The 62,765-nt window shown below is 43.3% G+C and overlaps 5 protein-coding genes across 6 annotated transcripts; 4 read left to right on the top strand and 1 right to left on the bottom strand.

The window, feature by feature from the left end:
• Positions 1-8,712: 8,712 nt before the first annotated feature.
• LOC133895159 (uncharacterized) lies at positions 8,713-11,225 on the top strand. The gene is made up of 2 exons (XM_062335336.1): positions 8,713-9,352; positions 10,615-11,225. Exons 1-2 carry the CDS (start codon positions 8,713-8,715, stop codon positions 11,223-11,225), a joined length of 1,251 nt encoding a protein of 416 aa, XP_062191320.1.
• An 11,011-nt stretch (positions 11,226-22,236) lies between these two features.
• LOC133896489 (uncharacterized protein At4g15545-like) lies at positions 22,237-24,737 on the bottom strand. The gene is made up of 6 exons (XM_062337116.1): positions 24,473-24,737; positions 24,327-24,388; positions 23,118-23,168; positions 22,926-22,995; positions 22,734-22,806; positions 22,237-22,644 (listed from the first exon to the last, which is right to left on the bottom strand). Exons 1-6 carry the CDS (start codon positions 24,735-24,737, stop codon positions 22,284-22,286), a joined length of 882 nt encoding a protein of 293 aa, XP_062193100.1. The 3' UTR covers positions 22,237-22,283.
• A 291-nt stretch (positions 24,738-25,028) lies between these two features.
• Positions 25,029-28,566, top strand: LOC133895158 (protein FAR1-RELATED SEQUENCE 5-like). The gene is made up of 5 exons (XM_062335335.1): positions 25,029-25,328; positions 25,539-25,671; positions 26,629-26,775; positions 26,863-28,307; positions 28,396-28,566. The coding sequence occupies exons 1-5, from the start codon at positions 25,029-25,031 to the stop codon at positions 28,564-28,566; spliced, it is 2,196 nt and encodes a 731-aa protein (XP_062191319.1).
• Positions 28,567-30,204: 1,638 nt separating this feature from the next.
• Positions 30,205-35,029, top strand: LOC133894795 (probable glucan 1,3-beta-glucosidase A). Of its 2 annotated transcripts, none has more exons than XM_062334965.1 (11): positions 30,205-30,438; positions 30,527-30,662; positions 30,771-30,877; positions 30,964-31,083; positions 31,734-31,913; positions 32,057-32,215; positions 32,324-32,493; positions 32,594-32,746; positions 33,454-33,806; positions 34,063-34,239; positions 34,626-35,029. In XM_062334965.1, exons 1-11 carry the CDS (start codon positions 30,376-30,378, stop codon positions 34,703-34,705), a joined length of 1,698 nt encoding a protein of 565 aa, XP_062190949.1. In that variant the 5' UTR covers positions 30,205-30,375; the 3' UTR covers positions 34,706-35,029. The 2 variants fall into 2 exon arrangements, with proteins under 2 accessions (XP_062190949.1, XP_062190948.1); XM_062334964.1 differs by lacking the exon at positions 34,626-35,029 and adding an exon at positions 34,316-34,618.
• A 3,046-nt stretch (positions 35,030-38,075) lies between these two features.
• On the top strand, positions 38,076-39,698 carry LOC133894734 (E3 ubiquitin-protein ligase ATL6-like). Its single transcript, XM_062334896.1, has one exon. It carries the CDS (start codon positions 38,286-38,288, stop codon positions 39,480-39,482), a length of 1,197 nt encoding a protein of 398 aa, XP_062190880.1. The 5' UTR covers positions 38,076-38,285; the 3' UTR covers positions 39,483-39,698.
• Positions 39,699-62,765: the final 23,067 nt, after the last annotated feature.

Here is a 62,765-nt window from a genome sequence, read left to right as displayed (position 1 = left end):
TGATCATTGAAGCATTTAGAGGAAGCATTTAAGTCAAGTAATTATACTTAAAACTCCAAAAATTCTAGTAAGCATAATAGGCAAATATACGAGTTTACATAAGCAAATCCCACAAATTATATCAATTCTAGTAATATGACTATATTAGCACAAAATGAATTGAGTGAGAACAATGACTAAATCTGATGTCATTTGAAGTTGGTTTGTAGTCATTTTTTGGTCCATTGAAATGTGTCATTAGATAAGTAGTTTTATCCCAAGAACTCAAGTTTGATCCAGTGGGAAAAAATCTCATTCGTGAAATCTTTAAAGCAGTTCAGACTCACAAAAAGCAAATCTGGGAGGTATATTTTATTTATTTGGTTTTGCTGTCGAACATATGCATATGCAATAAAAAGCAGAACTGCATGTGGAATATGTATGTTCTCCCTGAGTTTGTAGCGAATTCAATTTTGCTTACCAATATGTAGATATTGGTTTCTAAATCCGTATGCATTTGTTCTCTTTAAGTTTTACAAATTTGCTCTTTGATTTTTTTTTTTTTACATTTTTGCTTCAAAAATGTAAAAAGTTTGCTCTCCAAGATTGTACAAATTTTCTTGTAAGCGGAAACAAATTTACTATTTGGATTTGTATATATTTGCTTGTACATTGAAACAATATAGTGCTATGAGTATATACAAATTTGCTTGTAAATGAAGCAAATTTGCTCTCCGGATTTGTATATATTGGAAATAAAACAAATATTCTCTGATTGTGTTCTTGTAATTATAATCAAATTTGTTCTCTGAGTTCATAAGAATTTGCATGAAATTGAAAAACTACATACAAATTATTTTAATATTCTTATAATCATTTCCCTCTATAGATTGTTTAGTTTTTGTGATGCCCCAAGCAAAAATATATGCATCATCTGCTATTTTTGAAAGAATCACTACTAACTAATATCTTTGTTCTTCATTTACATGGACAATGCTTAAGATACAAGCTATATGGCCAATATGCATGAACAAGGAAGGCTGAATAAAACAACAAAGCACTTCTTCTCGAAGTCTGGGGAATCAAATATGAGCAGCAACAGTTCTTTTGTCATGGCAATTTAATAGAGAAGCACTAAATCCCTTGCTATGTATCTGGAAAAAAAAACTTGCTACGCAAACCTAAACGAGCACTTTGATACTAAGAGAAGACTTACCTTATCTCCTGATCTTTTTCGTTGGATACAGTACTTTTAAGAGATTGCTCTTTATTCTTTCGGAAAAATATATTTTGGCTGCTTAACTTGCTTGGTTTTCACTAATCTTCATATTTTTTTGTCTCTTGCACGTGATCATATTATGTTTTTTTATATATGTGCCATTAAAGACCCTGTTGAGATTAGTCCTGTTAGGAACAACCAGAAACAAAAACTTAGAATGCGGATGCTCGAGATTCCCTAATCATGTACTAGTTTACCAAAAAAAGCAGGCTTCTAATCAAGTAGCATTTCTAATTAAGATGTACGAGCGACTGACTAGCGCATGCATGTGCATGTCTTAGCCACGTCCTTGAATTTAATACCCAAATCGTGAGGATCAGCAACTATATGCAGAATAATGGCAGGAGGCGACGTACCCTTTGCATGCATACTTACTGGGACCCTCTCACTTTGATAAAGCATCTGACTTCATCTGACTTCATCTGATCCGTCCCCGTTCCTTGCCCTATTTAACGTCTACTCCAGTACGTGATGTCCCGATGAAAAGTCATGGACGCCCTTGCATGCATGTTCCATTTACACTGGACAGCTCCACAAGACCACAATCCTACGCCGATACAGGTCGGGGAAGTACTATAATACAAAAGGTGATTGACAAAAGGCTACGAGAGGTCCTGAGTCCTGACCTGGCCGCGTCGATTTGTCATTATCAAGCCCCCTAGGGGCACGGGAAATCGGCCGGTTATATGCATCCGATCGAGACGCAGACGTAGCTTGCTCCCATGCATGCATGGTCTACTTGTGTAGCCTGTGCTGCTGTGTGCACCTCTTCTCTGCTTGCATTTCTGCGAGGGAAAGGCTCTTTCAGTTCATGTCGTCCGGCCACCTCTCGATCGGTCACGCCGTGGATCTGGATGAAGCTAGGCGAGTGAGGTCAGGGCCGGGGTTGCAGATTAATCCAGCGCAAATTGCTGCTTGCATGCGATGGGATCAAAATCCTCTGCCTTCACCCTTTAAAGTCACTGTGACTTCATTACAAACCAGAAACTAATTGAAAATATTGAGCTAGTTATAAAACTAAAAAATATTATATAACTAATTGAAAAATGTTAAACGTCAATAAAAATAAAATTCAATCTTGAACGTCTATCACAGATTGTACAGCTTCGAACGAAGTCACGCTCGGAAGCTCTGAAGATCTCTCCATCAGCCGCCTACTGTTTCGCCCGGGAGGGCGCGCGGCTGTAGGCACCGGCGCAGAACAGCGTGCAGAAATTTTTGTTCGCTTGCACCACCAACCTGGCCGGAAAGCACATGGATGCATCAGATCATGAGCAGGGAGCCGGGCGCGCAAATATTCTCGCTAGGCCAGGCTCGTCTTGACCTTCACAGGCCTCAGCCTGTGCGCAACCTGTGCTAGCCCTTTCTGCTGTCTTTTTGCATACGTGCATCTGTGCATTCAGCTGTGACATTTTCTTTCGTTTTTTTGTTGCGAGCATGCGTGTGATTGCATATGCATTGCCAATCCGCGAAATGTGCGCTTGCATTTCATACGATCCAGCGTCTAACGCCCGTTGGGATGTAGACGTGGTGCAGAAGAGCAGAACAGAGTGGCAGGGTCTTGTAATGTCTAAATGATTGTGCTAGCTCATATGCTTTTTCGATTTTCTGAAGAAATAGAACGGTACAAAAAATGCAGTTTTGTACTGCTGTAGTTAAGGATAACCCGACAAAAAAGTTAAAGGATAACCATTATCTAAAATAAAAAGTTAAGGATAACCATTATCTAAAACAAAAAGTTAAGGATAACCACCAGGATGTGTAGTGACTGCTGACTTCGTGATGCTTGGGACCTACAAGAAAGAAACAGAGCTGGCCAACACAGAAAGAAACACATAAAATTGTCGCCTCTCGATCGGGAGTCAGGATTGACGTATAAAATCGCACTCCTACGTTACTAGAGGAAAGAAACAGCGCTGGCCAACACAGCAAGCTAGCGAGATACATCCATCACCCACATAGACCAATATATTTCTGTTCGATCCACTCGTGACTAATCTACTGTTACCAGCTCCTGTAGTCCATAGATCGCGGAATCTGAACCCTACAGATAGCACGTTACTCCTGTGCGAACACATATACGAGCCATCGATTATGAGCAATAATTAGCGGTACTCAGACTAATAATCTCCGGGCAAAGCTAGGCACTGCTAGTTGGTTAAAACGGATTCGAATACGGACTTACGGTCTTATTAATTTTAAACAACACAATGCTCCAAACGGATTTGAATATGGACTTACGATTTGAGAGAAAAAATATGCTTAAAGCTCAATTATTTTTTCCCACCATCCCACCCTGAGCCAATAGAATTTTGACATGTGCCATCCCACACTTGCTCCCGCATCGCCTCCCATTCTAACTGTTGGATCCACAGCTGCACACATCTTAAAACGTGCTACCCCGAAGCTCATGATTCCTAGTAAGGATGGTAGTGGGTCAGGTCAGATCGGGTCTGCGCGGGTTTCAGATCCGATGGGAGCAGATCCATGTGTAGAATTTGCACCACGGGCCATCAGGTTGGGCCCCAACACGAGTTGGGTTCATATCCTATTTTGCACCTGCGGGTGCCATATAAAATCAGAAATCCTGAGGCTAGCCCATGGCCACTCGCCGGCCACCACACCCGCCCATCCCACATGCCTAGAGCTCTAGAGTCTAGACCGCACACACACCCACCCACCCCACAGGCCTCTCGCTGACCACCATCGCTGTTGGAAGCTGGTAGGATTCCTAAGGAACTCTAAGTTTACTCCTCCTTCTCGAGGAACTCTTGCACACAACCCCATTAGGTTTTTCAAATTATAGTTTACAGGTCCTCATTGTGTATATCTAGGGAACACAACTGCCGACCCCATGTTTACCTATCCATTCCTCTATCGACCACCATCCTCCGATGAAGCTGAATGTGCTTTGCCGCTGTCGCTCCCACTCCTTCTTTGTTGCCTTCCTCTACTGGCCGCCCCACGGGCCCCTCACTAACCATCGTCACTGCGACCCACATCTGGTCACCGTCGTTCCTGGTAGCCACCATGATGGCTCAGCGCGTCGTCCTCCAGCAGCGTGGATCAGCACCCTTCCCACCTACGACGATGATGACCATCGCGGCCGAATCAAAACCCCTACTCCCCGCATTACCAAGCTACCGATCTATTCCACTGCTCTCGTAGGGTTTTGCTCCTCCAATCCGGACGCCAGATTGGAGGATCTGGGGTTTCTTTAGAGGCAGCGGCGGGGGCGACCAGAGGAGAAGGAGATGTCGCTCTCTGGGATTCGGGGGCTATCGGTTGTTCATCAGCGACATACACAACTACCACAACACAGAACAAGAGCATCTTCGTGTTGACAAGGAGCTCGACAACATCCACACACGCTTAAAAAACAAGAAGGTGACTCGCTTGCTTCCCTCTAGCGACACGGATCTGCGAGACGTATTTCCTTCGTGCATTCCTCCATGACTGCTCGACATGGCTCCATTGGCTGCACGATAGATCTAGGCAAAGCTGTGGTGCGTTTTGGGTCCCCCGACGGGTCTCGGGTCCTCACTGGGGCCAGGGTTGATGGTTGTTTTGCACCTGATAAGACCTTCAGGGTCGGGTCGGGTTTGATGTTTCGGGTTTTGGGTCGGATGCATTCTTGCTCCATCTGGCCTTGACCTGACCCATTGCCAACTCTAGTTCCTAGTGAGCATGTGACCGTTAGCACGATGGGCATGCGTGATTCGGCCATTTTTTAAGGCCCTAGTGAAAGGAGGGACAATTTGGGCCGAGGTCGCGCGCAGGCTATAGGAAGTGTACTGTGTGGGACCACCACCTGGAGGCTAGGTGTCTGGGGTTGCGCCAAGTGCCCTGCTAAGGCCCGTGCCATGCACGACTGGAAGGTCATGCCACAGCTATCAAACCGGGTCGACATGCACCCAACCCTTTGATTTTTTTATATATTTTATATTTAATATTTGCAAGACTACACACCCATTTCAAGAAATGACAGACTAGTCTACCGTCGCTCGTTCATCAGGCGAGAACAAGATGTTGCCCGATGAACGGGTGAGACCATGTCAGCTCCAGTGGTCAAGGCATTAAAAAACTAGAGAAAGCAACGTATCGCCCGTTTACCAAGTGAGACAAAGTTGGCGCCAGCCTGGTGTGCTATGTATTGCGTTTTTACAAACTGCTTATAGTAGTTAATCCTATTAAAACACTTGCCATGCCATAAATGTTCTCATCCAAAATACATATCACTCTAGGATTGCCTGTTGTTATCTATACTAATGGTAGACGACGTCTTGATATCTAGCATGCTTATGATTGAATACGTCTTCTTGGAGATGTCGCTTTTAAAACACCTCTCCTCGGAGATAAGAGTTACTGTTATCAATGATAACTTATATACCATGAATCCTTGATAGTTGTGAATTCCATGATGGTTGTGAAATCCTTGATATCGTGTGGGATGTGTAAAAATAGGTGAAAATTATTTTGGCGGAAGCAGGTGGAGTAGTACTTAGGATAAGGATGCTCCGAGGGGCTTGAGTCACCTCTGTGGTGTTCATTGCCAGAAGATACCTTTCCTGACCGCTTAAGGACCGAGTCATTGTGCCATCTAGCCTAACCACCCCGTGCAGCCATGCGTCCTGAATGGGTAGAACTTGACCTCTCCTTCACTGGACCGAGTTGGGCATCATACTAGGAGGCTGGGGCAACGAGCAGTCAAATGACCATATGTCCCTCTGTTTGGAGGTAGCTAGTACCGGCCTAGACATAAAAAGGGGCCTTGCAGGGGCTTGGCCTTAAGTACATGGACTCTGGCGCTTGGTGATAAATCTTGTAGAAAGGCCCAGTAGGAAAGGTGCTTGAAGGGTCTCGGTATGATTCGCTCCTCTGCTTGCAATAGTTGAATGTTGAGCATATCACGTGGGTAAAGCTGTACAATCTCTGCAGGGTGTAAATCTATTCGAATAGCCATGTCCACGGTCATGGACATGCGAAAGTAGCAATCGCGTTGACTAGACTCCGGATGTGTGTATCTTGATGAGTGAGTGTGTGGACTAGATGTACGTATAACGAGGTTCCTGGCTCAATCCACCAGAAGCTGTGTGATACTAGATGTACACCAGATGTGATGAAAAGGACTGCAGAGTGTGGTGTAGCCCCTCCCAAGACCAAAAATCCCTAGATATAGTTTGTTTACTAGTTTTGAACTGTTTACACTGTTTGTAAGTCAATCCTAGATGATACAATTGGATACCTGCATAGACTGCTTTATGCTTAAAACTAAATCGTAAAACCCTATCCTTGAAGTACCCTATTTATGCATCTATCAATACCTTGAGGTAAACTAGGGCTTGCTAAGTACCTTACGTACTCATTCTTGCTGTCATTCAGATGAGGAAGCCGATGCTGGCTTCACTGGAGGTGAAGGAAAGGATGAAGAATAGTCTTAGAAGTCGCGTCCGCACCCTAAGCTGCTTGTGGCTTGGGCTTTTGCTTTCTGCTATGTTTTGTTGGCCCCCCCCGGCCAGGATTGTAATATACAGTATGGGTTGTAACATTTTGTACTCTGAACTTTAGTAATTATATACGAAGTTTGACTCTGATACTACTACTGTTATACTGTGCGTATCAGCTACTTGATTTAGGGACTAATACAGGAAGTACAGGAGATCCCAGGTTCAGGGTCTTATAGGAGTGGTATCAGAGCTATGCTTGGCTATAGGACGTGACCTTAGGATAGACTTGCTAATGTCTATTTAGTTTCTAAAAAACTATGTTATTAAAACTGCTTCCATACTTACCTTCTGTCTTTTGCTTTGAAACATCTTTTATGTTGGTTCTAAGCTGTCCTCTTTTCCCCGACAGATGGAAGACAAGGACTGGAATACAATGCGATATCTACGAGTGAAGGGCTTTCCCAAGTTGTTGTGGGAAACTTTTTGTCGCATGGGATATACCCGACGCCCAGAGTACATCGGGCGTGAATACAACGAGAATGGATCCCAGAAGTGCCAGTTTTGTTGTAAATGTTCGACTGTCCGAGATACCCTAGTTGGCGACCGTGGCACGTCAGCACCAATGGAGTACGGTACCCTAACACGTATCAGTTGGTGTCCTACGAAGCACTTCAGCACCTATGCGGGAGACGTGTCAGAGAGGTGGCACACACTCCCATGAGGCACTTTCCAGCTGTCGCTGGCCAGAGAGCTGCTTAGTGTGCACACCTAACCGCCATGGAGGATGCAGGATAGGAGGAAGAGAAGGACAACACCATTATGGCTGTCATAGCACAATACCTCCACGCCTTGGAGCACATGCACAATGAGACCTATAAGCTATTCCAGGATAGTCGCCAGAGGGCAGAGGAGTCAGACACACGGGAGGGAGCCCTCCGTATGAAGCTGGATCAAATTAGAGTCCAGACTGTAGCTGCTGAAGACATCGTGGGAAGGAACCGCGAAGGATGGCAGAGGGCGGTAAGGGTGCATCATAGGAATCTTAACAGACAGAATGCCATGAATGGCTCTCGAGTCAAAACAATTGCCAGGAAGAGCACCTTCAGTTTACCTACGAGTTGGACCCAGCACATCATCCTTTCAGGTGTACCCCTCCTGCCAGCACATATAGCAGCAGCTATAGCGGACGGCAGGATTGGCCCCTCACAAGTTCCAGCAGCCAGTGAAGGATTAGTGCCTACCGAGCCGATTCATGATGGAGACATGGTGATACCCACTGATGACTTGGAGGAGGAGGACCCTAGTGAGCGTGAGCTCATTAGTGACCATCACAGCATCAACGGCGAAAACAGGATCTTCGACCCCACTTCCATCCCGACACCAGCAGGGACCCTCTCACCTGCTGAGTCAGCCGCTAGCAACACCGCTGAGAGGTCCGTAGATGATGCGTGAGGACGACGTGTTGTGGCTAGTTAGTGGTAGGAGTAGATCCTTTTGTAGTTTTTGTTGTAGATAACCCTGTAGTCAGATGCTCTTTGATAATACTTTTGTCGTTTGTAGAACAAAAACTTATGTACTAGTGACCTAGCAGAGATAGTCCTAGGTTTGTTTAATACATATTGTTGGTGCTTGCGTTTGGTGTTGATTCTTGTTAGCTCTTGATTGCGTGATTGGATTGTCCTTGCTTCTATCTTGCTTGCCCTTATCTTATAGCTGCATCTCAACTCTTGCTTCCTCTCTTATCTACAGAGAACATATGGAATGATCCAGACAGTCGCCTCGCCTTCAACAACAACGTGAGCGGACCCTCATTGTCATGGCCCCCGAAGGTGGATCTGAAATAGGGACTGCAATGGGATCCCGGGGAAGGGCCGCTACGGGCCAAGGTAGAGACAGAGGAAGAGATAGGGTCGTCAACTCTCAACCCAGCCAGGAAGTCCACCAAGCCGCCGCAGCATTTAAGAAACCCCACTGCCCCCACCACCAGAGAATGACCTGGTGACAGTGATGGCCAATCAAACCTGCCTACTAGAGACCATAGCACAAGCAGAGAACAACAACCGAGGGTATGGACCTCAGAACAAGATGGCAGAGTTCGTGAGAATCAAACCTCCAACTTTTGATAGTACCGAAGACCCCTTAGAGGCTAATGACTGGCTAAGGGACATCACCAGAAAGCTCAAAGTCATCAACTGTGAGGGTCAAGAAAGGGTGAATCTAGCAACCCATCAACTTACTGGATCAACAACAGAATGGTGGGAGAATTACTGTGAGGCATCAGTAGATGCCGATGCCATCACTTGGGAGGAATTCTGTGAAGAGTTTCGGAAGCACCATGTGCTAGAAGGGACCATGGAAATGAAGCCTGATGAATTTTGCAGCCTAAAACAAGGATCAATGATAGTAAACCAATATATCCGGAAGTTCATCCGTCTTTCCCGCTATGCCCTAGAGGACGTATCAACAAACAAGAAGAAGCAGGACTGTTTCAAGAAAGGATTGCAAAGCAGCTTGTATATCCAGCTCGTGTCTGTCGTCTACCCCGACTTCAACACTCTAATGAATAGGACCATCCTTCTAGAAGAGGCCTGTGCGCCCATAGAGGAAGAAAGGAAAAGGAAGTTCTCTGACCAGGGGCAACAGGGCAGTAGGACCCAGGGGACAAGTCTCAACCATAGGCAGAGATTCCAATATTGACAACAACAAACTATGCAGTATCGGACTCTGGGATCCACATCCCGCACAACAGCATCCGCTCTCCGCAATTCTAGTGCAGGGCAATCCGAGCAGAGCAGCACCCCAACACCAGTAGTTACACAGAGAACATGCTACATCTGCCATCAGCCAACTACATGAAAGATTGCCCTAGTGCCAACGAGAACAATGCCCCAGCTTGTTCAACCCCTAGAGCCCTAGTAGCAGGAGTAGGACGAGGAGGGAACCGGTCAGCTGGACATTCACGAAACTATGGACAAGGCCGTGTGAACCATATCGACGCGCAGGAAGCGCAGGAAGCACCAGAAGTCATACTCAATGATTTACCATCAACTCAACCTTTGCAACAGTCTTATTTGATTCTGGAGCTTCGCTTTCGTTATTTCTTCAAAATTTGTTGCTCTTCATAAGTTGCCAACAGTTGTTCTTAAGAATCCTAAGCTGGTTCGATCCCTGTAGGAAATATCTTGTGTCGTCTAGGATGCCCCCAGGTTAAACTCCATTTAAGTGGGGTAGAGTTTCTAGCAAATCTAGTTATCCTGAATTCAAATGGAATAGATGTCATCCTGGGAATGGATTTGTTAACCAAGCATGATGGCAATATAGCTTGTGCTAGTAGAAGAGTTGCTCTAGTCAATTACAAAGGAATCAAGGTAGAGTTTGAACCTAAAGGACCGAAGTTTGACCCAATGGCATGTAACATATCTACCCAGTCCATAGAGGATGTGCCATTGATACGTGAATACCCATATATATTCCCAGAGGAGTTACCTGGCATGCCACCAGACCATAACATAGAGTTCGTTATTGATCTCTTACCCAGAACATCTCCAATTGCCAAGAGAACTTATAGGATGGCAGTCAATAAACTGGAGTTGTTAAATGAACATATCAGAGAGCTGCTAGCAAGTGGTTTCATCAGATCCAGTTCTTCACCGTGGGGATCACCAGTGCTATTTGTAGAAAAGAAAGATGGAAGTCAAAGGATGTGTGTGGATTACCGCTCGTTGAATAAGATAACCATAAAAAATAAGTATCCACTACCAAGGATCGATGATCTGTTCGATCAACTATGAGGAGCTAAGTATTTCTTTAAGATAGATTTGAGATTAAGATACTATTAATTGAAGATCAGGAAAAGTGACATTCAGAAGACTACCTTTATAACAACATATGGATTATATGATTTCACAGTCATGTCATTTGGATTGACAAATGCCCTGGCATACTTTATGAATCTGATGACCAAGGTGTTCATGGAGGAACTGTACCGATTTGTGATAGTGTTTATTGATGATATTCTCATCTACTCAAGGAGTGCCAAAAAGCACGAACAACATCTAAGGGTGGTTATGGAAAGGCTAAGAGCACACCAGCTTTACGCCAAATTCAGCAAGTGTGAGTTTTGGTTTCAAGAAGTGATATTTATTGCACATGTCCTCATGGCAGAGGTAGTATCGGTGGACCCTTCGAAAGTTGAAGTAGTGGTTGAGTGGATTCAACCAGTCAATATCTCAGAAATCAGAATCTTCCTTGGACTAGAGGGTTATTACCGCAAGTTTATTGAAGGATTTTCAAAATTGGCTAAGACAATGACCAAGCTTCTCCAAAACGATGCCAAGTTTGAATGGGATGAAGCCCGCGAGAAGACTTTCCAAGAACTCAAGAAGAGACTGACTACCGCCCTGGTGTTAAAGTTGCCAAATATCCAGAAGGACTTCGTGGTCTATCGTGATGCCTCACGCCAAGGTTTAGGTTGTGTATTGATGCAACAAGGTAAGGTTGTAGCTTATGCATCTAGGTAACTGAAGCCGCATCAAGAGAATTATCCAACTCATGATCTAGAGTTAGAAGCGGATGTGCATGCACTTAAGATATGGAGACACTACCTTCTTGGAAATAAGTATGAGATATATACGGATCACAATAGTCTGAAGTATATTTTCACTCTGTCAGAATTGAATCTGAGGTAACGAAAGTGGTTAGAGTTGATAAAGGATTACAACCTGAGTATCCAATATCACCCAGGCAAGGCTAATGTTGTGGCTGACGCCCTGAGCAGGAAAGTTTACTGCAATAATCTACAAGTGCATGAGTTAAGGCCAGAACTTCTTGCAAAGATGTAACATCTGAATCTGCATGTAAGACAAGGATAAGTTAACACTCTAGTGGTACAGCCAACACTAGAGGATAGAATTCGTGAGGCCCAATCAGAAGAGGAAGCGATTCTAGAAGTCAAAAAGAATCTCAGATTAGATAAAGTAACTGGGTTCAGAATAGATCAGCAATGAACGGTGTGGTACAAGGATCAGTTATGTGTGCCAGATCGGAAAAATCTTAGGGAGTTAATTATGGATGAAGCCCACAGCTCCCCTTATTCTATTCATCATAGATGTACCAAAATGTTCACGGATCTAAGGACCAAATACTGGTGGACTGGAATGAAAGTTGATATAACAGGGTTTATTGCTCGGTGTGACACCTGTCAAAGGTTCAAGGCAGAACACCAAATATTAGCAGGATTGCTGCAATCATTGCAGATCCTAACTTGAAAATCGGATGAAATTGGTATGGATTTCATAGTTGGATTACCCAGAACTCAGAAGGGTAATGATTTTGTATGGGTTATCATGGATCATCTGACTAAAGTGGCTCACTTCGTACCTGTTAAGACAACCTATAGTGGAGACAAGTTGGCTGACTTGTATATTGACAATATCTTGAGACTGCACGGAATCCTAAGCAGGATCGTCTCTGATAGAGTGAGAGGAACCGTCCAAATAATGTTCTAGTTAATCACCAAGTCAATCATTTATATAATCACGACTTCAACGATTAACTAGAGTATCATCCCGGTACTCCCGGTAAGTGTTTTGTGCCTAAGATCGGAATGCATGCCTTTCTAACATAAGCAATCACAACCAAGCTTAATAAAGAGCGAGTAATTTAAAGTATATTACAAAATCTTAAGTATTAACAAGTTTAACAATTTATAGCAAAAGAGATTTAGGAGGAAACTAAAATTGGTCAACTCCTAGTCAAAGAGAACTACGCAGCGAAAACAAAAGCTATAGACCATAAAAGGTGAGTGAAAGCCATATGCCCTTAGACTTCACCCCAAAAGCGCGACCACCGAGCAGTTGCCTACTCATGCCCGCCACCCTCGACAAGTATGAAGTATCCAAATACTGCCTCTTCCTTACCTGCAAAACCTGTAGAGAGCTGAGTACAAAGGTACTCGCAAGACTTAATCCATATAGGGTACATATAAATAATCTGACTCCAAGAATCATGCATTGAGCCATTAGCAAGAAAAAGGCCACAAGGTTAAGTACATTAATATGCCTAAGCAACTTAGACATATATGTGTGAGCACCTATGCTTAACCAACATACCCTGTAACCAACAACTTTCACATAAATGTAAATGGAAACATAACAACACATCAAAAGCCAATATCAACATTTCCCAACAGACCATCCATACCATCGTCCCACACTCGTAACTCTACGACTGATGTGGATGGACAGAAACATGCTTATGACCGAGAGCGCGATAATTCGAATTATTTTTACACCCTGCAGGGGTACTCCTTCACCTACACAACTTGAGGACCATACAGCTCATGTGTCCACACCGACCAACGCAAGGGGTACTGGAGTCAACCTTTCCTAATAAGCCCCAACCATTTGCTCATGCTCCGATAGATGCGGGGGTCATCCAGAACTACTCCCAGAACAAACTGGATACTCCTACAAGCCCACCCGCTCACACCATCGACTCACACGCCAAAAGGCCACAGCTACAAAGGTATTCGGCTTGTCGTTCCCATAATGTGACATGTAGTAAGTACGGAAAGTGCTAAAGCTAACGGCACCGACGGACGGTTCTTAAATGATGCAAAGCGGATTATGGTGCCCGGGCTCCTCTCCCGAACTACCCCGAGGAACTCCTCCGGGGCAAAAGACATCCCTAACACCGCCCACATCTCGTCTCATACTCACAACTCACCCAATCAACATCATCAATATTATCATAGTGAACCGTAATTAAATCTATAGCTCACGAGCGATGGAACATTCCACCACTCGACTTCTACCGATGACCTATGCATCGCTAAGCATTTCGAATGACATTGTAAAATCACCAAGGCTACAAGGATGTGGATATTCAACAACTCAAGGTAGAGGTAATGCAATCAATATATGTTCTACCCACATAAACCCGACATTAACTCGCTACACATGCAAACATACATAGAGCATATCTTATCAATTTTAGACTCCACACTTCAATTCAAAGGGTGCAATATGCTTAGATGTTTGCATTGCTGCTATGGTGGTTGCCTGATACTCCCCGCACAATACTCACAGAACTCTGAGAGGTTGGCATCACCTTCAACCACAATCGCGCCACGCTCCGGGTTCTTCGTTCACTAAAGAAGAACGCATGCAATGATGAGCATGAATGAAGAGCAACAATACATACTACAATAGGTATGTGATCAAATACTATAAAATATACTTTATAATACATGAAAATATTTTTCGTAGCTAGAACAAGTCATAAGAAGACTAGCAAAATTGGTTTCACAATTTTTGGACTTGTAAAGAATTAACGGTGAATTAATAAAGCCTCAAACTAATTAATTTATCTTAGAAATTTAATTAATTATTTCATATCTAAGGATATTTTTAATATGTATATTAGGGTATTATTAAACCAACAAAATTGGTTTCATAAGTTTTGGAGTTATAGATAATTTATTATGAATTTTCCACGTTTTAGCAAATAGTGAACTGCGTTGAAACGGTATTGTCTGAGTTGACCGCGGTCAGACCGCCAATAGTGGCGGTCAGACCGTGGGAAAACATGGTCAGACCACCAGCGTGCAGAGAGATTTGGGGTCTAACAGTCAGACTGGCCCGGGGAGGGGGGGGGCGGTCCGACTCCTGGAACACGATCAGACCGCTATAAAACGCGGTCAGAACATTGTGCTCAGCCGAGGGAACTTGGTGAGCTCACCGGTGATGATTCCGGTGCCTTTTGGGTGGGGATTTTGGACTTAAAGCATCATCTTGACCTCCTCTACCGCGTAGAATAAGTTGCACACGTAAAAAACGACCGAAACTCGATTATTGCCTCTAATGGTGGTGGAGGCTATTGTTGAGCTCGATGAGCTCAAATCTGGTCGATCTAGCCATGGGGAAGGAACGGGAGGGGGTTCAGGGTGATCACCATGTCCTATAAAGCTCGTGGTTCGATCGTGGAGGTTGGGGAATGGTCGGAGCTCGAAATCACAGTCGGGGAGGTGGTGGACGGCTTGAGGAGGAAGAAGACGTTGCCGAGGAGCTCGGGCTCGATGGGGAAAACCACCTCCGGTGGGGAAGCTCGTCGGGGACCTCTTCCTTGGCCTCCCCTCCTTTCTCCCCCTCTCCTTGGCTTGGTTGGGGAAAGAAAGGAGCAGCAGCTCCTGCTGCTTGGCGTGGGAGAGGGAGAGAGTGGGAGTGGGTGAGAGTGAGAGGGGGATGGGGGTGCTGTTGCACTTGAGGGTGGGAGTGAGTGTGGTGAGGGTCGGCCAGCTCAAGTGGGGCCCGTTTGCTAGAGGACTAAGTACGTTTTAGCTACAAAAACATTTCCTTCTCTCCTGGTTTTCTTTCTCTCTTTTTTACAAACCCAAACCGAGGTACGCTAGTACTTCAAAATCCTAAGAATTACGTGTCGCGATTACAAAACGAGGTGAATCCAATTTAAATTAGATTAACCCAAATGCCTACGCAGAACTAAAATAAACTCTAATGTTGAGTATTTTCAAAAACACATAGCAAAAGCTAAGCCACCATATGAATTATCAAGCTCTATACAAATGCTCATGATTGAACATGATGTTTATGATGCATTTTTATGCCTAATTATATGATTGTGGAATTTAGGACGTGATATAGAGGCCCCTAGTTCACCTCTAGATTCTGGAAGAGTTTGTACACAGCCCTGGGAACTAGATTGGACTTTAGTTCTGCTTACCACCCACAGACTGATGGTCAAACTGAAAGAGTAAATCAGATCTTGGAAGATCTTTTGAGAGCTTGTGTAATAACCTACGAAAAAGAGTGGGAGAAAAGTCTATCATTTGCAGAGTTCTCGTACAATAATAGTTTTCAAGCTAGTCTGAAGATATCACTTTTTGAGGCCTTATATGGACAAAAATGTAAAACACCTTTACTATGGTCAGAAGTAGGAGAGCGTACTCTCTTCGGACCGACGTTAATAGAAGAGGCCAAAGAAAGAGTTGCTAAGATCAGAGAAAATCTTAGAGCAGCTCAAAGTAGACAGAAGGGTTATGCGAATAACTGAAGGAGAGAGTTGACCTTCAAAGTTGGAGACTACGTATACCTCAAGGTATCCCCAATAAGAGACACCCGAAGATTTCAGGTTCATGGAAAGTTGGCACCAAGGTATCTGGGACCATGCATGATTCATGATAAAATTGGAGCAGTGGCATACATGTTAGCACTTCCTAAAGAAATATCCGATATGCACAATATATTCCATGTATCACAATTAAAGAAATGCCTGAGAGTTCCAGAGGAACATGTTCCCCTCAAAATCATGGATCTACAGCAAGATCTTCAGTACGAGGAGAGACCTATCCAGATCTTAGATGTGACAACTCGTGAGACCAGAAGTACAAAAGTCAGGTTCTACCGAGTACAGTGGAGTAATCACACAAAAGTAGAAGCTACATGGGAACACAAAGATGATCTGAAGAAGGAATTTTCAAATCTCTTCGACGAAATTTCCGAATCTTGAGGTCGAGATTCTGTTTAAGTAGAGTAGGTTTGTAACATTATGAGTTTTAGCATGTAAATTAATTACGAATTTCACTCCAAATTAAAACTTATTATGTTTAATTAAGCTAACTAAACTCAAGGAAATATGTATTTGTATATGAATATATATATATATATACCAATATGTATACATTCATATATATATTATATGGACTAAGTATTCCAAAATTTCACTAAATTTATTTCCAAAATAGTCTCTGCGTTAGATTGATTCATGTGTTGGGTTTGAAGTTTTTATGGTTCTTTATGTGGAGATTTGAAATTAAATGTCTCTCAATTTCAAATCTACTCTTAGGTTCTATTCAGCTCAAATACAATTCAAATTCAAATCCCTTGATTAAAATCATCTTAGGATGCACAAGATTCAAGTTCATATCATAATTCAAATATGTTTAATTGAATTGATCTCAATCCAAAGTCAAATCCGAATTCAAATCACACATTTGAATTTAATCCCAAAACCAAATTTTCTTTCCACTTCTCCTATTCAACCTGGGCTCAATCTCTTTCTCCTGCTTTGTTTTGGCCCAAGCGTAGCCGGTCCAACTCCCCCACGCACTCTCCCGACCCAGCTCGCCCGCACCGCGCTGGCCTGCTCCCATGCATGCTCCCACGCTGCGCGTCACATGTTTGTCCACGTGTCGGCGATCCGTCGAGCGCCCGCGCCTTTCCTCCCTCTCCTCCAGCGTGACCCAGTGCCACGCCTCGCCGTCTCTCGCTACCGCGATGGCCGGTGAGCCACTTGCCTCTCTCACCCGTCCCATCGCGCGTTCCTGCTCCCTTCCCCCTCTCTCAGCTCTCTCTCTCCACAACCCAAAGCCCCTGGCACCAGCAACTTTTGCGATCGCGCATGTGCATGGACTGCGCAAGCCGCCCATACCGCTGGGAAAATGGTGGGTGCCATCTGCCACCTTGCCATGACGTTGCCCACTGATGTCCACCCGACGTCACATGCCCACTGTCTGGCTGCTCACTTCTCTCCCCTCTTCTGTCTATAAATAGCGCACCCGGCTCCTTCTCCACCCCCTTTTCCCCTTTCACCGCCGCGCCCATTCTCTTCGCTGCAACTTTGCGTCACCGAGTCACCGTCGACGTGCTGCCGAGGAGCTCTAGGAGTCCTACACTGTCCCTGTGCCATCACTCCTTCGTTGGAGACCCGACGGGAGCCACCCGCGCAAGAAGACCAAGCTGCTCCACCGCTTCGACATCATCGCTCACCGGCCACCTTCCAGTTCTCGCCATCTCAATGCCGGTGAGCCTTCCATTTCCCCCTTAAGGCCACGTAGATAGCATGTAGGCATCCCAGTAGTTCCTTCTCGCACGTAGCCATGCGTAGCCGTAGCATTTTGCCTTCGTCGCCAGCGTGCTTTTGCTTTGTGTTGTGGCCGTCCATCGTGTCGTGATGCCTAGAGGCACTAGGCCTCTTTTCTTTGCAGGTTGGCACCTCCCAGTGCAAGGGAGGTGCAGCCCAAATTTTTCCCAGACCACTGTCCCCTCTTCGGCAGCCATCTGGTTTTGATCTCGTCCCCGACCGCCGTCGATGAGCTCCCCGCCGCATTTGCGGTACCGCGTAGAATCCCGACGTCGACCTCCTGTCGTGAAACCCTGTCAGAATCACAACTCTGGCGAGCTTCCCAATGCGCGATGTCGTGGATTCCTTGTCTTTGGCCATTTTTTCCCTCCCTTCCACCGCTCGTGCCTGCGCTAGCATGCCCGAACGCCCACGCGCTTGTGTAGACTGGCCTTGGGCCGTGGCTTGGCCTAGTCGAGTGGGCCACGGCTCAGCCAAGCGCGCCGTTGGCCACGTAGGCCGACCCAGCCGCCATATGTCGTGCCCAAGTGGGTCGGCCCAGCACTATGCAACCCAAAACCCGGCCTAGTCTATCCAGGTCCAGACTCCACCCATCTAAGCCCAGTTTGGCCCAATCTAGCACTATTCGTATGGGCCCCACTGAGTTACTATTCATGTGGGTCCCACCCATGGGCCCCACCCATAAATATTCCTTTTTTTAATTTCTCGATTTAATTTTTGATTAAATCTTTCAGGAGCGATAATTTCTCCGTTCTAGCTCCGATTTCGGCGATTCCTTCGCCGAAATTCATCTAAATTCATGATCTACCCATCTATCACAGTGTAATATCCATTAGGGCTTATTTGGCTTTTCAAAATTCTGTGAGTACTGCGCAGAAAGCGTTAGAAGCGAGGAAGATCCTGACTACAACCAAGACTTTGAAGCAAACCTCAGAGAAGGCACGTCCTATTCTTGATCATATTGAACCTATGTTTTGAAATAATTTACATGATCAACTTAAAACTAGACTTATACCGTATGTGCTATGTATTGTGCTTTTACAAACTGCTTGTAGTAGTTAATCCTATTAAACAATTGCCATGCTATAAATGTTATCATCCAAAATTCATATTACCCTAGGATTACTTATTGTTATCTATATTAATGATAGACGACGTCTTGATATCTAGCATACTTAGGATTGAATACGTCTCCTCGGACACGTCGCTTTTAAAACACCTCTCCTTAGAGATAAGATTTACTGTTATCAATGATAATTCATATACCATGAATCCTTGATGGTTGTGAAATCCTTGATGTCGTGTGAGATGTGGAGGGTGATGTGTAAAAATGGGTTAAAACTGTTTTGGCGGGGGTAGGTGGAGTAGTACTCTAGATGAGGATGCTCCCGGGTTTTGAGTCACCTCTGTGGTGTTCACCTACCCTGGTCGCTTAAAGACCGAGTCATTGTGCCATCTAGCCTAGCCACCCCGTGCAATCATGCATCTTGAATGGTTAGGACTTGACCTCTCCTTCACTAGATTGAGTTAGGTATCATAATAGGAGGCTGGGAGCAACGAGCACTCAAGTGACCAAATGTCCCTATGTTTGGAGGTTGCTAGTACCGGCCTAGGCTTAGAAAGGGGACTAGCCTTCAGTACATGGACTTTGACGCTTGGGGGTAAATCTCGTAGAAAAGCCCGACAGGAAAAGTGTTTTGAGGGTCTCGATTTGATTCGCTCATCCGCTTGCAATGGTTAGAGGCTGAGCATATCGCGTGGGTAAAGCTGTACAACCTCTACAAGGTGTAAACTTATTCCAATAGCCGTGTTCACGGTCATAGACATGCGAAAGCAGTAATCATGTTGACTAGACTCCGGGTGCGTGTGTCTTGATGAGTGAGTGTGTGGACTAGATGTCTGTATGATGAGGTTCCTAGCTCAATCTGCCAGAAGCTGTGTGGTACTAGAGGTACACCAGATGTGATGAAAGGGACTGCAGAGTGTGGTGTGGCCCCTCTCAGGACTGAAAGACCCCAGATATAGCTTGCTACCTGGTTTTGAACTGTTTAAACTCTTTGTAAGTCAATCCTAGAAGATACAATTGGATACCTGCATAGACTGTTTTATGCTTAAAACTAAACTGTAAAGCCCTATCATTGAATTACCCCCTTTACGCATCTATCAACACCTTGAGGTAGACTAGGGCTTGCTGAGTACCATCCGTACTCATTCTTGCTGTCGTTCAGATGAGAAAGTCGATGCTGGCTTCACTGGAGGTGAAGGCAAGGATGAAGAATAGAAGTTGTGTCTGCACCCTAAGCTGCTTGTGGCTTGGGCTTTTGCTTTCCGCTGTGTTTATTGGCCTCACAGCCAGGATTGTAATATACAGTATGGGTTGTAACCTTTTGTACCCTGAACCTTAGTAATTATGTATGAAGTTTGACTATGATACTACTACTGTTATACTGTACATATCAGTTATTTGATCTAGGGACCGATACAGGAGGTACAGGAGATCCAGGGTTCGGGGTCTTACAATGTCGGTAAGGAAAGTACCGTCTATGCATAAGATATGATGACAATACTTGAAAGCTTCGATACATACTCCTAGGGAAAAGAAGCATCGCTTCAGGACATACGCCAGGTTTGGACAACAATGCGTACTTATCAATGTTGAATACGTTCCTGGGTTCCTTCGAGCAATGATCTATAGTAAATGTGACATATTGTCATATGACGCTTCGTATGTCCCGAACCTCATCTAAATTGCCTTCCTATTCGCCCTTCAGGCCTTGTTGTAGCTGATAGTGTAATTGTACTCCTCCTTAATTTGCCTGATTATGGACCCTAGTTGGTAGTTCAGGTTATTCACAATCTGGGCGTGCATCACATTAGTGATAAAGGCTGAGGTGATGTTCCTGTGTTAGGCTCAAGTTCGTCCATCGTGCAAGTGTGTTCGACCACAATTGACACCTCACAATACTCAATCCACTTCCCCTTGAAGCCGTGCATCCGTCACAGACAACCCTCATTCACGCACTTGACATCATATTCCTTCTTGCTTGACTTGACAATATAAAACTATTGTTGAAGCAATATCGCCTATTAAGTCACAACATCCTTCATGACCCGACTGGTATGATACCATCAGCGACCTGTATACTCCTATGACACCTGATTCCCCTCAATGACCACAAGGTTGTTAAAGTTGAGATTATTCCAATCTGTGGGAACATGAGCATCGTCCTTACCATCCAAGATGTCATACTCAGGAGATTCATCAGCCTCAAGATTATCCTGCTCCATCTATTCAATTAGAAAATGGATTTGTCTCCCTTTGCCTGCCTCACTGGTCAGTTTAGTCAGATAATTCAATAAATACGCACCATTCAGATCGATATCCTCATCACCCTCCTCCTCCGCGTACCCCAGCTTGCATCTCCTCAAATGTCTTCTTATTCTTCCATTGCACAAACAACATATGAGGACAATCTCTGTGCACAATATCCTCTAGCTACCTCGTCCACATTTCATCTTCACTGAGCTGGTACACCTCTCAGTATACTCTATCTCTCAGACGGTTGCCCATAATGCTAATGATCATCTCTTAAACTTTGGGATCTATTTTGAAACACCGCATCAACTAGGCATATAAGTGTCCGACATTTTTATGCAGATGTCTGGAGATATTCTTGTCTATTGACTGAAATACGTACATTACTACCAATTCCATACCATATAATATTTTGTTATTCCTAAACTGCCACTGGCCAACTTGGCCACCATCGACAAAAACCGTTACATTATTGCAATAGAACATAAAAATTATATAAAAAAAACATCTACAATAATGTAAAATTTATTGCATACATGGTCCAACAAATAATCATACTAGAACAAAATATTATCTGGTCGCTTCATCAAACACATCTAAATCCTACATCTACTACTCAGTTTTCCTAAACTATAACTAAATCCTACATCTAATTGCTAAAATATACGTACAAACATGATCTAGTTGCTAAACTATGTCTAACCCTAATTCTAAATCTGAATCTACATTCTAAGCTATGTTTAATGGTTATTCTATCAGGTTTGTAAAAAAATAGAAAAAAACAAACATACATCTTTCTCTTCCCCTCCCCTCTCCTCTCCTCCCTCTCCTCCTCTCCTCCATATCTCGGCTAAGTTCAAAGCAAGGGGGCATTGACGTCGGCAGGGCCACATCAGCAAAATTATATACCTAAAAGATCTCGTCCATTGTTTGGATGAAACCTTTTAGGTGGGTCCATAGACGTTGCAACAACAAAAAAATTCACCAGTTCGATAGATGAGATATTAGGGAAAACCATTTAATATACTCTGACTGTCAGACCCTACAAGGTTTCGCCTGTTCAGCGAACGCGATCTTGATCTTGCCTGATGAACAAACGATAGTAGCTTATTCCCGCAATTAATTGAAACAGACTGTAGTCTTGCATGCGTGTATGTATGTGTGTATATATATATAGATATATATATATACTAGTTTGTACTTAAAAATATAGAAAATGCTTTATATATATACACTACGTGAAAAAAATCATGGGTGATGGGGATTGAATATTTTCACGATATACCATGTGTCGCCACCGCTTAATTAGCCCCGCAACAATCAACAAGCAAGAACCGTAGTGAAACCTGAAGGTACCTGAAGGTTGCACCACGAGAAGAAAGTTTTAGCACTGAAATTCCCAATTCGGATGGATTTTCCATGTGACAATCTTTCTTCTCTCAAAAACAGTTGAGCAGATGAGACACCACATTTGCACAAAGTTTAGCCTGAAACCTGTGTATGAGCGGCGTTGAGGAGGAGATGCAGGTGCTGAATACTGATGGCTTGACGATCTTTGCCATGATGAAAATGTCGATTGACCCTCAGATCGAGTTCTTGAAGGAGAAGTTGGACCAGATAAGAACTTGGGAGAGGCGGGACCAGTTGAATAAGCTCGTGGGGAACCACTGAAGGACAAAATCGTAGGTGTTGAACCGGGAGTTAATTTTGGAGGCATGTATGGCGTGATTGAGAGCTGGTATCCGGTAAATGATTTCTATGTAAGTGGCTGCACTAGAAATAGAGTTAACACGCTGATATAGTTTAGCTACTCAGTAGCGAGAGTGAATTACCTCCACCATGGGCGGATTTAGTAATTGTAGATCTGCTGGAAGCATCTGAAGAAGTGTGACTGCTTGAAACTTCGTCTATCAAGTCATTTTTTTTAAATGAAAAAACGAAATCATTTATCAGACATGAAGTTATGGCTATTACAGTATACTTCAACAAAAGATGATATGAAAATCGCAAGGATGTTGAACAGCACCTTTCCAAGACGGGACTCGGACAGTCAAATTATCTTCTGCATCGTGATCCTGACCAGTATCGGACAATTGCTGTGAAAATATGCAAATAAAATCATTTGCCAACACAAAAGTTCCAGCAAAAGAGAAGACTTAAAACGTAACAAGAAATATCGACTAAGTGGGAAAGAAACATTTTGATCAATAAAACTCACCAACAAATTATCTTCACTCAATGATTTCATCAACTGTTTAAATGCCTCCAACTGCAAAGAAAGAACAAGCTCCAATAATTTGATAAATAGCGAAGCACATTTTTTCATGTTGAATAGAAAAGGAGTTTGACAAATTTCATGCTAACAAGAATACCCTGCCAGGATCTACAAATACGTCTTTCAAGAAAATAGCAAATAAATAGTTTAAGATTCATTAGAGACCAGAGTCAAGAAAGAGTAAATGGTGCACAACGGTTCTAGTGTCTACACCACAGTGTGCATGGAACTGGCAAGGTAGAGTAACTGATAGTAAAGCAATCACTGATCCTGTTCTTAGTAATATTGAATCAGTTTCCACAAATTTGGGTCGACAGTTTGACATCCCTAATATTTTTTGTTAAATTCGAAATTATGCAGTCCCCGCAGTCTCCTCTAGAAGTTCATCAAGTTAGTCTGCCCAATCAAAATGCTGCAGCAAACTTTATCTTTTTTTTCAACTAAACCAAATCCTTTGAAATATTAAATCTGATTGATATAAATGGACACAGTCAGAATTTTGCAGCCCAGCCTAAGTTGAACCATCTGGCCGGAGTCACAAACTTTCTACACCATCTAGAGAATCACCAAGAAGACCAATCATAGTCTTCCATCACAGTAACCATTAAAACTAACAACACTACAAAAATTACAGAAACTCTCCACTAAGATGAACACTATAGACAATAGAGTGAACAAAATTGGCTCCTTCCACACCAGAACCAATGCTAGAAACACACATCTCATCCAAATTCATAAAATTTCAATGAAACCTTAGCCCATCGTCACCAAGTGTCCACAATCATGGTCACTGGGAGGCACGTGTCTAGCATGAACAACACAGGCAAACAACACTAAAAAGTACAAAGCTTTAAAAACACACCTATCCTCAAAATTGACAGGCCTCCCAACGCAATCATGCTAAAACCCAACCTTGTAATCAGAATTGAAAGGATTTGCACTAAAAGGGGAGTTGGAAAGTTAGTCCTCGTCTGTGTTATCCGGACACCCGTATCCAAATTTTTTTGCCGAGTCGGATACTCGCGTATCCGTGTTGGATTCCAACACCTGTGTTGGATTCCAAGTGGTATTTGGCGTGTCCCAAATTTTTTTGCCAAATCAGACGCCCCGACACGAGTCGGACTCCGACACCCGCACCTATGTCCATGTAACACAGGTCCTCGTCAGCTTCTTAGCCATTGCGGCAAGCGAGTCCCTCTCCTTCACCAGCTTCGTTTGCGTATCAAAAATCAGAGGGCAAGAAGCTAAGTACAAATCTTAATCCTCAGGGTACAAGAATTCCGACGACAGCAAGTGTACGCTATCATCGAGAGCGGCATGGAGGCGTGCGTCGGTGTCAGCGAGGTAGGCGCGGAGGTCGGCCTTAGCGCGATTGCGGTTGGCGAGGTCGCTATGGCGGCATGTGACGTCGGCCTCGAGGCGGGAGACCCAGGAGGCGATGGGCATGGAGGTGATCTTGCGTGCCACATCCAGCTGCTCGTACGGGTCGGTGGGGATCACAGTCAGGATCTTGTCCGGTAGGTGGAAGTCCACGCCCGCTGCTGCCGCCTCGTGCCTCGCCATAGCCGCCGTAGGGGACGGGTAGGTAGGTTAGCTCCGGGGCGTGGTGGTCGATGCGTAGGAGCTCGCATCCAATGCTCGTCCGCGGCCTTGGATGAGTGGCGCGTACTTCTTCCTGTTGGAGTTACCGTTCGGCTCCGACAGCGGCAACACAGCCGCGGTGATCGCGTAGGTAGGAGGCGCAGTAGCTTCGACGGCGGCAACGAGTGGGATGGGGGTGGGTGCAGGGGTTGGAGCGGGAGGAGGAATGGAAGGAGTAAGGGAGATGGGGAGAGGGGCTTCGGTGGGGGGCGAATGAGGGGGCGACGAGCCACCGGCGGATCCGGGGAGAGGGAGGCCAGGGCGGCGCATCCATCGGTTGGGGCGCGTGAGGTGAGGGGAGATTTTAGAGGTGGCGGCAGCGGAGGAGGGCGGGTGGTGCCAGGTTGGAGGGTGAGGGCGGTTGGGACGACGTCGGGAGGGGGCGTGGAGGCACGGAGCGAGGTGGAGGAGGATGCGGTGGTGGGGCCGTGCTCGTCGTCGTGGCGAAGAGGATGGGGGCATGGGGGCTGTGTAGGTGGTGCTGGCGGTGGCGCGCTGGAGCGAGGGCAGAAGGTCAGACGGGCGAGCGGGCGAGCGAGCGGGACCTAGATGTAATCGGACGAGTGATGTTTCGTGCGGGCAAGAAGGTGCGATCCGAGGAGCGTCCGGTCGTCCGACTGAGACAGACGAATAAATTCATAGGTTACTTTTTAAGTAAAAAACTAGAGATTCCAACCGTTTCTTGTGGAAGCGGTTCCTCTGATGTTGGGCGATTCACGTCAGAGGGACGTCCAGCACACCAGCGCCGTCCGACGCCAATCGAATGGCTTCAAATCCTCCTACGCGCTCGCTGTGGCCCAGCAGTGCTCTGCGCCATGCGGCCCAGTCCGGCCTGTATTCGGGTGGAGGGAAAAAGGTGAGCGCGAGACGCTGAGATGGAGGGAAAAAAATTGGCCGCTTCCGTTGCAAGTGCTCCTGTGCTGCCGCGGCGTGCACGGACGGCAGCTCCCGCTACTCACATTCTCTGGATTGAGGAATTCTGGTGAATAAAATCTCCTCTACCTCTCTTCCCTTATTTCCCTAATCAGTGGCTCTTTGGAACTGATCAAACTCCCCCCGTCTCCCCTCATCAGGTTGCCTTGAAATTGATCAAGCTTCTCTCTTATCCCATGGAAGAAGCAATTGATTGAAGATGTAGGTCTGCCATCAACACGAATTCTGCACTCCTAAGATGGAAGGAAAACAACTGCATGCTTGTTCTTTTTGAATATGTGCCTTGTTCAGTGATCGATTTCTTTTGATGCAACTCTAGTTTGGTGCAAAGATCAATGTCTATGTTTAGTCACAATTGTTCTCTATGAATATGTATGGTAATATGTAATTGGTGATCGTAGCACGTGTATTCAATTTTTCGGTCAGCATGTGTATGCAATAATCTTATACTCGGTGGCATTTTTTTATAGAGAGAGCATGGTGCCTAGTTTGGTACCTCACGTTGGTATGGAATTCGTAAATTCAGATGAGGCTTGGATGTTTTGGCTTAGCTATGGAGGTCAAAAGGGTTTTGAGGTCAGAAAAAGATACACGAACAGAAGAAAGCCCGATGGCAAGATTACATCATGTAGATATGTTTGTGGAAATGAGGGTCATCGAGGAAAAGACCAAAGGGATCATCTAACAAAGTGTTCTCGAGCTGAAACAAGAACCGATTGTCAAGTCCGCATGGGTCTTGCAATGGACCGAAAAAAGGGAAATTATAAAGTGACTGAATTGGTTCTGGAACACAATCACGCTCTCCACTTGCCACAAACCTTGCACTTGATGGTGTCACAAAGGAAAATTTTAGATTTACAAGCTTTTGAGATTGAAACAGCCAATGATGCCGGAATTGGACCAAAGGCAGCACATGGGTTGGCAAGTCGCCAAGTTGGTGGATCACTTAATCTTACCTACACCCTTCGTGATCACAAGAACTATTTGCGGAGCAAGCGCCAACGAGAGATGACATATGGTCAAGCAGGTAGCATGCTTATGTTTTTTCAAGATAAAATTGCCGAGAACCCGTCTTTCCAATATGCATTGCAAATGGACTGTGAAGAATAAATAGCAAACATATTCTGGGCTGATGCTAAAATGATCACTGACTATGCACATTTTGGTGATGTTGTTAGTTTTGACACTACATTTGGAACAAACAAAGAGAGCAGGCCTTTTGGCGTGTTTGTTGGATTCAATAATTTTAGAGAAACAGTAGTTTTTGGTGCGGCTCTTATGTACGATGAAACATTTGAGTCATTCAAGTGGCTCTTTGAGACCTTTCTAAAAGCACATAATGGCCGGCAACCTAAAACAATGTATACAGATCAAGATTTTGCAATGGGAAAAGCAGTTGGAGAAGTATTTCCAGAAGCATGGCATGGACTGTGCACCTTTCACATTATGCAAAATGCTGCCAAACATCTAACTCAAGAGAAGAATGAAGAATCAAGTATTCTCTCATATTTTAGCGCATGCATGTATGAGTACGAGGATGAGGCAAAATTTGAAGAGGAATTTGACATCATGAGGAAAAAGGTGAGCAAGCAAACTTGGTTGCATAGTATATACAAGTTAAAAGAAAAATGGGCTGAATGTTATATGAAGGATGTTTTCACACTAGGAATGAGAAGTACACAATTGAGTGAGAGTTTGAACAATGACCTGAAAATTCATTTCAAATCTGATTTTGATATCATTCGGTTTCTTAAGCATTTTGAAAGGGTGGTGCAAGGGAAAAGAAATAATGAACTGAATTCGGAATTTGATTCAAGGAAAAAATTACCTAGAATCAAAATGAGGACACCTATGCTGTTGCAAGCTAGCAAGCTTTACACACCTGTTATATTCGAAGCTTTTCAAGGTGAATATGAAAGATCCATGGCAGCATGCACCAAGGCATTGGATGGAAATAATGAATATCTTGTAGCAATTGCGAGTCTTGAGGGAGATTTGACCTTTGAGGAGGAGTACAAAGTTATTGGTGATCCTTTGGAGCAAACAGTCGTATGCAGCTGCAGGCAATTCAACAGAATTGGGATATTGTGTGCCCATGCTCTGAAAGTTCTTGATTTGATCAACATCAAGTCACTGCCGACTCAATACATACTAAAGAGATGGACACGAGAAGCACGGAGTGGAACAATACAAGACAACCAAGGAAGAAACATAATTGAGAATCCAAGGTTGGATGTTATGCTTCGCTATAAATTTCTATCCCACAAATTTCTCAATTTGGCACATCGAGCCGCCAGCTATCCAGAATGCAGCTTGTTAGTAAACAATGCACTTGACATGCTTAGCAAGCAAGTTGAAGAACAAATCAATGCATGTACTAGTACTGCTGATCCATGTACAGTCTGCACAGATGTTATGCCTCCAAATGACTTGTTGAGTAATGCACGCCTAAAGAAAAAGGAGGTCCGCATAAGAGTTTCAAAGCGAAAAAGAACTTGGCTTGATAAGAAGCGCAAGACTAGGAAAAAAGGACAAAGTAAAAAAGGAAAAAGTTCAATGGTATTATTTCAAAAAAAAATCTGCATTTCAATGTTATTATTCAGTCATATATTTTTTTCTTCATCCTTTGATATTATTTTCTTGGAAGGAACAAGAGGCTGGGGAAGAAGCACTCCATGTTGGTGCAGCAACACAAGTGGCAAATGATAGTGCTTCTAAGGTCAAGGAGGATTCTGGAGAATACACGGTCCTTAATAGCTTTACTCAACTCTTGATGGGACCAGTCAATGATGATCTTCTTACTGGAGAATTATTTTAGCAATAGAGTTGTGTCCTGGACAACAACTCAACATTTGGTGCAAACAGTCCTGAAAAACTTTTGTTGGATATATGGTTCATTTTGTTTTGTTTAGATGCTGCAACAAACTTTTGTATAGCTTGCTCAGTCCTATGTATAGATGTGGACTGCTTTGATACTAGCAGCACTGAAGTTGCTTTTGGTTTGATACTAGCAGCACTGAATTCCCTTTTGGATAGATGTGGACTGAATGTTTTGTATAACCATGATGTATATATGGTTCATTTTATTCCTATTTTACAAACTGAATAGTTGTTTGCTCCTTAATTTGCCCATCAAATACTTGTGAGAATTTTATAGATAATGTTTCCAAAAGCAGTCACTTCATCATGGACAGTTTCTTGTTAGTATGCGTTCCTCACTGTCCCTTTTAACTATTTGTTTGCTATTATGATGTAGAGAGAATGCATGGAAAAATTTGGATTGATCAATGATGAAAATCAAGTCAGCTGCTTGCCTTGTATCTTAGATACTCATTGTATTGGAGATAAGGCATCTGGTGGAAAGCAAAATTGGTTGAAGGATGTAATTCTTCAAGAATTCTGCACAATTCAAAATAAGTATGACAGAAACAATCATGCACCTGTGCTATTGGAAAATAAGTTCTTGCAAAATGTCACAAAACAAAGTTCTCCTATTACACAATGCAATGTGAGTATATTGTTTTCTCTTCTCCTGTATGAACTTGGTGAAGTGGCAAATTAGTTGTAGCTTTTGCAGTGCATTATAAACTTGCAATATATGGTTTATTTTATTCTCTGTACATTGGAGATGCAACCATACATGGTGCAATCATCGCATGCTCAAATTGACACAAAACATTCAGTCATCGCATTCAAAATTGACACAAAACATTCAGTCATCGCATTCAAAATTGACACAAAATATTCAGCACCGCAGTCTCAATTCATAATCTCAATCCACATTCTCAATTTACAATCTCAATTCACAATCACATTCAGCTGCAATTCACATTCTCAATTTACAAAGTGTTGGAAAAGTGGAAATGATAAAGCCTTAGAATCTGCTCCCCATCGCCATTGCTGCTCTCTCCGCTCCTCTCTGTTCTTGCTGTCAGATTTTGCAACAACCTCTCAGACTCTCATCCATTTCTTCACAAAGAACTAGCATCTTAAGTAGCCTATGACAAACTTCAACTTCGGCGGCGTCGCGGTTGGAGGGAGTGTGTGCGTGATTGGAGAAGCAGGAGAGACGAAGACGAGGAGGAGCAACGGACGGCCGATTTGATGCGTGGCTCCGTGGAGGCCATCGCGGGTGCTCGGGACATCGCGTCGTCGGCCCGTCGAAACCCGTCTCGGCATTGGACATGAGAACCGGACATGACAGAGGCGGGCGTGGGGTTTGGAGGTGGAGGACTGGAGAAGGAAGGGAGGGAGAGGATAAGCCACCGTTTGTGGGCTTCGTGGGTCGAGCAGAGACGGAACACGAGCGCAGGAGCAAGGGAACGCTAGCGTATCTGTTGGATTTCCGTCGGACGTTCCTCCCGGGTTCGACGTCCCCTCTGACGTAAAAACGCCAACATCAGAGGAACCGGTTCCGTTTCTCGTGTAGTCGTGCGTCCACGCATCGTTTCTGGCTTTCGGCTCGCTCATTTTCCTCGCCTTCCACTTCCACTCTCCACGTTTTCCCTCCTCTCCCAAGACCCAGACACCGCTGGACTGAACTGGGTCTCCGGTGCGCGAATGGCGGTCTGCCACACCAGGGAGCGAGAAAAGCGGCCGAAGAGAAAGCGAGCAGCGGCTGCTGCCAATGCCGGCGTTGTGCTCGTTTGCGTCGCCATCCATGTTTGGGATGAACTTTGCGATGAGGAAGGTATCTAGCGCAGCATCGCAAAAGGCAAGATTCCCGGCCTTCCGATGGACTTGGAATCTTCTGTCCCTTTCCTTCTATACAAGTTCAGCTTGCATCCCCCGCGTCGTCAGTACCTGCGCACACCGGCTGTTCGACGAATTGCCCACGTGAGATGAGGCTTCCTCATGCCAGTCTCTTGATCGTTGGGGTTCTGTCCGCGTTCCAAATTTCCCATTCATCAACAGGTAAAAAATTACCTCACGGAAAGCTTAGTCTAGCCTTTTTTTTTTGGTGTGCGTGTTTTGAAACTGTTCGTGCGTCTCGGTGATGTATTTGTGGTTCTGTATCCGCAGATGATGATTTCTCCAAGGTCAGGGCGGTGAACTTGGGCGGCTGGCTGGTGGTGGAGGGGTGGATCAAGCCCTCTTTGTTTGATGGCATTCCGAATAGGGACATGCTTGTAGGTTTACTTGTTCTGGGGTTCATGTTCGTGGGCAATTCTGTCCGTTTTGCTTTCTTCTCATGCCAATGTCCGGTTTGCTTCAGGATGGCACTCAGGTGCAGCTCAAGTCAGTGGGGCTTCAGAAGTACGTGAGTGCGGGCAGCGGTGGCGGCGGGAGTGTGACAGTGAATCAGGATGTCGCTTCTTCATGGGAGACCTTCAAGGTTTGTAGTGTGCCCTATGCTGTTATTTCTAGAACTGTGAAGGGAAATTGAATTGCTATGCAAATATTTAATGCCTACATGGAGGTCGAGATTTGAGATAAAGCAGCATTTTCTTCAATTTTTGGGCCCTGTTTCTCCCGAAGGGCATTAGGTAAAAATCAAGTTTTCTGTTAAAAAGAATCAACATGTCCGTCAGGTCTTTTGATTAGTGATGCTTCTCAAAAGGCATCATTAGTTTATTCGGATCCATTACAACGACTGCAGGACAACTGTAGTCAGTGTAGTCCTTAAAGGGCCAACCGACCAAGGGGAAAACTGAACTTCTTAGTTTGACACTGGTTAAAAAGCATTGCTTCACAATGTGCAGATGATAGAATTATCCTATGTATATGGATGTGTATTTCCCAGTGGCAGAAGGTCTTTAGAAAATGACAGTAGTTTACCATAGATTTTTCGTCTTGATCCGTTGCCCCTTACTTTGATCAGGTTAGCTTATTATAATTGAGGGGAGAATATACCTGAAGAAAATATCACATAACAGAGTAAAATTGGTAATAAATAAAGCTCCTTTTGAAATACCGTAATAGAATAAAGTTAATCATATGTGACTGGGTTCGAGCCTAATTGCATTTTCTTGGTGCTCTTGTCAGCTATGGAGAATTTCTACTAGTATATTTCAATTCCGCTGCTTCAAAGGTCAGTTCTTAACTGCAAGTGATGGAGATGTGATCTCAGCAACAGCAGATTCACCAGGGGACTTAGAAACATTTTACATTGAAAGGAACAATACAATGCTTCATATCAAGCTTTTAAATGGGAGCTATTTGCAGGTGTCGCTCTTGTTTTCAATACCATCTTGAGGAATGGCAGCAGTTATTCCCTATCATTATATTCTTTCTGATGAAATAAAAACTAAACAGCTTAACCTACGAAAACAACATGCATGAAAGTTGACATATCCTACATTATTCAGGTCACAAACGATAGTCTGCTTACTTCAAATTACCCTTCCCAACCAGGATGGGATGATGTTATGGCAACATTTGAGCTGACAATTGTTGCCAATAATTTGCATGGAGATTACCAGCTTGCCAATGGGTATGGATCTGAGCAGGCAAAGGCGGTCTTGACAGTAAGTGTCAAAATTCAGTCTGTTCTATCTCCCTCCAGTTTGCAGTGTATGGATTTTCTTTCCTTCCTATATTCTGTTGCTCATTTGGGCTTTACATAATTTTTGCAGGAACACCGAAAGAGCTTTGTGACTGGAAGCGATTTCTATTTCCTCTCACAAAACGGTATAAATGCAGTAAGGATTCCAGTTGGATGGTGGATTGCATACGATCCTGATCCACCTGCTCCATTTATTGGTGGCTCCCTGGATGCCCTCGATAGAGCATTCTATTGGGCACAGTAGGTCTAGCCTCTAAACTGTTTTTCATTATTCCTTTCACAAAATTTCCTTTTTGAAGTTTTGAGACTGCATTGTATAGAGTTCTGATTTTGAGATCAGGATTTATGGCTTGAAGGGCATCATTGATCTTCATGCGGCTCCTGGATCTCAAAATGGAATTGAGCACAGTGCTAGCAGAGATGGTTCAGTAGATTGGCCTTCGGAAGACAACATAGAGAAAACATTGGATGTCATTAAATTTCTGGCTCAAAGGTAACATGCATCCTTTCATTGCATTTTTCAGTTTGTTATAGGACGGAAATTTTGCTTTATTGGCAAGAAAGGCTTCTTCATCATGCCATGAGTAAGATGAGCGCACCAGCAACGTGGAAAAAGGCTTTGAATATCTCAACTCCCATCCTTGGCAGACCTTACAAACACATGGCAGTAGACATTGTTCTGACATGCACTACATTAACTTGAAGAGATATGTTGGATCGTCAGAAGCTTCTTTTTTTTTAAACGGATATATTTTATTTCATGCTTCTAAATTCATCTCCTGCTTGAAGCCTTGAACTGTACAACAACAGCAGCAGCAGCCTTTATCCCAAGTAAGTTGGTGTAGACTAGAGATGAAACCCACAAGATCGAGCTAAAATGATGATGATGAGAAAACAATAATGATAATAAATGTACTAGTAATAGTAACAAAATAAAAATAATAATGGTATATGGAGACTGCTGTATAAGTTATGGTTCTAGCATGTACAAGGAGACTGATGCTTGAAGCCTTGAACTGTAATAGTATCGAATATGTTTACTAATCAGGAAATACACAGAAGTAAGGATCCATGTTTTGGATCCACTGAGAATCTATTAAAAATAACACAAGTCGCAGGAATCTTCTCATTACAATTTCTTTAGTTCTAACAAAGGTGTTTCCTTAGTCCTAACAAAGGCATGCTGTGTTTTAACTGCAGATATGCAAACAACCCCTGTCTCCTAGGTATCGAGCTTTTGAATGAACCATCTGCAGCTGCAGTCCCACTAGATACTCTAGTGTCATATTACAAAACAGGGTACAAGATTGTACGAAGTTATTCGGACACGGCTTATGTTATATTCTGCCAGAGGATTGGGAATGCAGACCCAATGGAGCTTTACCAGGCTGACCTGGGCCCAACCAACACGGTTGTAGACTTGCATTACTACAACCTCTTTGATCCTTATTTTGAAAAACTTAATGCAACAGAGAACATACAGTTCATTTATAAGAACAGAATGCCTCAAGTACAGACCTTGAATCACGCAAATGGACCTCTTGTTTTTATTGGTAGGTCTTGCAAACTCAGTTTGAGCTGCTCTGTACTTCTGTTTATGTAGAAAATCTTATATCCAAATGCTAAACTTCATAAAAAATACTTATAGATCATTTAAACTTTTCCCTGCCATTTAATGAAAATGGTTTCTCACTTCCTCCGATTGTTTACAAACATGCTTTCTTGTACCAGATACTAGTCGTTCTTCCTTTGTCCCTCATAGGTACGCTCTATACTAATTTATCTCCCCCCTGGTGTTACATTATTCAGGTGAGTGGGTAAATGAATGGAATGTGACAGACGCTTCACAAATCCAATATCAACTGTTTGGAAAAGCGCAATTAGAGGTATATGGTGAAGCATCCTTTGGCTGGTCTTATTGGACAATCAAGTGCAATAGCGTGCACTGGGACTATGAATGGAACATAAGGAATAGGTATCTTATTGGTAAGATGTTCACCTCTGCACTTCTCCGCTTCAGCTTTCCACATCCAATCATTTTTGAACAATTTTTTTACTCTAGGTACATACATTGGAGTTACAGGACTATTTATTACTATGTTATTCCGAACTTGCTTACCATATATCAGTTACTCTGATGATCTTCATGCAAGTGTTCATCGTATGACAAATGACTCATGGAGCGGTAGCTAGAGTTCAGATGGGTTGTAGAATCCAGTGCTATCATTATTATTATTATTTTAGAAAAAAGATGTGCCATCATTATTGTTGATGCTCTTGTTGCTTGATGCAGAAGCAAATGCTTTCTTTTAAATTTTATTCAGTATGTTCATGTCCTCCTTTGACATGATCCTTTTTTCTTATCATTGCAGGTGGTTCACCATTCGACAGCCCAAACTACATTTTGCTTGTGGCAGGGTGCCTCATGTACCTTTTGTTTATAGTGACATGATACGAGAAAGATAGTCCGATTTACCAACAAAAGATAGTCTGATCGTGCCTACAAAGAGGAAGATAGTTCGATAGGGCCTCTCTGATTTTGAGCAATTTATTTGTTCGAACAATTCTGCAAAGATGTCCTAAATGTATGGTTCATTCGTTTTCCAAGGTACTTGATTAGAATTCATTTTGCAAACATTTGAACATCAGGAAAATTGAGGAAATTCAGCCTTCTCTGAAAAAAAAACAGAGAGAAGGTCCTCTGAATCTGAATTCTTCCTCCTTATCTGAAATCTAAAGGAAACCACTTGCCGATGATGACAATTGTGGACAATGACAGCGAGATTCCACCACTGAATCATCTCTTCTCTGCTCCAATTTCCTGCATGCATAGCAGAATGAAACCCAATGCCAGTAGCTTGCATCTGTTACGTACGGGTACGGCACAAGGCTGCGTGCAACCCGCTACTGTGATGCGACTGATCTGCGTCGCCACACTTCTAGAAGGGAGCTTGCGCATGCTAACAAGCCGTTGCAAATCGCAGCAAAATTGATGAACGCAGCAAGTTGTAGGTATTCGCTTCCATTTACGTGACGGTATCCACCGGAACTGGTACTCACAGTCAACAGATTCATGCTCGGAACTCACCATTGCCATCACGGTGCCGCCACGTACGTGCATGTGGTCGTCGTGCTCCTCGACCTGGGCCATGAGATTGTTCCTCCTCGACGGCTACGGATAGCGCCAGCTCGTCGCACTCGTCTTCAGGCTCAGGCTCAGGCCCCGCCGTCGGGTTTGACTTGATCAGGCGCGCGCGCGCGGCGCAGGGCCCGCATGGGTTGCCGCCGACCTCTCCTGCCCACGCAAAGGTAGTTTGGTCTGGTCATTACCGACGACTTATTGCTCATAAGTTAAGAAACCAAATTAAAATGTGTTCTAATTTATAAGTAATAAGTTATTGGTAATATTAGATTTAAAATAATTTTAGTGGCATAAGTTTGTTTAGGTGTGATCTTGTTTATAACTAACCAAAGATTGAATTGAAACAGATTTTTTTAGAGTTTAGGAAATTATGTCTTACCGGAACATTCGGTGTGTGGGATTTTTTACCACACCGGATAGTCTGGTGTTATAGTGAAGTGAGCATCAGAGCACTTTTTATTGTAGAAAGGTTGCAGAAGGGGTGGTTCAGTGGATTGGCAAACGCCGGATTATCCGCTGATAGACATAAGATCATCGGAAGCTTTTATCGGATCTTTTCTTATAGAGAGTAAAATTTTTCTAGAACAGATAGTATTGCACACACCGGATGATCCAGTGTTCAGGAGCATAACACACCGAAACATCCGATGTTCACATTTTCTATAGGATGTGCTCTGAGTTGATGTTTTTATTTTGTCCTAATCTAGAGATATTTTGGAGTGTGGAGAAATGTGTTTGCTTGTTTTAAATTGTGTAGGTGACCGATGAAACTTGACGGTCGACATCGGGTGATCAGAGCTAAGCGGGTGCTTGTTGTCGGACGATCAAAGATGACCGGACGGAGTCAAGGATGATCCTAACTGTACACATGAAGGTCAAGTAAAGCATGAAATAGAGGATGAAGACGACGTGTTGACAAAGTCAAGCGAAAGGGTTGTCAGTGCAAGTGACAAGACGGTCCAATGGATCGAAAACGGGAGAGACTTGTCGGTGGTCAAAATCGCAAGATGAAGGACATACATCATCATCAAAATACTTGCTTTAGATGGAAGCAAGTAACAGCTAGTTATGATTTGAGAAGTATGCTAGGGGTTTGTGATTTGGCTTTAAAACTGTGGGAGGACTGGAGGAGTACGTGGAATCATCGTAAAGCTTTCGTCGAGTCGAAGCTAAGTCGTAAAGGCGTTGAGGGCGTCCAATGAATGGAGAAAAAAATAAACCAAAATATTCTCGGTGGTAAATAGCAGTGTACTACAAGAGAAGAGTATTTTAAGGACAAGTTAGAAACTTGAGGTTTAAGTTTTCTACGCCTATAAATAGAACGGTAGGACTATGGAAGAGGATGAACCAAATATTTAAGCTCTTATGCCACCCATATGAGAGCATTGTGGTAGTCCTTTAGACCATCATCTTGGAGATCTTCTTCATCTGGTATTCATCGCTTGATTCTTTAGTGATCTTTTCTCAAGATTCAACATTTGTGTGTGAATGAGTCATGTATTAACTTGCTGTGGAACATAACGTTCGATTCCAACCATGAGATCCATTTTTTTTAATCTTCAAGTTTTATTTTTGATCTTTCTTTGGAGTCTCCAGACTTTCTGAGTAGAGGTAGTTTTTTCGCTGCGTATTTAAGTTATGTTTTGCTTTTATTCTCTTATAAAGTTATGTTGGATGATAGAATAAAAATCATTAATTTCATATATTTTTTTTAAAACAGTTATTCACCGTCCCTAGTCGTAACTCACAATCCTAAGTAAGTCATCAGCCACCAATAGCTTCAACGTTCAATTCTGCTCTGCCCTGCCTACCACGATTAAAAAAAAAGGAACAAAGAATACTTAAGAGGAACCGGTGTCTTAAAAAGAAATCTCACCCAAATCTAAGTTAAGAATGACTGACTCCTCCGGACAGCTGAGCTAAAGTTCAGTTCGTGCTCTGCCTACCGCGAAAGAGAGGGGGAAAAGGTTGATCAGCAGCTCGAGAAACCTGACGAAAGCTAGAGATGCAGGACATGGCGCACAACTCGCATGACCGCGCCGGGCAGGATCCTCGTGCCGGTGGTGCCCGGCCGGACCGCCGGGCCGATCCTTCGTTGATTAGATCAAAGTGCAGAATCGAACGCGAAGCCGCCTCGGTCCAGAGCAGAGCAGATCACAGCACCAGATTCTCCAACCATTCTCGAGCCTGGAGGGACCGCACCAATGACCAGCATTGTTTATGCTTGCGTGCACGCCAGATTATACCAACCTAGCGTTTATTTCTCTGCGCATCTAAATTTCAGATGCCTGAAACTAAGAGGCCCGGTAAGGTGACGTCCCGACGGTGGATTGATTAGGAGAATTTTCTTTATCGCCAGGCTTAGAAGAAGACGGGGGAGGGAGGCCGGCCCGACGGATAAGGTGAGCGTAGGGCTCTGCCAGCCACACAGAGTGAAGGATAACCGGTGGGCTAGTACCAGGGTGGGGAGGTCAGGACATCGGTGGATCCGACGGTAAGAATGTTATTGGAGACGGGTAAAAGAAGACGATAAGTGAAGACAAACTATGACATCAAAACTGTAACACGAGCGAGACTATAGACAGCAACAATTTAATTTTTTTAAAAAAACAGACATGATTTTAGCATGCCCTTCCAACTAAGCCGGCGACTAAAATTTCCACATTTTGCAGGCCGCAGAAGTGCAGAAACGCGTGGATTTTACAATTATTCGTGTTGTCCGTGCTGCTTCGGACGCACGACGCCTGTGCCGCGCGCGCGCCCTTTTATCTCTTCCCTCCCAACCCACGTATGAACGCTCGCCACTCCACTCTCAATTAATACTCCCACCGGAAAAGGAGACGAGAAGAGAGGCCACCCCACCATCGTCCCCTTCACAGACCCCAGCTCCATGGGCCCGAGAAATGGCTGCTGCCTTCTGTTCTTCGTCGCTGTCGCTCTCGCCGGCGCTGCCGTCGACTTGGCTGCGGCGCAGCAGGGCGCATCGTCGGGGCCGGGGCCCAACTACTTCACCACCAAGAGCTTCAACTCGTCCATGGCGATCGTGATGGTCGTGCTCGTTACCGCCTTCTTCCTGCTCGGGTTCTTCTCCATCTACCTCCGGCGCTGCGCGGCCCCCCCGCTCGGCGGGGCCGACGAGTACCCCGGCGCCGGCCGGCGGCCGGGCGGGATCGCGTTCGCCTCGCGGTCCAGGAGGGTGCGCGGGCTGGACCGGGTCGTGCTGGAGTCTTTCCCGACCATGGCGTACGCCAACGTCAAGGCGCACAAGGCCGGCAAGGGCGCGCTCGAGTGTGCCGTGTGCCTCAGCGAGTTCGACGACGACGAGACGCTCCGACTGCTCCCTAAGTGCTCCCACGCGTTCCACGCCGACTGCATCGACGCGTGGCTCGCGTCGCACGTCACCTGCCCTGTCTGCCGCGCCATCCTCGTCCCCGGCGCGGAAGCCCCGGCGCCGGCGCCGTCAAGTGCCGTTTCCACCTCAGAGCAAGACGCCCCTGCAGCGCCGCAGCAGCCGGCCCCAGAAACGGCCACGATCACGGCGCCAGAGCAGGTGGTGGTCGTCGTCGTTGATGCCGAGGAGACGGCGGAGGAGAGAATTAGGAGGGAGGAGGCCGCCGAGCTGATGCGAATCGGCAGCGTGAAGCGCGCGCTGCGCAGCAAGTCGGGCCGAAGTCCCGCGCAGTTCCCGCGCTCGCACACCACGGGGCACTCGCTCGCCGCGCCCGCGGCTGCCGAGACTGCGGAGCGGTACACGCTGAGGCTGCCCGAGCACGTGCTCCGGGAGGTCGCTGCGGCGGGCAAGTTTCGGCGGTCAGCGAGTGTCCAAGCGTTCTGGGCGGGCGGTGACGGGAGCACACGCCGCGGCTTTGGGGGCGCACGCGCCGGGAGGAGCGTCAGGCTCGGCCAGTCCGGCCGGTGGCCCAACATGTCGTTCCTGGCGCGCACGTTCTCCGCGAGGCTGCCGGCGTGGGGCTCCGTGCGGCGTGGCGAGGCCGACGTGCCGGTCAAGAGTGCGAAGGTCGCCGGCGACGGCAAGGCCGTGGAGCAGTGCGACAGCGGGGTGTACCCACTTGGTGCCCGTGTTTGACGTGGCTTTTTGAGCGTTAGGTCATAGTGCTGAGAGTACTCCAGTAAAAGTTAGGTACGTGGCCTTTTCGTCGATGTTAATCCTGTTTTCGGCGGCAAATTTAGAGCGGTTGTGTACATAAATTTTACTGTCGATTGAAAAGAGATTCTCCATTAATTTAGTTCTTTACAATCAGGGATGTATCAAATTCTTGTGATGAGAATCGATTTTTTTTTTTTTTTTTTTGAGAGCCACGGCAAGCCTTATTTTGCGTCTTCGTTTCGTTTGTGCGTGCACCCTTTCGGTCTCAGTTATTCAGTACTGGTTCCTTTTAGCTTTCTATGTACATTGCCAGTACATCCTATCATGTTTGCCCTCACAAATGTCTAAGTGTTTCGTAAATTAATTCTAGGGCATGTCTCTACATCAAGTATAATTCTAAGGTTACCTAACCATTTTTCTCCTTTCGTGGTTCGAAGACATATAATTCCTATTTTTAATGTGATTACAAATTAGAGAATGGCTCCGGTGCTCCTTCCGGACAAAAACTTCACAGATCTTAAAGCAAAAGCAATAACTAATGACCGGGTAAATACGTCCAAAGGTGATGCTATATTTCAGTCACCCATCTTTTAAAAAATTGCAGATGACGAGTCTAAGCTGTCCGATTATGATCGGACGATCAAAGGCCGTCTTTGAACTCCTGGTCGCTCCTCCATCTTAACCCGTCTCTGACGGCATCGGCACTGTTAGATCTGCCCGTCGCTGCACTTACTCGGCTCTGCTTGGCTATCCTCGCCCGCCCTAGCACCACTCACCGGCCGTCCTCTATTGCCCACGGTCGATGGCTTCCCCACCGTCTCGTTGCTCTTCCCTGCGCCCACCTCCTCCGTCGGGCCGATCACCCTCGCTAGGAGCTCTTCGAAGTTTGAAAGCTGGGAAGCCATTGCCAAATCAATCCCTATTAGGAAGCCACCGCCGCCAAATAGTCGCCTGATTATAGATGTCTAAATTTCAGGTATCTCAAATTTAAGAAGTGTGAATTAATCTTAGGGCATATTTGTTTTAGATGAGGATTCTGAAAAGTAGCTTGTACATTATGGATTGTATAGATTGTGTGAGGAACGATGACGTCCTAAGAGAGAGAGGGTGAATTAGAACACTTAAAAATTAATGTATCCAAAACTTCATAAGATAAACCTATATTAATTTCTTTCTAAATATGCTCTAAATTTATCTAATGTGTCTACTCTATCATTCAAGGAAATTTGCAACCTACTTAGAAAGGTAAATTGCAAGAATGTAAATACGAAAATGTAAATAAGATAGAAAAAACAAACTTGGCATAAGAGATTTTTATCTTATAGTATCGGTGGCACATAAGCCATCCCTAGTCTATGTTGGAGCTCCATAAAGGATATGCTTCCGGTCGCCAAGACTCTTCTGATCACGACTCTTAAGCTACCAAGCCACCCAGGCATGGCTTCAAGCATGATGAGCAACCAAGCCACTAAGGCAAGACTTCAAACACGATGAGCAACCAAGCCGCCAAGGTGAGGTTTCACTACTAACCTCTCTTTTGGTCACTTGTACATCGTCTTCACTTTAAAGTTTTAGCCACCAAGGCAAGGGCCTCCGTATCACAGTACATGCTTTTTACTGCCGCTCCACCAAGTCATAGGGACAACAAGCTTGAGCCACCAAGGCTCAAGGTGCCGGCGAGTCACAAAGACTCTAAGACGCTAGCGTACCTCTCGGTACAAGGTTGGATCATTCCTTGATCCACTATCTAGGTTGCAGCACCTAGCAACACTTCTCTCTAGGCCTATAAGAACTAATCACTCTCTAATCATATACTTAATCACCTTGGATGATCACTTTTAGCACTTTGATGGCTTGGATGTCTTCTCAAGTGTATACGTGCTTCTTTGAACTCCAGCACATTCAAATGACTAAGTAGAGGGGTATTTATAACCTTAACTCTGCGAATTAGCTGTTGCCCCAATAGCTTAAATTCTATGTATACGCTGGATGTTCTGGTATAGACAGATTGTACTCACTGAAACTTTCAGCGTGTACACCTTCTAAAAACTAGCTGTTAGAACGCTAATCAAAACCAATGTTAACACCTGATGCTCTGGCGTGTTCTCCAGCTCCATCGTCCGATCTTCCGGCGTGTACAACTAAGCCATCCCGCGCCTTCCACAGTGCAAAATACTCCGACGTTGCTTTGCTACATCGTCAAACCATCCAACATGTTTGTAGCATCTAGACCCCTAGGTAAGTGGTAAGTGTTTCAGTGATTAATGACAACCGTATTATTGTGACTAACAGATTTATTTTGAATGGTATCAAAAATTTTAGTTCACAATTATGATTCGGTATTTTTGGTCCCTAAGTTGATTATATGGACGATCAAAGGAGATATGTATCCAGATTAAAGATCTTTTAGTTCTAAGTGTCACAAGGGAGATGAAGGACACTTAGAGTAGTATATGTTTTCTTTACTAGTCTTTTGACCGTACTATAAAGAGGGGCTAAGAGTAGTAGTTTGACCTAGTTGAGTCTAGACTTGGTTTGATGCATACTTACGAAATTCTAGCACTAAGTAGCTCATGGTTGAGATGTTGTGAAGTTAGAGCTTAAGAAAAGATTGAATTGGATGAGCTCAGTAAAGTTAGCCCCACCGGATGGTCCGATGTTGCCCATCTTGTTCTCACAGGAGCATTTGTTCTTGGTTCAGATATGAATCATGTGTTGACCGGATGGTCAGGTGGTTGACATGCAGGTATCATACACTGTGTGTGTCATCACAAAGCAAGAGAATGCACTTGAGTGAATTCTAAAGTTCTTAATTGAAGGTTTCTTAATTGAAGGTTAAGGACAACTTTAGTGCTTGGAGGGTAGCAAGTGTGCATGTAGCTATAGTCTAGGCTTGATCTTGATCAAGTGAAGCTATTTGCTTGTTACTCTTGGTGATTGGCAACACCTAGCTAGTCTTTTGTGATTCGATGTGTCTTGGTGAGCTCTTAGAGTTCTAGTGGGAGCCCCGAGAAGAATTATGTGCTTAGTTTGATGCCCAATAATTCGAAGATGGAGAAATTGCAATCATGAGTTAGCACTTGTGACTTTGTGACTTAAGGCAGAGTGATATCCTTTGTGGATACCTCCTCGATACCTCAAGAAAAGAATCGGTGTTCTCTTGTCCATCTCCTTACTTTCTCGTATTTATATTTGAGCATTTTACTTATTTGCAAGCTTTACTTTCCGCATTTACTTTGTATTCTAGCTTATGCTTCCGTCTAGTTTGATCATGTAGTCGTATTTTTATTCATCTAGACTAAAGTTGCTACTTGTTCTATAATTTGGTAGGAGTAAATTTTTTAATAGCCCAATTCACCCCCTCTTGGGTCATTCGATCCTTTCAATTGGTTTCAGAGCCTCATGCTCTTGATAGGCTTAATATCCTAGAGCAATTGCCCCTGGGAATGGAAGTAGCGTGTTAAGGTTTGAGGGAAAGAACTTTTTCTATTGGAAAGTTTGCATGACGAGCTATCTTGTGTCTATTAGATGGAATAGATGGAATACTAAGGCTAAAAATACTATTTTTGAGGGAATTAGTGAAGAGGTGTTTTCTAGAGTAAGGAGGAAGAAATTAGCTCATGATATTTGGACTGGTCTTTGTGAAATTCATGAGGGTTCTATAAAATTCGGGAGGAAAAATATCATATGCTAATGATTAACCTTAATCAGTTTAAGATGTTTCCCAATGAGCTATATAATGATATGTATTCTCGCATGAATATGCTTGTTGAAGAAATCAATTCTCTTAAACTCACTCAATTATCTCAAGGAGACATTATTTGTAGCATCTTCATGGTGCTTCCCAAGCTGCAATACAATATTGTCATCTCTCTTCTTTATGAGAAAGATATCAATAACATGATCATCACCGATGTCGTGGGCAAGATTCGTGCTCATGAGATATTCTTGTTTGGAGATCAAGAAGAATCCTCCTCCAAGAAGAATCTTGCTCTCAAGGCCAAGATGACTGACAAGAAGAAGAAGAAGGTGAAGATTTTATCAACAAGTGAAAGCGATGAAGATGATGATGATGACTCTGACACCGAGCTTGCCCTCCGCATGAGAAGAAACACAAAGATGACATCTAAGTAGGGAGAGAAGGGCTACAACTATGATCCCAAGAATAACAAATTTCGCTAAAAAAAATTGACAAGATCGGTGGCGGAGACAAGAAAATGTGCTACAATTGTGATGAATATGATCACATGCCATATGGTTGCCCTCATCCTGACAAGAGACAAAAACAAAAACAAGAAGATTGATGAAAATGAGGATGAGAACAAGCACAAGAAAAAGGGTAAGACAAGAAGAAGAACCTCTTCAACAAGAAGGGTGGAGGCTGCAAGACTTATATTATTGGTGAATGTGTTTCCAAGGAAAGCTTAAGTGAAGATTCAAGTGATGATGAAGACAAGGACTTCACGAGCCTCGCCATCACCAATGATGATCCACCGCTACCTCCACCACCTATGTGCCTCATGGCAAAAGGTAACAATAACGTGAGTAGTGAGGACGATGATAGTAGTAGTGATAATGATGGTCTTTCTCCTAATGATCTATCTAAGCTCATAAATTACTATGCTACTATTATCAAGAAGCAAAAAGCTAAAATCAAGTCTCTTGAAAATATTAATGCTAAGCTTAGCTCTAATCATGATGACTTACTTGCTAAATATAATGATTTGCTTAAGAAACATGATGAACTAGTTGTATCTAGCAAATCTTTTGAAGAGAGCAACCAAATCTCTTGAAGAGAGCAACAAGAAGTTTAAGCTTGAGCATGTAGACTTGAAATGCAAATATCAAGAACTTGGGTTAGCTTATGATGCTATTGATCCTAGCATGAATTAATTGCCCACTATTGATGTTGTTAAGGTCAATGCATCTATTTTTTGTGATGATCTTCATGATATCCCATGCTCTTCTTCATATGATACTATATCATCTTCTAAGACTAACCATGCAAGCAAGCAAGAGCTCTTGAATGACATTACATATCTCAATTTGTGTGTGGCCCGGTTGACTAAGAGACAGTACAAGTATAAGAAAATTCTCATGAAAAATATAATGTACTACAACAAGAGAGGCCTTGGATGCTTCCTCAACTCGATGGACAATATCACCAAGTCACCGGAGATCAAGAAATGCTTCATCAAGGAAGTTGGTCCATATTGCCAATATTGCGAGGTCACCGGCTACCACACAACGGAGTGTCAAATTCCTACTAAACCCCTTCCTACTTTTCCTCTAAATTCAAGTCCACTTTCAATGATCATCATTTCCTATTGCATAAGCTTAAAAGTGGAAAAGTCATAACTAAATTCATTAGAACTCAAGCTAAGGGCAAGGTTCCTAGGGAACTTTGGGTGCCTAAAGCTCTTGTGTCTCACATAAAAAGTACCAAATTTTGTTGGGTATCTAAACAAAAAGCTTGATCCTATGTGTGTAGGTGAACTACAAAGATAGTTGATGCATATAACATATGACCGGCAATGTAAAGATGTTCACCTCTCTAGAAGATGAAGTGGGTGATCATGATAAAATTACTTTTGCGATAATTCTAAGGCAAATGTGATAGGTCTAGGTAAGGTGGCAATCTCAAATGATCTTTCTATTTGTAATGTGCCTTTAGTAGAATATCTTAGTTTAATTTGCTTTTCATAGCTCAACTATATGATTTAGCCTTCACATGTTTATTTAGTGATATTGATGTTATCAAAACTAGTAAGAAGCATAATGATTTAATCTTTAAAAGTTTTAGACATGAACATATATATCTTTTAGATTTTTCCTCTAATAAAGCTAGCTTGACAACATATCTCTTCACCAAGACATTCATGGGTTGGCTTTTGCATCGTCGACTTGCACATATTGGAATGAGCCAACTCAAGAAGGTGTTTAAGAATAGAATGATGGTTGGTTTGAATGATGTAGTGTTCAAGAAGGACAAGCTGTGTAGTGCTTGCCAAGCGGGAAAATAAGTTGCAAGCTCTCATCCATTCAAGTCAATGATGTCTACATCAAGAACCTTAGAGCTTCTACACATTGACCTCTTTGGACCAACTACCTATAAAAGTCTTGGTGGTAATCTATATTGTCTTGTCATTGTTAATGACTATTCGAGATATACTTGGACTTTTTTTTAGATGACAAGAGTAAGACTATTGGGATATTCAACAAGTTCACAAAAAGGGTTCAAAATAAGTTTGAGGCCATAATTGTGAAGATTCGAAGTGACAACAGCACGGAGTTCAAGAACACTCAAATTGAAGATTATTGTGATGATAGAGGTATCAAGCATGAGTTCTCATCAACCTACACATCTCAACACAATGGTATGATGGAGAGAAATAACAAGACCTTGGTCACTCCTGCAAGAGCAATGTTAGATAAGTATAGTACGCCGAAGAAGTTTTGGGTGAAAGCAATCAACACGGCGTGTTATGCGTCCAACCAAGTGTATCTTCACCAACTTTTGAAGAAGATGCCATACAAGCTTCTCGTTGGAAGAAAACCCAATATCTCCTACTTTCAGGTGTTCGGGTATAAGTGTTTTATCTACAAGAAAAGAGAATGCCTAGGTAAGTTTGAAAATGTTGTGATATTGGTTTTCTTGTTGGCTATGCATTGAACTCCAAAGCATATCGAGTATTCAACAATGTCACCAGTTTTGTTGAAGAAACTTGTTATGTGGAGTTTGATGAATCTAATGCTCCCAAGGAGAAGGTATTTCTTGTGGTGATGTAGGTGATGAACCCTTGAGAGATGTTATGAAGAATATGGTGATTAGGAATATCAAGCCTAAGGAGGACGATGAAATGTACCTTCTACTTCCACTCTACATACCTCCTTAGCACCCCAAGTTGATTAAGATGATGAGAAGGATGATCAATCACTTCCGTCACAAGATGTCCATATCTCTCGAGAGGAAGCTCAAGTTTAAGCTCAAGATGTTGGACCACCACAAGATACACCTCAAGAATAACAAGTGAAGCAAACGCACATTTCTAATGATCACCCAATTAACTTGATCATTGGGAGTCCATCTAGGGGAGTAAGAACTAGCTCTCGTCAATATGCTTTATTTTGTGAACATTACTCGTTTGTCTTTTGTTTGGAACCCACACGTGTAAATGAGGCTCTTAAAGATCAGGACTACGTGATTGCTATGCAAGAAGAACTCAACAACTTCACCCGCAATGAAGTATGGATACTTGAAGAGATGCCTTAAGATAAGAATGTGATTGGAACTAAGTGAGTCTTTTGCAACAAGCAAGATGAACATGGTGTGATGGTACGTAACAAGACAAGAGTAGTCGTGCAAGGCTTTGCACAAATTGAAGGTTTAGATTTTGGCAAAATATTCACTCCCATGGCAAGGCTTGAAGCCATCCGTATCCTTCTTACATTCGCTTTACATCAAAACATCAAGCTTTATCAAATGAATCTAAAGAGTGATCTAAAGAGTGTATTTTTAAATGACTTTATTAATAAACTTGTTTATGTTGAACAACCCCTCGATTTTGAAGATTCTAGATATCCTAATCATGTCTATAGGTTACACTAGGTGCTTTATGGACTCAAGAACGCCCCAAGAACTTGGTATGAACACATACATGACTTTCTCATCAACCAAGGATTCAAGATCGGGAGGGTGGACACTACATTATTTAGAAAGATCATCGATAATGAGCTTTTCTTGTGTCAAACTAATATTGATGATATAATATTTGGTTCAACTAACAAAGAGTTTTGCAAGGAATTTGATAACATGATGTCTAGGGAGTTCGAGATGTCGATGATTTGCGAGCTCAACTACTTCCTTGGATTTCAAATCGAGCAATTGAAGTAAGGGATATTCATCTATTAAGAAAAGTACATGAGGGACATCATTAAGAAGTTTAAGATGGATGATTGCAAGCCAATCCAGACCCCCATGCCTACTAATGGACATCTCGACTAGGATGAAACGGGTAAACCAATTGACCAAAAATTTTATCGTTCTATGATTGGGTCACTTCTTTACCTTACCACATCTAGACCTGATATTATGTTTAGTGTATGCATGTGTGCTCACTTTGAAGCTAATCCTAAGGAATCACATCTTAGCGTGGTTAAAAGGATCCTTAGATACCTAAAGCATACATCTAGCATAGGCTTGTGGTACCCTAAAAGTGTTAGTTTCTTACTCTTTGGTTACTCAGATTTGGACTTTGCCGGATGCCGTGTGGATTGTAAGAGTACTTCGAGTGGGTGCTAGTTGCTTGGGTGGTCCCTAGTCTTATGGTCTTCTAAAAAGCAAAACTCCGTAGCTTTGTCCACCGTGGAAGTTGAATACATGGCCGCCGGAGCATGCTATGCTCAAATCCTTTATATGAAGCAAACCTTGTTAGACTTTGGTGTTCGTCTAAAGAAAGTTCCACTCCTTTGTAACAACGAGAGTGCCATAAAAATTGCAAACAATCCTGTACAACACTCTCGTATAGATCACATTTATATTCGACATCACTTCCTTAGAGATCATGTGGCTAAAAATGATATTTCTCTTGGGAGTGTAAGGTCGAAAGATCAATTGGCGAATATCTTCACAAAACCTCTAGATGAAGCCACTTTTTACAGATTGCAAAGTGAGTTGAACGTGATAGATGCTTCAAACATCATGTGATGCCTTGTTATGTAGATGCATTTCATGATAGATGCTTGTCTAACCTTCTCAAGATAGTGGAGAACATGAGTTTTGCTTGAGTTGGTGGCCCCCTAGTTTCACTCAAGGCATGTTGTTAGATTCACCATGAAAAAGCTTAAGAAGGGAAGTAATATGACAAGATAGATTTATTTTATGCTATACATTCACATGTCATATAGCTTGCACTCATGTTTACTTTCATGCACTTGTATGCATTGCATGTGCGCTGGTAGTAGAGAGATCACAAAGGAGAATATCACTCTTTGAGAATGTTGTTCGCTTTCAATGTGAATTTACACCTCTATAAGTTTGATTAGAAAGACGTAAGTGCTTAATGACTATTGAGTCATGTCCTAGTGAATTTTAAGTCTTAATCTTTAAGTTCATAGGCAATATGGCTCATATATTTCCTTGGAGTTTTCTCCCTCTTTTTTGGTTCTTATTGCTTTTTGAAAAATTATGTATACTATAGCCACTTTGGCAACTATTTGTAAATAAGTGTTTGAGAGGGTAAGCATTTCACTCAAACTAGTCCAAACATGTGTTTTTATTATGTGTTTGTTCGAAGTTTGAACTCAGTGAGAGATTTTAGTTTAGTAGAATCTTCCTCTTCTCACCGTATAGTCCAGTGATCCTTTCTTCCTCCTCATCAAATCATCTGGTGCTCTGTGCTTCTTGTAGTCAGTTCTGCTTATCCCTGATAAAGGTTCGGAGGGTCCATTCGGTGATTAGTTGACTAGCAGCGGATAATCCGGTATGTGAAATGGTTTTTCTCACACAAAAGGTCCAGTGTTTGCTAAGTGTTCTGGACCAGACCTTCTGGTGTTCAGTCAGTGGTAGCCAAAATCAGAAGGTCTCAAATTCAGTCTAGTAGATCTGTCCGGTGGTTAGTGCAGTGTCACCGGAGTATCCGGTATTGAATTTTGAAAATTCGTTGAGAGTTTGTCTGGTGTTCAGTATAATCACACCAGAGCATCCGATGCTTGAGTTTGGTTTTGGCTAAAGGTTGACATGCTCTCTGCAAATTTTTGTCTGGTGCTATGTCTAAGCTTCACCAAACCTTCTGGTCCTTGCAAATTTCACGGGACCCACCTGCCATCTAAGCGCTCTTCTCAGCGGGCTCTCTTCTCTGTTCTCGATCTGCGCCACCCGTACGCCCTCACCTATCACCATTACCGCTGTGCTTCCGTGCTGCCCAGACCGCCACTCATCGTCGCCGCCCGTGAACCCTGCGCCCTTGCCGCCGTTCACTGCCACCAGCTCGCTGCTGCTACACCACGGCGAACGCCCTGAGTTTCCACACTTAGAGCAGCCGCGCCTCCATGTCTAGCACCATCGCTCATCATCTCCAGCCATCGTGACTCCCTCACCACCAGCTTTCTCCTTATTTTCATTGTGGCGAGCACAAATTCAACCACTTCTTTGAATTAGCAATCCCTAGAACCATTTTCTAGCAAACTTGCCTCAAATTTTGATCAATTAAGTGCAAGTTTGGTACAATGTGTTGCAATCCAATCATTTGTCATGAATTGAGGGCATGCTGATCAAATTTTGTGCTTCAATTGCTAAATTCTTTTGAATTCATGCAAATTTATCTCAAATTCATGCCAAACTTGATAAATTTGTTCAAATTTGAAGTCAATTTCTTGAAGTTAGTAAATTTCCAGTGTCTCTATCCCAAATCCATAGCATGTTCATCCCAATTCGCCTCAATTTCATGCTTAAGGTTCAATTTCGGGTAATTTCATATCAAATCCTTAAAACTCGAAGCGCTTTCTCATCCGTTCTCAACTTTCTTTCTGTCAGATGGGTCGCGAGCGTAGTGATAAGGGCAAGGGCAAGGCCATTGAGCAGCCAAAGAAGAAGAAGAAGCCAAAGGCTTAGAGAGAGATTGATCGTGCCGTTGTAGTGGCAGATGCAGCAGACGCTCAACGAGGTTTTGAGATCAGAGACATCGCTTCACCTCCTCATCGGTCCACCCGCACCTGTCCTACCGCGGGGATGGGCTCGATGCCTTCTGACCAGTCAGGCAGCCGAAAGAGCATTCGTCAGGAGCCAGAGCTAGAGGAGGAGGAGGAGGAGGCGCAGATAGAGCAACAACAGTCAGAGTAGCCTCAGGCCTAGGGAGAGATCCGTTTGCGTGACTTGACCTCTTACAAGTCACCAAAAATCAAGAAGCTGAGGTTTGTGATGATCGATGAGTGGTTTCCCCCGGTCAGAGATGAGGGGGTAGATTACAGGTTCTACACCATTCTATAGGAGAGCTTCTTCCACTCTTATGTCAAGAACAAGGTCAAGTTCAGCTAGCACAGGACGCTCAACTGGCACTATATGCAGTTAGCTATATGGGGAGTGGACGTGAGGCAACACTTTGACATCCTGGGTGTTACAACTTTACTCACATGTGTGGACAAATATGTTGAGAAGTGGGTTAGAGTCTTCTGCGCCACAGTGTTGGTTGCACCAGATAGGAACTTCATCGAGTTCATGTTCCAGGAAGAGCAGAACAGATTATGCAGGAACAGAATACTTGAGGCTTTGGGGTTTCAGGTGAGTTCCAGGTTTCTTCACAAGATTGTTCATCTGAACGTCGAGCCCCCTCGTCGTCCTCTAGCTAGTGGTGTATTTCCCACTTATGAGGAGATCAGTCCACTGTTCAGGCAGTCGTTCACTCCAGGATCGCCGAGACTGCCAAACACGTTGACACCTGAGGTGAAGGCCATCCACTTGGTCCTGAGACGCAGCTCTTTGCCAAGGATTGGCTACGGAGAGTCTATCCCCGGTTTGCAGTAGTGGTTAATCCTCTTTATCCTCACTCACCAGTGTTTTAATATAGTGGATCTTATTCTTTGTGATATTGAGGATGCCATAGCAGAGGGGATGTCTCTAACTAGACAGTTATTGTATGCGCACTTTATTTCACATATGCTAGCTCATGCAATTAGGTATCCCGTGTTTCTCGAGATCTATGAGGATTCTACTACTCAGTTTCAGGAGTATATCCCTAGTGCTCCTACAGACAGACGTCGTGGTTAGCATGCCGTGGTTCACGCTCAGGAGTAGATCCTATTTTGGGAGAGGGAGAGAGCAGTAGCTGAGGACTAGGCCCTAGCAAAGACCAAGGCAGAGCTCCTTTATACCCTCTTTGACATAGACAGCGACAGTGACTCAGACTCAGAGGATGTCGAGTACTTCCCTCCAGTCGCTAGGTCTCACGACACCGGGACAAGAGGTTCTTCTCAGGCTGCATCGCAGACCTCAGTTCCACTCCCTTTAGCACCTGAGATAACACCTTATGTGTACCTCCAGCTGCACCACCTTTAGAGTTTACCCTCTTTCTTCAGTAGATGCAATAGCAGCAGATGATGATGCAACAGCAGATGGTAGCCCAGGTAGAGATACAGGCAAAGCTTCAGGCTGATATGCTTCGTCAGCAGGAGTAGCAGACGGTGCTCATGCAGTCACTCCAGCAGCAGCAACATGCCATGTTTTCAGCGCTTCAGATAGACAGAGAGATCAACGCTTGGATGTTCTCATTCATTTTTCAGCATACAAATTTTCAATTGCTAGTTGCACCTCTAGCACCAACTCCAGCCCCGAGTCCTCTCCCAGGTAGTGTTGGTGGTCTATTGAGTACTCTGGTGTCAGGCTTCCCCCTTTCAGTACTTTTCACCATCAGAGTCTTCTCTCTACCTGTCGGGCTTCTCAAAGGCTAGTGCTTCCTTCATTGTCGTCACCTCTAACCACTGGACCTCTCAGCTTCAAAGACTCTTCACAATCGATCGTCCCTGCTCAGCACCCTTCAATCGAGCCATGTTCCATTGTGTAGTCAGCTTTTGACGAGCTTGATGCTACTCTTCAGTAGATGGCATCTCAGGGTGTCGATACTTCCAACTCTGACCCCCATCTTGATGTTGTGTTGATAGAGGTTCCTGCTCCTTCTGCATCTGTTCAGCCTTTAGCAGGATCGCTATCTCCTATCATCAATGCCGCCACCGAGCTCATCTCTTCCGACTCCGAGTTCGATGCTTCTCAGTTTGTGGGTGCGACCTTATTTGACAACATCGGCTCCTTCATCTCCTTCGGCTCCATATGCTTAGATGTGTTCTCTTTTTGGTGCTTATGCCAAAGGGGGAGAGTATAGTTATAGGGAGTTGGGAGAGAGAGTCTTAGCATGAGTGTCTAGAGAACTTTTGTTTCAAGGGGAGTTTAGGAGTTTGGTTAGTTAGGTTCGAGCTTGTTGGATCTTATGTAATGACAGGCTATTTGGTTCTCTCTATTGATGTGTTTCACTTGTCATCACATTGTGTTTAATTTCATGCGTGTATATTTCTTATTCTTCTAGCATGATAGGTTGTTATATTGCTAGGCTTTCTCTTGTTTTATTGATATGTGTTGTCTATGGCCTAGTACGATAAGGTGTACTTCAATTCATATTTCTATATTCTCTTTTGCGTTGTCATCAATCACCAAAATCGAGGAGATTGTATCATCTAGGCCCCTAGGTAAGTGGTAAGTGTTTCGGTGATTAATGGCAACCGTATCATTGTGACTACGTAAAGCTTTGCCTGAGCCTCATCATGACATCTCTGCGTCTCATCCTGGAAAGTTTGCTGCCGCAGAAGCTGCTGCTGCTGCATCTGGTGAAAAATAGCTGTCAACTCTAAAGGTTGTGTGGCAAGAGTCATAGAGGGTGTTGTCTCAAGTGGTGTAGAGGTACGAACTAAAGTCTGAGGTGCAACTTGAGAAGACCCTCCGGCCTCAGCATTGTGTATCTGAGCGACCGGAGAAAGGAACTCATCATCCTCATCAAAGTCGTTGTCACTCCCAAGGTCATAGAACGCCTAAGGCAACTCGTCCTTAGCATCAAGAAGGGCATGGTCCTCTACAACAACTCTTTATCTATCCTCGGCTGGCACTTGCTGTTGAGCATGAAACATCGCATGCTGTCCTCTGTGTCTGTTTGACCTTTCTGAGGGGATGTATTGCTAGAAGGAATGAGGGGACTACTCGTAGGCGTGCAGGTACCGAGGGAATCTGATGGCATGTGCAAGCATATGAGAAATGGTGTCCACGTACGGCTGCTGCCTGACCATCATCATCATGTTGGTAATCACATCCTCAATCTCACACAGAATTAGATCCTAAATATCAAACTACTAGTGAATGACTATAGAAAGGAGGGGCCACTGCTGCAAGCTGATCATCGACTCTGCATATCCAATCATGTGCAGCAAACCGCATCTCATGGCTATGTGTATCACCTTCGCCTTAGGTGTGAGCATATCCGGCAAGCGAGGTGAACCTGGGACTAAGGGCTGCCTCAAAATTGGCCTAATCTTGTCATATGTAGGCAATAAGCCCTCAACAAGACCACAACGAGGGGGTGACTCCTATAGAACCACGTCTGCTCTCCCTCAAACATGAACTGGATGAAGTTCTGCTCATGCTCTATCCACACTATCACATAGAAAATTTTGACTATGTCCTCAACATATCTGCCAACGTCTGTCAGAGGGGTCGAGAGTCTAGGGATGGTATCAAAGTGAGCCTTCACATCCACTCTCCCTGTTGCCTACTGCAAGTAGTACCAGCTCAATGTCATGTGCATGCTCAGGCTGACCTTCTTCTTCATGTAAGAATCATGGAAGCTCACCTGAAGAATGGTCCATAACCTAGGACTGATCCCCTCATCTATGTCCGGGGTAAACCACTCATCCACTTGTACAAACCTCAGCTTCTTGATCTTGGATGACTTAAAGGAACTCAAGTCACGTAACTGAATCTCTCTTTGAGCTGGATGCTATTGCTCTGTCTCTTGCTGAGTTAGCTTTATCTGAGGCTCCTCTTCCACCTCAATCTCAGGCTCCTGGACAGGCCAGAAGGTGTCAAACCAGTCCTCACGGTAGAATGAGTGTGAGTGGATTGATGAGGAGTAGAACTTTCATCTCTGATCTGGAATCCGTGTTGAGCATCTGCTGCATCTGCCGCCGCGAAGGCACGATCCCACTCTTTCTAAGCTTTGGACTTCTTTTTCTTAGGCTCGGTGATTGCCTTGCCCTTGTCATAGCATTCATGACCCATATAGAAGATGATACAAATGAAAAAAAGATGAGTGAATAATTCGGATTTCAGAATTTTCAATGAAAATGACCCGAATTTTAATCCTAAGCGAGAATCAGTGGAAATTTTGATGAACATGCTACGGACTCAAGATTGCGACAAATGTAGGATTTAAATTCAATTTGAACAAATTGATAAAAAAAGCTTATGACAATGGGGCAAATTTGCAAGATTTCAACCTAAAAAGATAGGATTTTTAGCAATATTTGTTCAAATTCATATCAATATGCCCTGGTACAAGATCATGGTGGATAATTATGTTCTAATTACATCAAACGATCATGATATTGCTCAAATTTTGGTTGAATTTCAAGAAATTTAGAGCTAATTTGAAGAAATCAATCTAGGCCATGAGTAATTTGAAGTTTTAGCCAAAGAATCGTGCTCACCGCGATGAGATGAAGCTGAGAGAAGCGGTATCAAGCTCGGGGATGCCGACGATGGTGAGAATCGGCGGCGGTGGCGGCTAGGGCATGACGGCGGTGGCTGGCTTGCGGCGAGCTGAGGAGGAGCTGGCGAGGTGGCGCGACAGACCAACAGGAGCTGGGTGATGGCGCGACAGACCGATAGGAGCTGGGTGATGGCGGAGGCGGCGGCGAGCGGCGGCGCACGATCAAGAAAAAGAAGGAAAAGAAAATAAAAACCAAGACGAAGCCTAATATGACAAGTCGGTCCTGCATTTTTTGTGAATGCAGAATGTTCCGGTGCTGGACCGAAGGAACACCGAACTAATCGCTGAACGATTTCTTGCAAAGAGCCTATAAGCCGTGCCAAAAACCACTTCTAAACGTCGGAAGTTCCGACAAATTCAACATAGAATGCTAGACTGATTTTGACTTGAAATCCATGTTCTGAATGCCAGAAGCTCCAGTGTTGGCAAAGTTGTACACGTCAGACCTTTTGTGAATAACTTTGATTTGGCTTGATTTTCTCTGAACGCCGAAAGGTCCGATGTTGTCCCTGTTCTGACACTAGACTAAATCTCAACAAAACTGCCTCAAGTACCTCTGTCTGAACACCAGATATTCTGGTGAAGATTTGAGTAGACTCCAAACTATTTTCCAGTTGGACTTTACACAGTACATACACTGAATGCTGGATATTCCATTGAGAGCAAAGCACTGAACGCCAAAACAACCGGTGAAAAGAAAGATACCCTGCTGAACTAAAATCTCTCGCTAAGTCCAAACTTCAAATAATCACTCAACAAAAATACATGTTTGGACCTATTTGAGTGAAGTCTCACTCTCTCAAACACTCATTTGCAAATATTTGTCAAATGACTATATTATAATAATTTTGAAATAGGCAATAAGAACAAAAGAATGGAGGGAAAAACTACAAGGAAATGTTTGAGCCACATTTCCTATGAATTAAAAGATTAAGGCTTTAAATTCGCTACAACATGACTCAATAGGCATTAAGCACTTACATCTTTATAATCACACTCATAGAGGTGTATGTTCACATGGAAAGCGAACAACAATCTCAAAGAGTGATATCCTCCTTTGTGATCTCTACCGCCAATGCACGTGCAATACATAACAAGTGCATAATTTTAAACATGAGTGCAAGTTATATGACATAGGAGTGCATAGCATTAAAATAAACTATCTTGTCATATTACTTTCCTTCTCAAGCTTCTTCATGGTAAACCTAACTACATGCCTTGAGTGAAACAAGGGGCCACCAACTCAAGCAAAACCTATGTTCACCACTATCTTGAGAATGTTAGATGAGCGCCTATCATGAAGCGCATCTATATGATAAGACATCACATGACGTTTGAAGTATCTATCACATTTAGCTCACTTTGCAACCTACAAAGTGTGGCTTCATCTAGAGGCTTTGTGAAGATATTTGTCAATTAATCTTCTGACATTACACCACTAAGAGAGATATCATTTTTGGCCACATGGTCTCTAAAGAAGCGATGACGGATATCTATGTGCTTTGTGCAAGAGTGTTGAACATTATTAGCAATTTTCACAGCACTCTCATTGTCACAGAAGAGTGGAACCTTATCTAAATTAATATCAAAGTCTAATAAGGTTTGCTTTATATATAGGATTTGAGCACAACATGCTCTGGCAGCTATATATTTGGCTTCCACGATGGACAAAGCTGTGGAATTTTGCTTCTTAGATGACCATGAGACTAGGGACCGCCCTAGCAAGTGGCGTCCACCCAAAGTACTCTATGATCCACACGGTATCCGGCAAAGTCCAAATCCGAGTAACCTAAGAGTAAGAGACTAGCACCTTTGGGATACCACAAGCCTATGCTAGGTGTATGCTTAAGATATCTTAAGATTCTTTTTACGACACTAAGAGGATATTCTTTAGGATTATCTTGAAAGCGAGCACACATGCATACACTAAGCATAATATCATGCCTACACTAAGCATAATATCATGCCTAGATGCGGTAAGGTAGAGGTGACCCAATAATAGAACCATAAAGCTTTTCATCAACCGATTTACCCGATTCATCCAAGTCAAGGTGTCCATTGGTGGACATTGGAGTCTTAATTGGATTGCAATCATCCATCTTGAATTTCTTCAGAATATCTTTCGTATACTTGTCTTGATGGATGAATGTCCCTTCCTTCAATTGCTTGATTTGAAATACAAGGAAATAGTTGATCTCGTCAATCATCGAATCTCGAACTCCCTTGACATCAAGTCCCCGAATTTCTTCCAAAATTCCTTGTTAGTTGAACCAAAGATTATATCATCAACATAAATTTGACAAAGAAAAAGTTCATTATCGATAATCTTTGTGAACAGTGTAGTATCAACCCTCACAATCTTGAATTATTGGTTGACGAGAAAGTCATGTAGGTGTTCATACCAAGCTCTTGGAACTTGCTTGACTCCGTAGAGCACCTTGTGCAACGTATGGCTTCAAGCTTTGCCATGGGAGTGAATGTTTCACCAAAATCCAAGCCTTCAACTTGTGCGAAACCTTGCACAACTAATCTTGCCTTCTTGCGAACCACCACACCATTTTTGTCTTATTTGTTGTGAAAGACCTATTTGGTTCCAATGACGTTCTTGTCTTGAGGCCCCTCTTCAAGAATCCAAACTTCATTACGGGTGAAATTGTTGAGTTCTTCTTGCATTGTCATTACCCAATCCGGATCTTTAAGAGCCTCATATACACGAGTGGGTTCCATAGAAGAAACAAATGAGTAATGTTCATAAAATAAAGCATATTGATGATAGCGAGTTCTTACTCCCCTTGATGGACTCCCAATGATCAAGTCAATTGGGTGATCCTTTGAGATATGTGTTTGCTTCACTTGCGGTTCTTGTGGTGTGTCTTGCGGTGGTGTAATATCTTGAGCTTGAGCTTCCTCTTGAGAGATGTTCACATCATGTGATAAAAGTAGTTGATCATCCTTCTCTTCATCTTGATCAACTTGGGACGCTATGGAGGTGTGTAGAGCAGAAGTGGAAGGTACGTCTTCGTGATCCTCTTTAGGTTTGATATCCCCAATTGCTATGTTTCTCATTGCTTCTCTCAAATGTTCATCACCTACATCATCATAGGCAATACCTTCTCCTTATGAGTAATTAGATTCATCAAACTCCAAATCACATATTTCTTCAACAAAACCGGTGGTATTGTTGAATACTCTATATGCTTTGGAGTTAGATGCATAACCAATAAGAAATCCAATATCACAATGACGCTTAAACTTTCGTAGACGTTCTCTCTTCTTGAAGATAAAGCACTTACACCCCGAACAGCCGGAAGTTAGAGATATTGGGTTTCCTCTCAATGAGAAGCTCGTATGATGTTTTCTTCAATAATTGGTGAAGGTAGACTCTATTGGATGCATAACACACTGTGTTGATTGTTTTTGCCCAAAACTTTTCTGATGTACCATATTTATCCAACATAGCTCTTGCAAGAGTGATAAATGTCTTGTTCTTCCTCTGCACCATGCTATTTTATCGAGGAGTGTAGGTTGATAAGAACTCATGCTTGATACTTTTATCATCACAATACTCTTCAAATTGAGTAGTCTTGAACTCCATACCATTATCGCTTTGAATCTTCACTAGTGTGGCCTTAAACTCATTTTGAGCCCTCTTTGAGAATTTCTTGAAGATCCCAACGACCTTGCTCTTGTCATCTAGAAAGAAAGTTCAAGTGTATCTTGTATAATTATCAACAATGACAAGGCAATAGAGATTACCACTAAGACTTTTGTAAGTAGTTGGTCTGAAGAGATCAATGTATAGTAGCTCCAAGGGTCTTGATGTAGACATCATGGACTTGTAAGGATGTGAGCTTGCAACTTGCTTTCCCGCTTGTCAAACACTATACAACCTACCCTTATCCAAGATCACATCCTTCAAACCACCCACCATTCCATTCTTGAATACCTTCTTGAGTTGGCTCAGTCCAATGTGTGCACGTCGATGATGCCAAAACCAATATATAGATGTCTTGGTGAAGAGGCATGTTGTCAACCTAGCTTCATTAGAGGAAAAATCTACAAGATAAATATGTCCATGTCTAAAACCTTTAAACATTAGATCATCATGCTTCTTTCTAGTTATAATAACATCAACCTCACTAAACAGACATGTGAATCCTAAGTCCCATAGTTGAGCTACGGAAAGTAAATTGAAACTAAGAGACTCAACTAGAAGTACATTGGAGATAGAGAGATTATTGGAGATTACTATCTTACCCAAACCTACTATATTTGCCTTTGAATTATCACCAAATATGGTTTTATCATGATCGTCTACTTCATCTTCTAGTAAGATGAATATCTTTACATTATCGGTCATATGTTATCTACATCCACTATCAAGCATCCAATGCTTATTACCAGCTTTGTAGTTCACCTACACACATGAGATCAAGCTTTTTGTTTAGATACCCAAACGAGTTTGGTACCTTTGACGTGAGTAACAAGAGCTTTTGGCACCCATAGTTACATAGGGAGTTTTCCCTTAGCTTAAGTTCGAATGAATTCAGCTATTACATTTCCACTTTTAAGTTTATGCAATAGAAAATGACTATTGTTGAAAGTGGACTTGTATTTGGAATGCAAAGTAGAGAGGGGTTTGGAAGGAATTGGACACTCCCGTATGTGGTGTTCGGTGACTTCACAATATTGGCAATAGGAACCAACTTCATTAATGAAGCATTTGTTGATCTCTGGTAACTTGATGATCTTTTCCAATGTGTTAGGGAAGTAACCAAGGTCTCTCTTATTGTAGCACTTAACATTCTTCATGAGAATTTTCTTATGCTTGTACTCCCCTATAGTCAGCCAGGCCACACAAGAGTTGAGACTTGCAAGCTCATCCCTTAGCTCTTTCTCCCTTGCATGGTTAGTCTTAGAATATGATAAATTATCACATGAAGAGGATATTAGTATATCAAGAAGATCATCAAAAGAAATAGATATATTGACCTTAACTACATCAATAGTAGGCAATTCATTCAAGCTAAGGTCAATGGCATCATAATCTAGTTCAAGTTCTTGATACTTGCATTTTAATTCCACATGCTCAAGTTTTAACTTCTTGTTGCTAGCCTCAAGTGATTTGCTAGAAGTAACTACTTCATCATGTTTCTTATGTGAATCATTATACTTAGCAAGCAATTCATCATGATTAGAGATAAGCTTGGTGTTGATATTTTTAAGAGACTTAATCTTAGCTTTTTGTTTCTTGATGATAGTAGCATAGTCATTCATGAGTCTAGATAGATCATTAGGAGAAAGATCTTCATCATCACTACTTACCTTATTGTTACCTTTTGTCATGAGGCACATAGGTGGTGGTGGAAGCGGTGATTCTTCATTGATGATGGTGAGGTCCGCGAAATCATTATCTTCATCATCACTTGAGTCTTCACTTGAGCTCTCGCATGAGACCCATTCACTAACAATGTAAACCTTGCGGCATGTACCCTTCTTGTTGAAGAGTTTCTTCTTCTTTTTTTGCTTGTCTTGGCTTTTCTTTTTGGTCTTGTCCTCCCCCTCACTAGCTTCATTTGGCTTGTTTCTTGAACTTGTTCTTCTTGGGACCAGGATAATCATATGATAAGTGGTCAAGATCACCACAATTGTAACACCTCTTCTTCTCTTCGTTACTGAACATGTCAAATTTCTTTGATTCAAATTTGTTCTTCTTTTGATCATAGTTGTAGCCCCTTTTTGCCCAACTTGAAGATCATTCTTGTAGTTCTTCTCATGAGGAGGGCAAGCTTAGTGTTGGAGGGGCACCAATCTTCAAGCAAACTAATATGCAAGAAAAAATACTCAGACAATTGCGGAAATGAAATTTGCAGGAAAGTAAATGCTTGAAGTAAATAGCGGGAAAGTAAACGAGTAAGAAAAGAAGACACCAATTTTTTTTCTGAGGTATCAAAGAGTTGGAACTCTTCAATAATCCTCGTTGGAGCATCCACACAAGAATGCCACTCCTCCTTGAATCACAAAGACTCAAAGTGCTCACTAGCTATTGCTACTTCTACATCTCCGAATTGGCGGGCATCAAACCAAGTATAAACTCTTCTCGGGGCTCTCACAAGAACTCCAAGTGCTCACCAAGAACACCTCCAATCATCAAGATTGGCTAGGTGTTTACAACTACCAAGAATAACAAGCTAATGGCTTCACTTGATCCCAAACAAGCCTAGATGACAGCTAGATGCACACTTCCTACTCTTGAAGCAATAATGAAGTCTTTAATCTTCAATTAGAGACTTGGAAATCAACTCAAGTGATCTCTCTTACTTCTTGATGACACACGCAGTGTATGAACTTCTCTGGGTCGCAAGAGAGGCAAATGAAACTGAGTGGAGGGGTATTTATAGGTTAGAGGTCCAAATCTAGTTGTTGCCCAACTGCCCCATTTTTCTGTGAACATCGAATGGTCTGGCGTGCATTGAACTGCAACGTCGAAACATCCTACGAGCAGCCTTTTCAACCACTCCAAAAATGCCAGCTGTTAGTAGTTATTATGTCTGTTAAAATCTTTGGCATTCCTCCGGGCACACGTCAAAACATTTGGTGTGTAGAACCTCAAAATACAGACTTGAAATTTCTTCTCTACAAGAAATACTCCAGCGTATACTCTAGCATATATGCCAGAACATCCAACATGTATAACTGCCCAACACCTCTCTGAAAATTGTTCTGCAAGAAATGCTCTGGCATTCTCACTTCCACATGCCAGAAGTGGTGACGTTGCACTTTTTTCATGAAGTCTGCGCCAAAACATCCGGCGTAGACTTCATGAAAAAAATGCAACATCACCACTTTAAATACTTCGGTGTTAAGAATGTTTCATCGCTGGACCATTTGGTATACACAATTTTTCCTGAGCTTGTCCAATTTAAGCAAACTTGAGCTCTAACTTCCCGGCAACTTCACCATAGGTTTCTTTGAGCTACCCGTGCTAGAATTTCACAAGTGTCAAGACTCAACTAGGTCAAGCTACAACTCTTAACTCCCTTTATAGTATGGTCAAAAGGCTAAGAAAAGAAGACCTAAACTATTCTAAGTGTCCTTCATCTCCTTTGTGACACTTTGAATTAGAAGATCCTTAATCTTGAAGCACATGTTCATTGGTCGTCCATTGAATCATAATAGGGACTAAGAAACCCACATATCATTATGAACTAAATTTTTATACCTTTCAAAACATACATGTTATTCACAATGATATTGTTGTCATTAATCATCAAAACACTTACCACTTATCTAGGGGCCTAAATGCTACAGGTACAAGGTTGGATCACTCTTTGATCCACTCTCTAGGTTGCAGAATCTAGCAACATTTGTCTCTAGGCCTATAAACACTAATCACTCTCTAATCTTATGCTTAATCACCTTAGATGATTACTTTTAGCACTTTGATGGTTTGGATGTGTTCTATATGGGCTTCTCTAGACTCCAGCACTTTCAAAAGACAGAGTGGAGGGGTATTTATAGCATCAACCCTGCGGACTAGCCGTTGCCCCAATGGCTAAAATTCTCTGTATACGCCGGATGTTCCAGTGTAGACAAATTGTGCTCACCGAAACTTCCAGCATGTACACATTCCAAAAACTAGCCATTGGAACTCCACTCAAAACCAATGTGAAACTCGAATGCTCCGACGTGTTCATCAGCTCCATCACTGGACCTTCCCACATGTTCAATTGAGTCATCCCGCGCCTTTGTTAGTGCAAAATACTCCGACATTACTTTGCTACATCACTGGACCATCTGGCGTGTTAAACTACACCAAAGCGGACTTTGACATCTTCTTTACAATAACTGCTCTGGTATATACTCTGGCGTGCACCTTCAATCACCGAACCTTCCGGCGTGTAGTCCTTCGGTCTTCCCACTGTTGCAATCCTCTATATAACAATTGCTCTGGCGTATA

This window comes from Phragmites australis, chromosome 16 (genome assembly GCF_958298935.1).
Source record: "Phragmites australis chromosome 16, lpPhrAust1.1, whole genome shotgun sequence".
Lineage (NCBI taxonomy): Eukaryota > Viridiplantae > Streptophyta > Magnoliopsida > Poales > Poaceae > Phragmites > Phragmites australis.
Note: the sequence above shows the minus strand (reverse complement) of the source record. Positions and strands in the feature narration are given on the sequence as shown.

Bases quoted from the DNA above. Each gene is read 5' to 3' on its own strand.
- LOC133894795 (XM_062334964.1), top strand. From the start codon at position 30,376: ATGCCGGCGTTGTGCTCGTTTGCGTCGCCATCCATGTTTGGGATGAAC. The intron at 31,914-32,056 runs GTGTCGCTCTTG...TACATTATTCAG, and splicing joins TAAATGGGAGCTATTTGCAG to GTCACAAACGATAGTCTGCT. The intron at 33,807-34,062 runs GTAGGTCTTGCA...TACATTATTCAG, and splicing joins TGGACCTCTTGTTTTTATTG to GTGAGTGGGTAAATGAATGG.
- LOC133894734 (XM_062334896.1), top strand. From the start codon at position 38,286: ATGGGCCCGAGAAATGGCTGCTGCCTTCTGTTCTTCGTCGCTGTCGCT.
- LOC133896489 (XM_062337116.1), bottom strand. From the start codon at position 24,737: ATGGCGAGGCACGAGGCGGCAGCAGCGGGCGTGGACTTCCACCTACCG. The intron at 24,389-24,472 runs TACACTTGCTGT...TTGATACGCAAA, and splicing joins TGCCGCTCTCGATGATAGCG to CGAAGCTGGTGAAGGAGAGG. The intron at 22,645-22,733 runs AGGTAATTCACT...GAAATCATTTAC, and splicing joins ACTAAATCCGCCCATGGTGG to CGGATACCAGCTCTCAATCA.
- LOC133895158 (XM_062335335.1), top strand. From the start codon at position 25,029: ATGAGGGGGCGACGAGCCACCGGCGGATCCGGGGAGAGGGAGGCCAGG. The intron at 25,329-25,538 runs GTCAGACGGGCG...GATTCACGTCAG, and splicing joins CGCTGGAGCGAGGGCAGAAG to AGGGACGTCCAGCACACCAG. The intron at 25,672-26,628 runs GTGAGCGCGAGA...AGATTGAAACAG, and splicing joins ATTCGGGTGGAGGGAAAAAG to CCAATGATGCCGGAATTGGA.
- LOC133895159 (XM_062335336.1), top strand. From the start codon at position 8,713: ATGGCCAATCAAACCTGCCTACTAGAGACCATAGCACAAGCAGAGAAC. The intron at 9,353-10,614 runs GTAGGACCCAGG...ATGATTTCACAG, and splicing joins TGACCAGGGGCAACAGGGCA to TCATGTCATTTGGATTGACA.